This window comes from Carya illinoinensis, chromosome 7 (genome assembly GCF_018687715.1).
Source record: "Carya illinoinensis cultivar Pawnee chromosome 7, C.illinoinensisPawnee_v1, whole genome shotgun sequence".
Lineage (NCBI taxonomy): Eukaryota > Viridiplantae > Streptophyta > Magnoliopsida > Fagales > Juglandaceae > Carya > Carya illinoinensis.
Genome location: NC_056758.1, coordinates 31,493,187 through 31,555,729, shown reverse-complemented (window position 1 = coordinate 31,555,729; position 62,543 = coordinate 31,493,187). Strand labels below are relative to the sequence as shown.

Sequence of the window (62,543 nt, the reverse complement as noted above, 5' to 3'; positions counted from 1 at the left end):
ATTTGTAAATAGAAACAAAAAATAATTTAACTTTTTCAAATCTCAGAATAAAAAATAATATTATAATAATATTTTAATTTTATAATATTTTTATTTAAAATGTTCTATCTCATTTTTTAGAATCTAATAAATACTTAATTCAAATTATCTTATTATTATTAACAAAATTATCATCTCATCTCATCTTATTTTCCAATCATCCTTTTGGTGATGTTTGTATAGTGAGATGAGATGTGATTATTTTAAATGAAAGTTGAATAAAATATTGTTAGATTATTATTTTTTAATATTATTATTGTTTTAAAATTTGAAAAAATTGAATTATTTATTGTATTTTATGTGAGAATTTGAGAAAGTTATGATTATGAGATGAAAGTAGTTGAGACGAGTTAAAACTATTTTTGTATCCAAACTTTTTATGAGGTCCAAATGGTAGAAATAAAGTTAAAATATTATTAGAATATAATTTTTAAATATAATAGTTATTTTAGGATTTAAAAATTTGAATTATTTTTTATGTTTAGTTTGTAAGTTTAAGAAAATTATAATAATTAAATAATAATTAGATAAAAAATTAAAGATTAAAAATATTTATATTTATAATATTTAAATATTAAAATAAAATAAGATTAAATAAATTAAAATCATTTTACGATTTTCCCATCCAAACCAATCGAGTGCCCAGTGGGTATTTAGAATCGTCTCAATCAGACGATATACGGCAATTACGCCATCTGCCATATCATCCGAAAGTTTCACCTACAATGGTTTTTATTTTTATTTTTCATTTGCTTAACAATTAGTAATTTTTATTTTATTTTAAACAAAGAGTAAAACGATATTTTTTATTTTAAATTTTTATCTTTAGTTATGTTAGTCCATACCAAGTATTTTAAATAATTTTTTATTTTAATAATTAATATAAGAGTTATTTTATTATTAAGTTAGCGTGTGGATATATTATTCATATTATTTAAACAATAAAATTTAATTTATCATATTTATCTTTTAAACCAAATGATATCATATAAATATTTTATTAAAATAATAAGTTAGTTAAATTGCTTTACATCAATCAAAATTAAGAGAGAGATCAAATCTAAAGATGGAGACTGGTGTTATTACAAAAAAAGACTTTAAAATCTTGACAAAATATCAAAATACGACCAACATAATAAGATCATGGAAACTGGAAAGGGCCAATCAAGCAGAAGGCAATGCCCATAATTGGGAAAATGAGAGTGCGACATGCGTCATACACAAAGTAATGCCATGGTGGAAAGAAGGATGACACTCAGATATCAGTCAACAATTTTAAAAGAAAAATAATAATAACAGTAATAATTATATAATTACTATATAATTATTTTAAAAAAATATATGATATTCAAGTACTGCACAGTATTTACGTATTTCATGATTATATATAATATTACTCATTTTAAAATATGTACAAAGACGCCGATAGTGTCCAAGAGTCACTAACAAATTTAAAATATAAAATTTGATAAAATGTTAAAAGATATTATTATTTAATATTTATTGCTCTACTAATTATTTTTTTAATATTTTACTAAATTTAAGTGATTAAAAAAATATTTATTATTCATTAATCATTAGTGCCTGTAATAAATTATGAAAGTTACTGAATTTTATCATTAAAATCACAGATTTTATTGATGCATGCAATTTAAAAATGTAAACATAATTGTCTTAGGACAAGTTTGGGGGCTTCAGATGAGACAATTTAGTTTGTTTTTAGATATAAAATAATAAGAGTTGAGATAAAAGTTGAAAGTTGAATAAAATATTATTAAAATATATTTTTTAATATTATTTTTATTTTGAGATTTGAAAAAATTGAATTGTTTATTTTATTTTATATAAAAATTTAAAAAAATTGTAATAATTAGAAAATATGAGATGAAAATTTTTGTGAGAATGAACAAGGTTTGATCTCATTTCATCTCATTCTATTTTATTCCTTAACATAATTAAAATACAAAATTTTCAAATTAATTATTATCATTTTTTCAAATTTTTAAATAAAAAATAAATAAAAATTTCAACTTTTTTAAAATTTAAAATTTAAAATAATATTATAAAACTATATTTTTATAATATTTTAATTTTATAATATTTTTTTCAATTTTTCTCTCTCATTTCTCAAAACTTAAAAAATACTCAATTCAAATTTTCTTATTATTATTTATAAAATTCTCATATCATCTTATTCTCCAAACCTACTGTTATATTATTCATTTTATCTTAATTATAGAGTACTTTTAGATTTATAAAAAATCATATTTAAAATAAAATAACATCAATATAAAAAATATAAATACCTAAATTTTAAATTTCTTTTATCTTTTTATATAATTTTTTACTAAATCACAAAAGTCCCAAAAAAAAAAAGAAAAAAAAAAAAGGTTCCCGCTAAAAAGCCCCAAATACATGATTTCACCTCCCATTTCCCGAAGCCTTACAGTCTCTAACAGTCTCTCTCTCACCCTTGACCGAAAAAGGCATCTTCTGACTTCTGTTCGTTCTCTCTCAATCCTCACCATACAGGGACACGGCACAACAAAATGGGGTGCTTCGAAAGCAGCTGCGAGTCCGAGTCGAACCATCTCTTCAGCTTGGGTACCGAGGTCGAAGTAAGCAGCGACGAACCGGGGTTCAAGGGCTCGTGTTATCTGGCCACTATAATCGAGCTCCCCACACCCAAGAAGCTCAAGAAGGCAAGGGTCGAATACCGGACCTTGCTCACTGATGATGGGTCCGAGCAGCTCAAGGAGTACGTAGATCAGGCCTGTATAAGGCCTTTGCCTCCTCAAGAGGTCGCGGCCCAGGATTTGGAGCACGGGGAGGTTGTTGGTGCGTATTGTAGGGATGGGTGGTGGACTGGCGTGGTCGTCAAAGTTCTGGGAAATTCGAAGTACAGGGTTTTCTTCGAGAATCCACCCGACGTGATTGAGTTTGACCGAAAAGATTTGAGGGTGCACCTAGAGTGGGTCAAGGGGAAGTGGGTTCGGCCTGAAAAGCGGGTATGTCGTGCAGGTTTACCTGGATTTTAGGTTTAATTCGAAGATTTATTATTCTGATTCTGGTGCAAAATTTCGACTTATTGTTAATGGGTGCTATTTTGGATTTATTAATTGCTGGTCTAAGAGTAAGGTGGTTTTAATGCTCCGAGGATTATTTATTGGTATGATTGACGTAAGGTGTTCTTCTTTTGATTTCATCTGCTAAAGTTTGATGGGGTTCAATATTGTTAGTTTGTGAATTTCGTGAACTGTATAGGTTACATTTCAAATCATGAGAAGTGACGGTTAAAATAATGTGTTATCTTTCTATGCCTAATATAATCCTTATTTGCCGATGAAAAAAATAGTGTTATCTTTCCTAATGGGTTGTAGTGATTTATAAACTGGAGTTGGGCGTTGAATAACGTGCTGGGTATGGTATCGTCTAAATACTTTTTCTGATTCTAACTTTACCTATTTGGGTTGTTTTAGCAAGTTCTGTCATTAAAAGTCTCATTCGTTGTTGGAGAAGTATGTAATGTGAGTAAATGGGGATGTTCAGATGTTCTCTAGAGTTCAAGGTTTCTTTTCAGTTCACATGAAACTTATTCCATATGTTGCAGCTGATTGTTCAAGATCTCTAATGCACAAATGTAGATATTCACTAATGTACATAAGTAACTCCATATTTTTGCAATGTACTGGATATACTAATTTTAGCCTGTTGCTCAACTTTTGCGGCTTTGCAAATTTTTTCGGGCGAATATTTTTATTTGTATGTTATAAAGCCTCAGGGACTCCTATTCTTTGCTCACTATTCGTTTGATATAGCTGAAGATATTTGATTAAATTTACTACCATATGCCTGATTGGATAATTTGATTTCTAAAGCAAGAGACAGGTTCAATTTTTAGCTCAGGAATGGATGTAGAAGTGAATGTCAAAAAAGAAAATTTATGTGATGCTTGGTTCCCTGCAATTCTCATTAAAGATAACAGGGATGACACATTTTTGGTGAAGTATGGGAGCTCAAGAAATGGTGTTGAGGCTGATTTTGGTAGCATTACTGTAGATTTTCTCCATATTCGGCTTTCTCCTCCACCTCCTCACGCAGACAAAAAATATGATGTTTTGGAAAAAGTGGATGCATTTTGTGACTTTGCTTGGCGAGCTGGTGTGATTGCCAGACGTATTACTGATACAAGGTATCTTGTCTATTTCAAGCATGCGAATGAGGATAGGATAATCAATCAATCAGAAATAAGGCCTCGTGTGGTGTGGAAAGATGGGAAATGGGTTAGTAGATATCAGGTAATGTCTCATCTCTCTCTCTCTCTCTCTCTCTCTCTCTCTCTCTCTCTCTCTCACTGTCTCACACACACGCATGCGTGTGCGCGTGCACATACACACATGGAGTTTGACTTTTTTTGGGGGGGGGGGGGGGGGTGGCAGTGAGGGCAAGCCCTCTCTCTGTAACAAAATGAAAAGAAGAAAACTTTGCTACACAGGTGAAGCTAGCCACACTAGTAGTGAACATACATATTTAGCTTGTTTCAAATGAAAGCTTGACTGATAGGAGTGCTACTTATAGTGGTTGGGGTTTTTATTTTTTTTTAAAAGCTTTACTCTCTTTTCATTTCTTCTTCCCAAATACGTGTTCTATGATGTAAATTCTACGCTTCCTTCCCTATTAAATTGAGCTTAATGTTCTTTCCATAGTCTGCGGGGATAAACTATTTCCAATGAAGCGGTGCAGAAAAGTTCTGTCCTTCTATAGAATGCAATGCATCCAGTCAACTTGAGGATATCTTTGGAGGGTGAACATAATTGATTGGTTCAACCCTCATCAGCTGTGCTGTTTTTGACACTATCTAGTCAGTCAAATGTAGTTTTGCTTAATTCCTCAATTACTTATTATACATCTTTATTTGAATGGAATCATTTGACTAATGCTAATAAGTTTTCCGAGAATCATTTTTTTTTATAGGTAATCAAGAAATTTTATTTATAGAAGTAGGCAAAGCCCAAGTACATAGGGAGTATGCATGAGAATAACCTAATTAGAGTTTACAATTGACAAAAGAAGATCATGGACATTTAGTCCATTACAAACAATGACCCCTGCCCATAAGAACAAAGTTTTAAAAAACAAAGCTTTGAGCTCATTCATTGTTCTCTCACGATCTTCGAAGCTTCTATTATTTCTCTCTCGCCAAATGTACCAACACATGCATATATGAACCATTTTCAAGATCGTTGCCACTTTTGAGTTGCCTTGGAGGCCTCTCCAACTTGCAAGGAAATCCACCAGTCTAAGAGACATGACCCATAACTACTAGTTCTCGTGAAAAAATCATCCCACATGGTCTGGGCCACCTTGCAATGTAAAAACAAGTGATCTACTAATTCACCATGCTTCTTACACATACAACACTAGTCCAACACCATTACCCAACGTTTCCTTAAGTTATCTATGGTGAGGATCTTGTCTAGAGATGCTGTCCAAACGAAAAAAGTTGCTTTTGAATGAACTTTCGTTTGCCATATGTTCTTCCATGGGAACATAGTCCTTCCAAGGCTCGTTAGAACTTGGTAAAATGATCTGACCGTGAATTTACCTTTCTTAGAAGGGATCCAGCTCATCTTATTTGTGGTATCCTTTGTAATACTTACAGAACACAATACCTTATAGAACTCTGTGATAGTCTCCATCTCCTAGTCATTGGCAGCCCTATTGAATTCTGCATTCCATTGAGAGGAGCCACTAGAAAAGACCAAGAGATCAGCTATCGCGACATCTTTTTCTCGTGCAATCTCAAAAATAGCAGGGAAGGTGTATTGTAGGCTACGTTCACTCCACCATTTGTCATACCAAAATCTAATACGAGAGTCATTACCCACCACAATATGTATATGTCTTCGGAAGATCTCCCAATGTATCTTAATGTATTTCCATAAACCCAATCTGTATGTTCCACGTACCTCATTTGAGCATGCAACACCTTCTCGTAGGTCAGGAATATTACGAACATTCATAACATAATGCCTAGTAAAGAGATTCGAAGTCATGAAAATACCTCATTTATTGAATTATCCAACTAGCCTAACATAATGGTCTTTGATGAAATAAAGCTGAAACATAATGAAAAGGCATAAACTAGTTCTGTGTGGTGATCACTTAATCAAATATTATAATCATAAACTAAATCCTTGTGGAAATAACACTTATTTCAATCTAAGTCTTTGAACTAATCTACTCTTGGCTTTCCAGCTCTGCGTCTTTGCAATCAACATCTGAGACATTAAAAACATGAAGACAGAAAACAAATGATTCGAAGACTCAGTAATAGCACATCATAATGTAAATTTAACTTAGCTTAACGTTAGGCTTGGTTTATAAAATTTCAATGTATCATAACATATGCAGAATTAACAAGATCGTGGAATTTCATATAACATGATGCATGAGTGACTGACTCCATACATTTTCTAACAATCATACATGACTTATTCATATTATCTTTCACGTATTAGTGGCCCTCATTACATGTGTGAATCAGTCCAATTGTCGTTGACGGCATATACTTATCGTGACATGAGGTGAACTACGCTTGGGTCCATGACACCATGTAATGTATCATATCATGTAGAGATACATGCTTGGTTTCGTGTTATCACTTAACATATGGTGAACCACGCTTGAATCTGTGGCAATGTCTAAAGTATCATAACACGTAGTGAAACACGTTTGGGTCTGTGTTATCACATAGCAGAGGGTAAACCACGCTTGAGTCCATGGCACTGCATATCATAACCTGTGGTGAATACGCTTGGGTCCACGTCACCTTAAAACCTCATATCTTTCATGTGTTTTCTTACTAACTTTCATAATGCATGAGAACATGTTTGACTTCTTGAATTTACCTGGCATGGCATACTCTTGTGTATGGCATAGCATTATACATGGCATATTAATGAGTCTTACATTGCATAGCATAACATAGGCATGGCATAACATGATCTAAATATTACATGAACATTACATGGCATACATGATCACATATTACATGAACATTACATGGCATAGACGTGATTTTCCTCACATCTCATCCATACCAGCATAGCATCACCAACATATCATTGTAATTCATCAAGATTCGTGAAAAGGGGTCTAACCTTGACTTAGCTCGTAGCGTAGTGTATGTAAACATCACATTTTTCATGAACAATCAGAATAATTACAGCACACATTATTATGATCATGCTACTTACCTCTTAGCGCTGCTTCTTGGTTCTTGCTTTGTAGCTCGTTATTGAGCGGAGATTGTGGGTGGCTGTGGATTTGGGAGCTGGTCACGACAGTGACTGGAGGATCCCTCTAAATATGGTGGTGCGACACAGAGAGAGAGAGAGGGTTTAGAGAGAGAAACTGTCAAGCCAAGAAACGACAAGGCAAAGGGAGGAATTCCGACGTGGGCTTATTGGGAAGGTGTGAGTTCGGCGGGTTTTGGGCAACCTGGGTGGTGCTCCGACGTCCTTCGAGGTGGCCGGCGGTGGCAGAAAAATATACCCAATGTTATTTAATTATAGACGCAGAGGAAGAGGAAAAAGTGATGGAGGGGGGATGAGGACTTCCCGACGGTGTCCTTTGAGTGATTCCGGCAATGAGAGAGTCTTGGTTTTTTGTGGGGAGGGTTACAATGGTGCTGTGGAAAAAAAAAAGAAGTTTTGATTTTTCTGAGAAAGGATCCTGGCCATTGCTATCATTTGGTGTGAGGGAGGACATAATGTGAATAAAAGAGAAGATTTAGGCTAGGTTTTGAAGTTTGAATTTGGCTACAAATTAGGAAGTTACTTCCACTAGGAAATAAACACTGAGAGGCTTATGGCGTAAAGAGTGGAAGAATCCCACTAAAAAACAATCACATATCTGAATAATAATAATAATAATAATAATAATAATAATAATCCAAATTTTAAATCCTAATCCTCTATGTTACAGAGCACCATTCTCACCAAGCCTCCCCAAACTGTGAATCTATAACGAACTTCCATAGGGCCCCCCTTTCGTTTTGGTACCTCCACAACCATTTACCCAATAAGACTTGGTTGAATTTTGTCAAGTTGCGAATTCCCAAGCCACCCCCAGAAATTGGGGTACATGCAAGTGACCAATTAACCAAATGAAATTTGAACTCTTCTCCCAATCCACTCCTCAAGAAGTTCCGTTTTAGCTTCTCTATATGCTTAGCCACCTTTATAGGGAGCGGGAGCAAGGACAAAAATTAGGTGGGTAAATTAGAAAGAGTGCTTTTAATCAAAGTAAGTCTACCACCTTTAGACAAATAAAGCTTCTTCCAAGAAGCCAATCTACGTTCCACCTCTTCAACCACGCCATTCCAAAACCTCTCTGATGAGCACCCAATGGTAGGCCAAGATTTTTCAAGGTTAAAGATGAGACCTGACATCCCAAGATAGAGGCTAAAGCCTCCGCGTCGGGAACATCCCCCACCGGCACCAATACAGACTTTGATAGATTAATTCTCAAGCCCGAGACAGCTTCAAAGCTAAGAAATAATGTTGGACAAAATCAAACCCCTTAATGCATGCAAATCCAACATCTTTTGTTTTTATATATTCATCATGATTTATTGGGTTTATGTATAAGTTATTTGTAACCTATAAAAAATTGTATAAGTTATTTGTATCTGTAAAGCATTAAGGGGTTTGATCCATCAGTTTGTTTAAATTTTCGTGTATAGACAGTACAATATATGCCTTGGTATTATCATGTTGGGCTCCCTCAATGTTCTAATGTGTGCCAAAGTCACTGTGTGCTAAAGAGTGGTTGCCCACCCTTTGTTGGGAAAAATTGGAAGATTGGTCGGATACATAAGCTGCATTCATTGAGGGAATTCGTATTTGGTGGTCTGTTTCTTGTTCAAACCATGTTCGTTTCTAAGAAGTATATTTCCTTATAGGTTATACTCTTTCTAGTTCTTAAATAGGTGTATGCACATGTATACTTCCAGTGTACCTGGGCTATGCCCCCATCTTTGTATCAATAAAATAACTTATTACTTATAAAAAAAAAATATTTCCTTATAGGTTATAGTAAGCATGTAATCATGGTTTCTTTGTTGTTAATAATTTTTTTTTCCCAAAAAGTTACATACTATTCTGTTCTGAGAATGGTACAAATATGGGCATGAATTGCTGAGAGATGTATGCAACGACCATGGGTATGGGGCGATGAATTATAGCATCACTTGGGCAATCTTGGTGTTTAGATAACAGCGATATATTAGAAATTTTTGTGGAATGAATGATAGCTTAATCAATGGTAGCTTAAATGACGGAATTTTGTTTCAGGAAGTATTGCTTGCTCCAGATATTCAAGAACATTTGAGGCATGCTAAGACTACAAGTAACCCTGAGGGAACCGTTCAAGTTGAAAGTTCGGGTGGCACAAAAGATGATATGGGCAACGAAACACCTCTTTCTGCAAATTCTATAAAGAATTTGATAGAACTCTCAAGTCCTGGTGATGAAAAAGAAGCACAGTATACCTTGACACAAAGCACGAAGAAAATGAAACTACCCACCACCCCCCAGGGCAATTCAACAGACTCACACCCTTCAAAAAAGTTGATAACAAGGAAAACCGCTGGGGAAATGTTATTCGCTGCAGAATGTAAGTTAAGGAAGCAGCGAAAGAAAATATCAACTGAAGCAGTTTCTAGATTGGATACCGCAAACAGTGGAGGTAAAAAAACAAGACACTCTGAGGTCGACGGCAATAAACCTTCTGCTGTGGATGCAACGGAAGTTGTGAGTGAATCCTTTCTTGTTGTCCTTAGCTTACTTGTTCAAGTACTGCATGCCTTTTTTTTATCTTCTTTTTTCTTTTCATAAGCAATAAGTATTTCAACAAAGAGTTCAAATGGCACAATCCAGGTACACAATGATAAAGGGAAGCATGAATATGTTGATATAAGAACTTTTGGGAAGGAAACTCATGAGTTGAATTTCTGCTATTAGTCCTTCAGTTATCTGTATATCCTATATGTGGATTTTGATCAAGACAAACATGAACATATTCTTTTTTATCGGTAGTTTTTTTTTTATCTATCATGAGAATAGGCAAGAGCGCAAGTATATGGGAAGACAAACATGAACATATGAAATAGGGGATCAATTCATAATCCACCTTGACACGATTTACCATTCCTGACTAGGTCACATTTTGAAATTTCACCACTTGGCTGTTTTTTCTATCCAGAACAACTTCTTTCTCTTATTTCTGTTACAAATCAAGAGTTCAAGTCAAAGGCAAGGAAGTTGAAAAAGTATGCAAAATACACTTTTGAAGAACTTAACAAAAAATGCACTCTTGGAGATTTGGAAAGCCAACACAGGGTTCTGTAATAGATCTGAAATATTATAATACATTTTGTAGGGTTAATGTATTTACTTGTGCAGTGGCCCAAGCAACAGAAGCATAGTCAATTAGACAGTGAAAAAACAACTCCTGGTAAAAGGAAGAGGAGACTATCGATGAAATTAAAAGTAAAAAGCCCATCGTCTTCAGCATCAGGTAAACATGGTCATGGATATATATATATATAATATATTTCATTGATTGGATTTTCTATAGCAAAGAATCTTTATGTCGTATCACATGCAGGTGGTGGCACTGCAAAAGAAATTGTTTGCAAGGGTGCAAGTAAAGACACTGGAATGCCTATCATCATAGGTTTAGAAGCTAAGGGGACGGGGGTTTCAGACTCTGGAAATTGTGGTCAGCTTTTAGATCAGAAGAAGAATACAAATTCTCCTACAGAAGATAGGCCAATGGTAAGTTTTGTACTGAGATCTCTCTCTCTCTCTCTCTCTCTCTCTCTCTCTCTCTCGTTTGATAAGGTTGTACTGAGATTCATCTTATGTATGCCAGGACTCAGCAGTATATGATCAAATATTTGTATGATCAAGTTTATTGTGCCACCTAGGCAAAATTGTGTTGTTGTCAGGGAAAAAGAAGGGAAAAGAAAAAAGAAATCTGTTCAAAGAGTACCCACTATGCCGCTCTTTCTTGGTGGCAAAGTAGATAGCCATTTTAGTGCGGTGCACACGCAGCATGTAAATGTATGTGGGGGGTCCCTCAAACCAAGTTGATTTGATGAAATTAATTACGTGTAACCAAAAGAAACTTCTGAATGGACAAATGAAGATTTCTATGGTGTTATCAAATTGTTAAGTTAGAGCCTACTATGTGAATGTAGAAAGTGGATGAACAGAAAATATTTTAGGATTCCAGCTTTGGACAATGATTTCAATTGACATTATCTAAATTAGCTATTAATACTCAGGTCATGTCATCTCAACTTGCTAGTGATTCAAGTTTGGCATATCTTCTACATAGCTTGGGTCTGTGTGACATGGTATGATGGTAATACGTTTAGTGGAAGGTCCACCATAATGATTTGTCATTTTTCTATTTATGTTTTTGACTTAGCCCAGTGTTATTGGTTAGGATGTTTGTTCTTATTGTGCAGGAGATAGATCAGCAGAAATCTGGTGGAAACAGCATCAAAAGAAAGAGAGGAAGACCCCGTAAAGTAGTGGTCACAGACTCAAAAGCTTCAGAGGAAGGTATATGATAACTTCAAGCTATAAATGCTGGGTGTTTCTCTTTTTTACTAAAACCACTGTGCTTCATGATTTGTAGGAAAGGAACAGAATGGAGCTGGAGGTGCTGCTGATGGAACTGTTAAAGAAGATTGTCCAACCCAAGGAGTTGCTTTAGATGTGCTTATTGGGGAAAAATCTGCAGGTATGAGGAGTGTTTAATCTTATTTTTTTGCGGCCCCTAGTAAGGAGTCTCTGAAGCTTATCAGATGCTAGAAGCTTATGAAGGGTCTACAAGATAGTGATCGAGTGATAATATTAGACTAGCCCCTAAATATTAAAACAAATGACAGGTTTTTGCAAACATCAAGGAAGAAACCCAAAATGTATTTGTCAAAGGAGAACAAAATAAAGAAATCCCTTAAAACAATAAGCTCAGTTTAATTAGTACAAGGGCCTAGTTGTGCAGGGGCTTTCATTTTTTTCCTGTGGATATGAGTATGTTTCCTTTATCGTTCATTTTATAGCTGATGAGCCCTAGGAGAGTGAAATGAGTCTCAGAATTTTGTAACAGCCACTCCAAGGCTCTTATTCCATGATTCCTCAACAGTTTAATAGAGCATTAGATTCCTTTGTTTGTGTGAGATATTTTTCTAGGAGAGGTTGCTAAACTTAAATATGTACTGTACAACATCATTGTCTTGCATTATACTTTTCCATATTCACATCTGTAAAAAGGACCTTTACTCCAACATATCTGTGAGATTCATGTATGAAGAAAAAGGATGAACCAACTGGGAATAATTGCTGGAAAGACATGGCAGATTGATAACTCAACTTTCCGCCTCCATACTGTAAAACAACATCATAAGGACCAACTTAGGTGAAAAAATAGCTTTCATCTTATACTGCTGACATCTGGAACTGAACCCATAGCTTGAATTTTGTAGACCCTCATGATGTCTCAACAACGAATGATGTTGGCAGTACAAGTGTTGCAACATCCGGCAATATGGATGATGATGATCAGCCTCTGTCAAAATGGTTCGTTGGAATGCTGCATTGTCCAACGAGTATCAAAGAATCAAGTAAGCTAGTTTGACATACTAATTCATACCTGTTATGATAGTAGGTGCTGATTATATTTATCTTCTGCACAGAACTATCACCTGGAAGGACTATTGATGAATGCGAGGAAGCAAGAGAACAAGTTGATATTGTGCAGCAAGTTCCTGCAGCTGATGCCACAGCCTGTATGTTGGACGAGAATAGAAGGTTGCCTTTTGTGAAGAGTTCACCAGTCTGGAAGGCAATTGAATCGATGGAAATATTCAGAATAATGCCACAAAATCCACATTTTCTTCCTTTGGATAAATGTAAAGAGGAGTATCGTGAGGGATTGGCTATTGGTAATATGGTAACTTTTGCAAGTTTGGTTGAGAAAATATCCAAGTTGCGACTAGATGACCCTAGAAGTACTTTTGATGGCTATTTGGAGAGTCTTCTTGACTTGGAAAAACATGGATTTGATCTTACAGTTGTACGAGGACGAATAAATGAATTGCTTTCAATTAAAGATGGGCAAGGGCGGATTCTGAGTGAATCAAAAGATGTGGAGTGTAAGATACTGCATTGTAATCGTGAGAAAACTGAAATGGCTGAAGAGATGGCCAATATTACCGAGCAGATGGCCGAGCTACAGAAGAAACAAGCATTGATCAAGTCAGAATTGAGAAATAAAAAACAGGAAATTTCCCGGTTGCAGATACGTGTGGATGCAATCAATCGAGACATTCAGAGTGGTCGCCTTGATTTTGAGAAGGTAGCTGCCGCCCCTTGGAAATTGGGATGATATCCTCTCCACAACCCTTATTGTCTTCCTTATCTTCTGCTCCAGCCCCCCCTCTGTTGTTTAATTGTCCTGGAGGCACTGCACAACTGACTATGGAAGTTGTTAACATAGCACGTTAGAGTGGTGTTGAAAGAAGTAGGTTTGTATTTGACCTTGTACATGGATTCTGTACGACTCCCCTTTCTTTTCTTTCTCATCTTAACACGCCACTCTCTGTGTTTGATGGCATTTTGCCTCTCGACTTTTGAACGTTTTATTTTGTGATTAGCGATTGATGCTATGTTGGTCTTTGCTGCCAGTCTTTTGAAAACTAGAGATACAAAACCTGTGTACTCATTTAAGACATGATTTCCCATTGACAGATGCATGTGATCGTGTATTACATTTGTCTTGCCTTGTCGAGAATATTTATTCTAGAACTTCTATTCACAAGCTATACACGCTATATAATTTAATTTATAATATTTGAATTATATCACGTGGATGATGTGTAATGTAGAGATTTTAGAAAAGAATTTTTCTTATTTAATAGTCTTGACAAATATCAGTAGTAATCATGTGTTACATATATATATATATAGGTGTTAGAAAACACTTTCCAAATTGAATATAATTGGAGTTATGTTATATATAATTATTTTTATATATTTTTTATACATTTTATTGATGTGATTGGTTAAAATAATTATTTTATATAAAAAAATAACGCATCTAATCACATTAATGAAATGTTCAATGAGTATATAAAATTAAATGTATATAAAATTTTTGATATAATTGAATTACTTTTTTCGTTGTGAAGATTTAACAATGTTAAAATAAAATATAAATAATTAAATTTATATCTTTTCATCAATTTAAATAATAAAAAATTTTAAAATTATTTATATATATCTTATCTAACAAACTACTTTTGACCCGTGCTTCAAAGTTCAAATATTTGGAGTGCATATAATAAGGCCCAATCTAAGGCCTTACAACCTTTTATTTAATTATATTTTAAATTAAAAATATTTTTTATAAAAATAACATTATTTTGTACAAATATTTTTATTTTAAAATTTAAAAAATTATACTTTTATCCTTACTGGAGGGAGGCATCATTGAGAAAATCTTAATAGCAGCTACTGTTTAAGAGCAGCCACTGCACACATTACGTGTAGACCGGATTCATTAACAAGGGAACCGGTTTTGCCTAACTCACCCCATCCCTTCGAAACCCATAAGTCCCGCAACCTTTCTGCAGCTCCCCCTCTTCACAGTCTTTTTGCATTCTTCCCATCTTACTCTCATATATCTGTAGAATTTCAATTGACTTATGTTCTGTCATGCTCACCAGATTCATAAGTTTCGTGACAAATGGTATCACGTTTCTTTTCCAAAATCGTTCAACCAAATGAAATAGGATGTGTAAAAATTTAGAAAAAATAATACGATGTGAAATCTCAACGTGAATCCTCTAGAAAAACCCAGAAATCTGATATAAACCTAGAAAAACGCAGATTGAACATTGCATGTGAAATTTGATATAAAAACCCAGAAAAATAAAAAATGGTTGATCCAAAAACAACTCAAACTCTTGTCTTTCAGATTCTCTGCTCTTGACCCACCAAGAAAATAAAGAGGAGAAGAAGTAATTATTTTTATTTTTGAAAAGAAAAAAAGTTCATACGGACATAAAGAAAAAGAAAAACGCTGGCAATCCATAGCATCAACATAATCCCCTTTGGAAAAAATCGTGAGAATGAATTTGGGAGAAACGTGTAAAACATGAAATCTACAGAGTTTGTTTTTGATGGTGGAGAAATGCTTTTCGGAGGTATTTCGTCGGTTGCACTTGCTTTGGCGGGTTAGTTTTACGTCTGGTCTACTTTTTCTTTTCCTTTTGTCTGGTCTGCTTCCATAAGTTGGCCTTCTCAACCTTCTTTAGCCTGTATTTGGGTGTCGAAGTATGTTGAACATTTCTTATTATTATTTATTATTTTATTATTATTTATTATTTATTTTTATTATTATTTATTATTTTTTACTTATTATTTATTATCTATTTTTTATTATTATTCATAATTCTCCTCAATACTTCTCGTATCCAAACCACCATAAACTTAATTTACTTATATTAAAAAAAAAAAATAACAAAAAAACAGCAGAAGCAGTCACGATTACGTGCAATGTGTGCACCGCGGCAGCATTACATCACATGGATGCAGTATCCATGACAGGCTTTAAATGAATGGAAAGAGTTCCATAGCTGGACACAGTTCATTCGCAATAGACATCTGCACAGTAGAGGAGGGACAGAGCATGTAATAAGTAGGGTTCTGCATTTTCTGCGACATGGACAGAGACGTGATGGCTTTTTGTACAGTAAGGGCATTCGCATCCGGTATTCTAAAAGGGTAATTATAGAATTTTTGGTAATTTGACATTTATTATAGAATTTTAATCCAAATATTTCTCGTATCTAGATTTTTATTTAAAAAAAAATATTAAAAAAATTTATTAATATTTTATTTTAATATATAAAATAAATATTTTTCTAATCATTTATACTTTCCCTCGTAATCATATTTTATAGTTTTAAATAATAATTTTAAAAATAATTTAATTAATTACGAAAATATAAAAAAATTAATTTTAAAAATATTATCATACCCACAAAAAATTATTTTAAATTTTTATTTAAAATATTCATTAAAGTAATAGTTCAAAATATAAAAAAAATATTAAATAATTAAGTTTATAAATAAAAGTGAGAGAAAAAAGTAATAAAAATATATAAAAATATTATTTTAATAGAATAAAAAAAGATAAGAAATGAAATGCATAAGATTTTTGAAATATGAGTAAAATTTATAATTTTTTTTAAAAATATAATTTTTTAACTAAATTATAAATTTTTTTATAAAGAATGAGACGTGAATGCTCTAATAGGGTTAACACTTGAGATTGAATCCAAGTCAAATTACTTGAAATTGAACTGAAAATTCCAACTGTTATTAAAACGGAATAAAAAATAAAAATGAAAAATAAAAGTAAATGTTTGCATATTAGCCATAAAAATTTAATGAATAATAGTAAAATAATTTAAAAATAATAATGAGATAGTTTAAGTTAAGTATATTTTAAGTTTAAAAAAATGAGAGAGAAAAAATTGAATAAAAAATATTATAAATTTAAAATATTATTTATAATATTATTTTTGTTTAAGATTTAAAAAAATTAAATTCTTTTTTATTTTTATTTAAAAATTAAAAAAATGTAATAATTAGTTTAAAAATTTTATACTTAAATTATATTTTAATAAAATAAAATAAAATAAAATGAGATAGGTGTATTTTCAAACAAGAGAGCATTCACATTAGTCTATGTATATACATATGTAAAGTTATTTTTGCATAATACGAGCATAAATTCAGTTGCAGGAATTATCGATCTTCAAATATTTAGCTAGCTATAAATAATGATTTTACACTTTTATATATTTATTTTTTACTCTCTAAAATATATTTTACTTATTCTTTCTCCCGATCTTCTCCCACACTCTCTCACATACTCTCTATTATTTCTCTCTCCTCTAAAATAATAAAATATAATATTTTTTTATTATTTTATCTCAAATATGTATAAGTTAATGTAAAAATTTTATTTAAATGACAAAGTACATATGTAAAAAAAAAAAATTTTACATATACATATGTATAAACTAATATAATGCTATTAATCAGTAGACCGGTACACAATCTATTCGATAAAAGTCCACAACAAAATAAATGCCCTAAATACGATAGGAACAATCCTTTTTGGACAATTATAGTACTTTCAGTGGTGGCCGCCTCAAAATGCAAAGCATCATCTGTGGACGGATAGGATTTAGCCAGACTTTAAGCAGGAAGGATCGCGATAGGTCAATAATAAATACATCCTTGTCAACACCGCTGCCACTCTCTTGTATACAATAATTGCTACGAAGCATTTTGGGCAGGACAATCCGATACATGGAGTTTAAAGGACCCCAATGGAAAAATGCAACATCAGCCTCTCATACAAGTGAAGTCTACACCTGCACACACAATAACATGCGATATCCTTGGGCCCTCTGTCTCTCTCTCCTCACGAACCCTAGCCAGCTTCTCTACCCCCTCTCTATCTCTCACGATGCGGAAACTTTCCAGTTAATTTCATCATCTTCAGATCAAACTTTGTCAAGGGACAACCAGAGGCCCATTAATTTTCCAATTTGAGAAAAGTCGTTCTAGAGCCAGGACAACTCAAATCCAGACCAGTTCAAAAGACTGACCGGAGAGAGACAGAGCAAGATACAAAGAACAGCGTAGTCCCTTTTTTTTTTTTTTTTAAAAGATAAAATTTACTGGGAGTTCAAGCAACCAAATAGCTATGAAATATGACGGCACCGACTACTAACTGCAACAACAGTCAAGGGTAAAGCCCAGAATAAATGCAGGCCATGTAATCAAGATAAACTCAGGCAAAATATTGTTTAGAACATTCTTTTCTTTGATTTGATTTTTTTACTTAATGGTTAAGTAAATATTTTTTAATAATATTATATATTTTTTAAAATATTTAAATATATTAAAAAATATATTAAAAAAATATAAAAAAATTTAAAAAATATAATTACAAGTACAATTATGCACTAATATGTATACTAATGTGATGTGATTAGTTAAAAAGTAGATTTTATTGAAAATATTATTAATTTAAATTTTAAGTATAAATAAATTAATATTAATATATAGATTAATTCACGACTATATTTATATATAATAAAATTCAAAAAATTTTATAAAGCACTAGCAGGAGCCCAAGCTCCTAGCGGTGGGAGTAGCACTGCTCGTAACATTAAATACTTTCAAATCTTATCACGTAAGATACTCTATAAAAAAAAAAAAGTATTTATAATAGATTCGTTACGATGAAAAGGATTATTTATAAATAAAACAGACTTATTTTAACTGATAAGAAATAAACCGTTTTCATCTCACAAAACCTCTTCTGTATTTTCCCCTCTACGTAAACTAATATACCAAATCACCCCTACATGTCCATAAAGGCTCATCAATGATCTGTAGACAAATAATTTTTTCCACTTGGAAGTATTTTTTCAATAATTACACATGGTTTTAATCTTTAGTGGGCGAACAAAATTAATTAAAAGGAAGTATCATCCAATCATTGTCAACATTAAAGTTAATGTTTTGGGGGGGGGGGGGGGGGACAGCCTCCAAAATTAAAAAGAACTTCCTTAAAAAAATCGAATATTTACAACGTATTATTTAACAAAGCAGGCTCTAGATGTCCTGGTTTCGCCCCTGATCATTTTACCAAGAATATAGCATGGTCATGTGTGCAGAACTGACAAGATCGATCTTAGTATGTGTGTGTCTGTGTGTATAAAGTGCAAACAAGGTAATGATCACTTGCTTCCATCAAATTCTTGTTCATGATGCGCTTGATCATGATCTGTTTATTTGGTACGTTCTCCAATTGAAAGAAGTACGTATATACTGTTCTGTTTGGAAATGAAAAACACAGCATGAAGCATTGAAGCCAAAGCCACCTGCCTCACCTAACTCATTAACGAGCTTGGCAGTCCTCTTTTATTTCTTTAAGCTCCTGCTCCGCATTTATTCAGTCTCGTTTCTTAAGTTTCCTTATAAGGTTCCACCACCAATTCTCCAATGCTTAGACGTTCTTGTTTCCACGTTCTCACTGTAAGCTCCGGTAAGCGTTCTCTCTCTCTCTCTCTCTCTCTCTCTCTCTCTCTCTCTCTCTCTCTCTCTCTCTCAGTATGTGAGCACGGCAAACATATGCTTTCAAGTACGCATGCAAACAAGCTGGTTGATTTAAGGTCGCCCATTTGTCGGTGCGTTAATGGGTTGCAGCGGTTTTCTATAGTATAAGAGTTTCATGTTGGCAAATGGGTTTCAACTTTCTTGTATTAATTCCTGAGGATTAATATATATATTTCAGGGGGTAGTACTAGTTAATCCAAGGACCAAGGTTTAGTTCGAGTCAAACCCTTTAATTCTAGTGTAATGGCCGTGACATCACGTGTTGTCTTTAAGTTGGGCATGCACGAGTTGTTAGTATTCTTTTTTGTTTACTTTCTCAATTTTCCTTTTCCTTTTCGTTTGCTTGTTTGTTATACCGTGGGCTTTTGTATTTAGTTTTGATTCGGCCTTCGTAAGTTTTCAAGTATATCTTTATAGCTCATATTTCATCTTTATAACTTGGGTTTGTGATTTCGCTTACAGTCAGGTGATAATGCTCAGCAACCTTCTTTTATTTTTATTTTCTTCCTAATTTATTTGTGCTAGCTTGCTCGGCAATTCTATCAACTTTGTAGTTCATGTTGGTTTTTCCCCCTCAAGCTTATTTATGGTGCGTAATAATTTTACTTTTTCTCCGTTTAGGTCAACTTTGGACATTAATTTTGCTATAATTTAATGTCTATAAATTTTCTACTTCTTAAACGGCATTCTTGATGTACTTCCTTATGGCCATATTTGTCTTCCGCTTGTTTTTTTTTTTTAAACCGTCTCCTTGTCAGATTAGACATTGACTATTTAAGTATTTTCCTATTGTTTTTCTTTAATATCAAGTGGGTTTGGGACTCAGAAGAACATCTCAATTTCCTTAATTCCATCGGGCTGTAGGGAGCTTGTACTAGTTCAATTTAATTTGAAGTTAAGTTTAACATCTAAATACTTAACTCTTAAATCACTAAATTCATTCAAACTCAAAACCTCTTTATATATAGGACCCACGACCTTTTTCAACTTTCCATAAATATACCTAAACTTATTTTAACATTCAAATATATTTAAACTTATCTTAGATGGACTCCCAAAACTTATTTTATCATTTTAATTCATTACTATTTATAAAGAACATAACTTATTTCAACCTAACTCAGCATCCAAAGTGGGCATAGAAACAAAATTCTGAAGTCTATTTATGTAACGTCCTGGATTGGTCAAATCCTAGTGGGCGAATCTGATTATTTGTTAGGTGAAACTAGACTTTATTGTAGTTTGAGAGGCGCTAATAATATCCTGACTAGATTTTGAAGTATAAATACAAGGCTTTTCTTGTATCTCTGTTTATCCTAGATAAACTATTTTTTGGATAATTATTTATATATATATATATATTTATATATTATGTTTTTGGCTTTTGATTGACAGTTAAACTTCACTTGGATGACCTAGAGTTGTTGTGTCATGAATTTTACCCGGGCTTTTGCACCTACTTTGTTTTTTGCCAACATACGGATTGTCCTGTTTCCCAGGTTTCAAAATTGAGAAGAATGAAGATATTTTCAGCTCAGATTGAGGAGGGAAGGGAAGGCCAAGATGGGAAGCCATCAGTTGGTCCAGCCTATCGTAATTTACTCTCCAGGAACAATTTTCCTTCGCTTGATCCCAATATAAGTACAGCTTGGGACGTTTTCAGGTAATTCAGTTCGCATATGGTTTGTTTTCAAATCAAAATAGAAGGGAACGGTAAGGTCATATATATTATATCTTTGACAATTGGTGCATGCCAATGCTTAGCAACATTGACTTTATATTATATTACATCAAAATATCAGCATTGTTCCTTCGGTTTGGAATATTTCCAATACAAGCAGTTTTTCTATAGCTCATTGCTTTGACAATGGAAGTGTTTTGACATACAGGACGTCTGTAGAAAAGTATCCTGGAAATAGGATGCTTGGATGGCGCAAGTTTGTTGATGGGAAGGTAAGCATCATTTAGGAAGTAGTGTTTGCATAGGTTAAGGTAATTGGTTAATGACTTGTTTTGGTGTTTAGCTGGGGCCTTACGTCTGGAAAACGTACAAGGAAGTTTATGATGAAGTTCGGGATATTGGTTCAGCATTACGAGCATCCGGTGCTGAACCTGTAAGTCCACGTTTTAACTTTCTATGGGCTATGATCTGAACACTTGCTATTCTCTTTCAGTGGAGTCATTTCTTTGTGGCTTTATTTACGTTCCTTTGATAGGGCTCCAGGGTCGGGATTTATGGATCAAACTGCCCTCAGTGGGTTACTGCTATGGAGGTGATCTGTTTTGACTTTGTCTCCAGTCTTGTTTTGCTCTTCAATGTCTAAACGATTTTGTGTTTATTGTTTGCTATTCCGTTTTTATATTTTTCAAAGAAAAAATCGTTCAAATTTTTTGTAGGCTTGCAATGCCCACAGTTTGGTTTGTGTGCCTCTCTACGATACCCTTGGTAAGAAACCTTCTTCTTGACAAGTTTTCTAGTTTCTGTCTTAAATTTTAGGTGCTTCGTCTTTCTTTCTCAAAAAGACACCAGAATTGAGTCTTTTACCTTACAGCTTGCAAACTAATTCTCTCTCTCTTTTTTTTTTTTTACCTCGTAAGAGATGGATCCACTCTTCACCATGCTTAGTGCCATACGTTGTTTTGGTTGAAGTAGGAGTTTTGCCAGGGAATAACCCTCTGATTAATTTGGCATTTATTTCTCTACCTTTGATAGCCAGGTTTAATATTGAATTCTGTATCATTTTCCTTTTTGTTTCTCTTTCTGATCCAAATAACAGCACTGTATTACATTACTACCCAAACCATTCTCCTTTTTGGTTGAACTCTACTAGCTTGACTCTTTTAGATCATTTGCTCCCGTGCTTGATTGTACATTGCTTGCTAATACACTGGTCTGGGATTTTCTAAAGGCATTGTGCTTTTTGGCACTTATTTTTCTGCTTCCTGATTCATTTGTGTGTTCATCTGCAGCTATTTGACATTCCATTTCTGAAGTGTTTTATTTTTTTAAGGCTTTTTTTATTTTTTGTGGATAAGTGATCTCAGAAAACTTAATCAAGTCCTTAAGGTTGTGCTGGATGCAGGGCCAGGGGCTGTCAATTTTATCTTAGATCATGCGGAGGTTGATTTCGTTTTTGTCCAGGATAAGAAAGTGAAAGAAGTGAGAACTCAAAAACACTTGACCCGCTGTGATATATATGTAACTGCATTATCTCAAGCTTTAAAAGCAATTGATAGTTCTGATCGGACAAATGTACTTGCATTTGCAGCTACTAAATCCTGATTGTAGATCTGCACAACGACTGAAAAGTAAGAATGATTGAATAGATTGCATTCTGCTGCTCTGAAGACATTTTATCGAGTTTGGTTTTTGTTGCAGTCATGGTGTGCTTCACTTCCTTAGCAGTGGAGGAGAAGAATAAAGCAGCTGGCATTGGGACAAAACCATTCTCATGGGATGAGTTCCTCCATATGGTCAGTTTCTGAATGTCTTGTTTGAATGTATTTTTCAATTAAAGAATCTGCATATGATGTAAATAAACATAAAGTGTATGGTTTTCTATAGTGGTAAATTATTTAGAAACAAATACTAGTACTGTAGTACACGTAAATATATGCATATGGATCTCTCTCTCTGTGTGGAGGCATTGTGTGAAGAAAAATTTTATACAAATTTAGTGGAATTCATGCTATCTGTTTTTTATTTCTCATATACCTATTTTCCACGGGAATTGCATTCATTTTTTCCCTCTAAAAGCTGTAAGATTTGGTATTAAACCACCAAATCTTGGGTTAACTTACTCAAAATGTTTCATCCCCACTCACTAGCATAACACTTCAATACTTGACATGCTTTATTCTGTTGTGGTTGATCTTAAGAATTTGTTGTTCATAGGGGAAAGAAAACCCCTCGGAGTTTATTCCACCCCAGGCTTCCCACGTCAGCACAATAATGTACACAAGTGGCACAAGCGGAGATCCTAAAGGTGTTGTGCTAACTCATGAAAACATTGCAGCTTTTATTAGAGGGGCTGACCTGTTTTTGGAGCAACTTGAAGACAAGGTAAATAATGGTTCTTAAACTTCTGATAGGATATTTTTACGCAGTATGTCTCTTCTCGACGTTCAAGTAATATCCATGACATCTTGTTAAGCTCTTTTTTTTTTTTCGTTAAATTTTCTGATCAAGCTATACAAAATAATAATGAACAAGTCCTGATCCTTAGCATGAGCCCCAAATACCCCCCCAATAATTTTATGTGCACAATCTGTGTATCAGTTTGCATTTTTCTCCCAGCTGTCAACCAAAAAACATGTGATATGCTGTGTAGTCATCATTAATTTTCATATGTTAATTTCTTGGATATTCTTTTATGTGATTTATAATTTTTACCCCCTTCTCTGTTGTTTTCCTAACACATGCAATTTTGAATCTCTATAGATGACTGAAGATGATGTGTATCTCTCTTTCCTGCCCCTGGCTCATATCCTTGACCGTGTGATTGAAGAGTATTTTTTTCACAAGGGTGCTTCTGTTGGCTATTATCATGGGGTATGCTGCTGAAACTATTTCTTGTCTTTGAAGTACAGGCCTCCTTTCTTCTTTAATCCGAATTGCATACATGAGCAGGAAACAAAATGTGAATGGGATGAGATAAAAAAAAATATATATATATATAAAGGAAAATAAAATTAATTGTTCTAATATAGTTTATGTGCCAAGGAATAAAAATATGGAAATCAATGATGGTCGTGGGGACAGGATACTGTGAACATGCTGGGGTTTGCAGTGCTGTGCTGATGATGGTCGTATAGATATTTGGTACGTAGTGCTAGTGTACCAGATTTGGAGGGGGAGGAGGGTAGGGCAGCGGAGGTAGAGGACAGTTCCTTCTGTTATATCTATTGAGGCAATAATGCTGTTTATAATTTCTCATTGCTTTAGAGATATCCAAATGTTGGCACCCAGATCAACTCTCTATTTCAGTCCTAAATGGTCCATTATTTTTCATGACTGTTTGGCTTGTCCAATGGGTATGTATAAAATTATGTTTCCTTATTTGAAGGATCTTAAAGCATTGAGAGATGATTTGATGGAGCTGAAGCCAACGGTTTTTGCCGGGGTACCTCGAGTTTTTGAAAGAGTGCATGAAGGCATGGAATCTAGTCATCTTTCAGCAAAAACCTAGTAAATTCATTTATTTTGGTTAAACAAAATATTCTCTCATGCTCATCCGCATTTCAGGTATTCTACAGGCATTAGAGGAACTCAATCCAGTAAGGAGAAATATTTTTGACATGCTCTACAGATAGTAAGTTGGTCTTCTATCTATACATGTTCACTTCATAGTGATGGAAAAGCATATTTGTTTTGTAATAAGTTTTGGACACTTTTATGATATTAATGAGCCATTCTTATGATACAGCAAACGTTTTTGGATGACGAGAGGGTTTAAACAGAAAAATGCTGCGCCATTAGCAGATCTATTGGCATTCAGGAAGGTTATATCTTTTCTCCTCAAAAACTTCTGTTTTAAAACTCATTATCTAGCCCCGGATGGATGCTCATAAGCTGTTGTACCATGTGACATCTCAATGTATGCCATTAGATCATCTTTGACAACCATTCAATTTTGTTTGAATCCATGTGAAACAATCCTAGGATTCATTACAAAAATCAAGTGTTACGTTTCCTTTTTATCCTAATAATGCTACATCTTTATAATAGCATAGGAAAAGCTTCCATCAACTTCCTATTGTCCTTCATTTATTTCAATTTTGTTTAGGTCAAAGCCAAGTTAGGTGGTCGGGTTCGACTGATAATCTCTGGAGGTGCACCCTTGAGCTCTGAGGTGGAAGAATTCTTACGGGTTACTTGCTGTGCTTTTCTAATCACGGGCTATGGTAAAGACTTCTTTCTGCCATCATTAGTTTCTAGCACACGAATTATACACATTGAACCAGTTGAAGCATTGTGGTTCAGGGTTGACAGAAACTTGTGGACCGACTACTTTTTGCTTTCCCGACGAGATGTGCATGGTCGGTACTGCTGGTGCGGTTTCTGTGTACAATGAGCTTCGGCTGGAAGAGGTACCAGAGATGGGCTACAATCCACTTGGGGAGCGACCATGTGGTGAGATATGTGTGAGAGGGAAGACTGTTTTTTCTGGATACCACAAAAACCCTGAATTAACAACAGAATCCATTAAAGATGGCTGGTTTCATACAGGTTGGGGCAGATTCCTTTCTTGTCTTTAAGTTAGTTTTACTTTAAGAATATTGTATCTTGATATTGTCATTCTTTGGCATTCTCAGGGGACATAGGGGAACTACTTCCAAATGGAGTTGTTAAGATTATTGATCGAAAAAAGAACCTTATAAAACTTTCTCATGGAGAGTATATTGCTCTAGAGTATTTGGAAAATGTTTATGGTATCACTCCAATTATTGAAGATGTGAGCTAATTTTCCAGTTCTTGGTCGATTTCATTACAAATTTATTTTTAATTATTAGATTTTTTATGGGTAACAAGCCATTTATTCGATAATATTCCCCTTGCTTTGAAGATCTGGGTCTACGGGAACAGCTTTAAGTCAATGTTGGTTGCAGTAGTTGTACCACATGAAGAAAACACCAAAAAGTGGGCATATTCAAATGGTCACATGAGTTCATTCACTGAACTGTGTTCCCTTGATCAGTTCAAGAATTATGTGCTATCTGAACTGAAGTCTACTGCCGATAGAAACAAGGTAATATCTGCTTCAAATTTAAATAATACATGGATAGCAATCTCTATGTATTCTCTCATCAGAGCTGAGAGATCTCAATGTCTGCATAACTTGGTAATATTTGGAGAGAGTCTTGAAACAGGACGGGTGTAAAATTAAGATTTACACCCTCCAATCAGAGAGAGACACGTCAGTAATCTCAAGAGCTATACGGTAGACCCAATAACACCAACTTGTTCCCCCTTGTCGTCTCTCTTCTCACGCTCAGCAAACTCTTCATCTGCAAAAGCTCTCTCTCTCCTAAACCCAACTCTATGATAGCCTCTCTCTCCTCAACATATGAATAATAGATGAATGTTAATGTAAAAGGAAAGAAATATAAGATTTTTGACTTTTCAATTAAACAATCTGGGTTTTATTGCTGAAGCTTTTTCTTCAGTAGTGTTTTTCTAAAAAAAAATAGAGCTTTTTCTTCCACCTTCATAGCTTCAAGATTGGGTTTGAGATTGTCACCAGTGGCAACTCATGGCTGTTTCTGGGTAATATTTACTCATTATCACAGGCTTCTGGGCAACTAATGGCAGGTAGAAAGGAGAGTGAGAGAAACTGAACAGGGTGGTCTTTTGAGAGAGAGAGAGAGAGAGAGAGAGCTCTTGAGAGCAATGGAGGAAAGAGATTGGGAGGGAGACGACAAGGGGGGCGAGATGGGATTTTTGTGGTGGAGACAGATTGACTGCATACAGCTCTTTTTTTATTTTGATAGAATTCTGAGGTGTTTTATTATTATTAGTGGGTGTAAAATGAAGTTGCACATCCATCCAGCTGCTAGCCACTCTCTAATATTTGATCGTTTTCTCCGCACTCTCTTTTACTAGCCTTTTTCTCTCTTTGGTGTTTAAACATGGGGTTGTTCTAATCTTTCTTGTTTCATCAATTATCTCCCTTGTATTGAACCAGCTGAGAGTTTTTGAAAATATCAAAGGAGTCATTCTAGAACCCCACCCCTTTGATATTGATAAAGATTTGTTAACCGCAACATTGAAGAAGAAACGAAACAAGCTTCTTGAGTTTTATAAGGTATATTGAAGTTCTCTCTTTTCCTTCTTGAGCTTCTATATATTAAACAATCAATCATAAGGAGAGTGCTGGAAAGTAATTACATGTTTGTGCAGGTGCAAATTGATGAACTCTACTGGAATTTGACCAGAGAAAAATCACGAAGGTTTCAAGCAAGTTGATATGGGAATTGAGTGGAGCATGCAATGTATTACTTATCACTCCCTAAATTACCTGCAGAATAGCTGTCCTACTTGTAATTTCCATGGAGAAGAATATGAAACTATGTTATCTTTGAACTGTTAATCTGTTGGATTTTGTTTATAAGAACAAGTCATTTCCAACATGGCAATATCTATTCTTCACTCTTGTTTCAGGAAACGAGTTGTCAACACTGTCCATCTGGCGCTCTCTCTCTCTCTCAGAGACAAAGAAGTTAGATTTAAACAAGTTTCCATTTTTAACCCTCTATTTAGCACCAACTTCTTGAAAATTAAAGTTCCATATATTTCCACCTCAATATTATTCATACTTATATCTTCATATGAACACAAAGGAAAATATTTGTGGGTTTATTAATAGGGTTCAATTCAAAATTGGTCTATAGTTTGCGTCAAGAGTCAAATTAATTGAACTTGTTATTCCCTGTAATTTAAAAAAAATAAATAAAATTAATCATTCGGTCAAATCAGCTAAACCAGGCATCTTTACTGGCAATGTTGCGCAGCAAGACGATGAGTACCATGTAGGCTCAGCTCTGTCAGGTGAACTCCAGCTTCACAGTTCGACCATAATGTAGCCTTTTTAGATGGAAAATGTTTACACAACATATTTCACACGGATGTGTTAAATGAGGGGAAATTTTGTAAAATACCTTATAAAAGTAACATTATTTTACAATCATCTTATAACATTGTTGTGAAATATATTGTGAAAATGTGTTGTGTGTGTATCATTACTCTTTTTAGATTTTCCTTACAGCTTCAACCCTGCGATCATTAGCAGATAACTCCAGTTTCAGTTGTTGGGGGACCTCTGCTTATTTCGCTTTTTCAATCCTGAAGTCGATTAAGTAATAGGCAATAGGGGTACAGCCTACATCAGTATTATAGAAATGACTTTCCTCAGAGCACCTTGCCTCTTACTTTTGATGATTCATTCTTATTTTGTTCCATCGCGGAAACCAATGAATTTATAATTTCCCCATCTAAACAACGAGAATAACTATACACCTAGCATCCCCCTCCATATGCCTTTAACTCCGGACTTTGAGCTGCCTGTTTCGACTGTCAAACACTAAAATATGTTGGAAGCTCCACACATTGCCTGAGCCTGATACACACGATCTTCTAACGAACTTCACAGGCCAGTAATCAGCGTTTAGAAGGAATAAAATATGAGTTTAACTTCAAACAAGATGCGGTGACCATAGGAGATTTACACCCTCCAATAATATGTTGACACATCTGCATTCTAAGAGGAGAAAAATAGAACAACCCTTACCTAAGTATCGCCCAAACAATCTCCCACCCCCATCATTCTCTCTCTTTGTCCCCTCTCGCCAACGCCAAATGTCTACTCTCTCTCTCTCTCTCTCTCAAGCAGTCGACTGAAGTTCACTTTCTCTCGCCCCTTAATCACTCTCTTTGTTATTGAAGCATTATTCCTCTCCCCTGCAGTCACACTCTCTCTCTTTCTCCTTAAGCCTCTCTCTCTCCTTAAGTATGAAGCTTAGATTTTCTCCCCTACCTCAGATTTTTGCAACAGGCTTGAGGGGAAAGAAGTTCCTTTTGCTTGCCAACGAGATGGAGGAAATGGAAAGTAAAATTTTAAATCTCACTACTAACATTTTAGCTGTGACTCACAAAACAAAAACCTATCTTAGGTTTGAGGCTATCATCTATAAGAGAAAAACAGAGAAAATTCTCTTTTTCTTTAACAATATATTCTGAAGCCCTTCCACTTAACTATAAAACAGCAGTAATGTCCCCTTCCACTTTTCTCAAACTAATCGTTTCTTGATTTGGATATGGTAAATTAGAAAAGATTCATTTATTTTTTTATACCTTTTCAATTCTATGTGCTCAGATGAGAATTTCAATACTTGATTTTGAAAACCAAGCAAAAATGTTAGAGCTTGTACCTTCTAGACTACGTGGGCATATAGGTTTCTTTCCCTATCTGGTTATTCTTTTGGGTGTCGAGTTGGATCTTAGTAACTTGGATAGTCGTTAGGTATCAAATGCTCTATTAGGTAGGGCACTTAAGCAACTTATTAAGGTCAGGATACCACTAAATTAAGGGCTGAGAGAAAATGATGGGCGATGGCTTGCAGGGAGAGATATTGAGTGGTGCGAGAAAGTGGGCTTCGGTAGGCTTAAGGAGGGAGAGAGAGGATGATAAGGGTGGGAGATTGTATGAGCTCTATTTACATGTAGACAGTTTTATTTTTCTTTCTCTTGAAATGCCAACGTGTCAACATATTATTAGAGGGTGTAAATTGCTTTTATTCACACATCCGGCCCCTAGCCTCCCCCATAAAATATCTGGTTAGCAGGTCACAGTTCAAGTAAGGGGCAGAGAAACTTGAGTACTTGTCCCAATAGACCCCGGAAATCTTGGTTGTGACAAAATTTTTTTTTGATAAGTAATAGAAAATTATAAGAAAATATTTGGTTGTGACAAAATAAAAGAGTATCTGAGGTTTTTCCTTAATCCACAAAAAAATTGATATAGATTCACAACACAAAATTATAGCCCCTAGAACTAACACTATGGTAATGCATTTATACAGGAACTTTGCCAAGTATCTACTGCTTTCACTGACAAACTGGCTCTGGTGAGAGTAAACCAAAGATCAACATAATGGAAGAATCAATACCTCTCAAGATATGGCCTCTCCATGTCTCTGCAGAAGAGACGTAAGGAGTCAAAATATATGGATGGTGATTACTTCATCTTCTGTTCTTACTCCCCTCCTTGTCCTTCTCCCGCTTATTGTAAAGCCTTTCAAGAACACGTTTGGCCTCACACTGAGGGAAGTTCGTCAGATCAAAATAGTGTGGTGCTATATCAATTAGCCTGTACCCCAACCAATTGTTGATTAGTGTGGATAATTTATCTTACAAAATTTTTCATGCCAATGAGGATATTAATTAAATAAAGACTATTTGCTACTACAACATAATTACAATACACAGATAAATTACCCAGTATCTAATCCTCCAAAAAGTTGGACTTAAGGGTGTTCAGCATTGCTTGGGTGAACAACCAGTTAAACAGGGGGGCATGGTTTCCCAGTTGAGCCTATTCAAGCTGCTCTTCATGCTCAAGCTAAGCTAAATTAATATAAAGGCAACCAATATTAGACAGTTTAAGCTAAGGGGCATGGTTCCCTAGATGAGCATATTCAACCTACTCTTGATCATGCTCAAACGAAGCTAGTTTAACAAACAAGCCTAAAATGAAGGGTTAGGACTGATTCATTAACAGCACTAACTAAAAAAGACCAATACCGGAGTTCACTCATAATGAGGAATATGGCTAACTATGAATCCTGCTGATTGAGCCGGCAACAGTAACAGACCCCCCCCCCCCCCCAAAAAAAAAAAAGAAAAAAAAAAAAAACTCAGCACCAATCCTCTTAGACTCATTTGGATGTTGGGATGGTTTCAACCCATCCCATCTCATCTCATCTCAACATCCAACACCACTCAAACACACACTTTTCAATTTAAAATTTTCAACTTTTTCATCTAATCATATTACCTAATCATTACAACTTTTCCAAACGTCCAAACAAAATACAAAAAAAATTCAATTTTTTCCAATCCCAAAACAAAAATAATATTAACAAATTACATCCTAACAATATTTTTATTTTATAACTTTTTTATTCAACTTTTTCTCACTCATTTCCAAAATCCCATAAAACATCTTAACTCAAATTATTTCACTACTATTAACAAACTTTTTCACTATTATTCACAGATTTCTCATCTTATCTCAACATCCAAGAAAGCTTAGTGGAGGTTTGGATAGTGAGTTGAGATGAGATAAAGTTGAATAAAATATTGTTAGAATGCTATTTTTTAATATTATTTTTATTTTGAGATTTGAAAAAGTTGAATTGTTTATTATATTTTGTTTGGAAATTTGAGAAAGTTGTAATGATTAAATGAGATGAGTTGGGATGATTTTGGCATCCAAACCTCCTTTTGCCATAATAGGATTTAAGAATCATAACTGCAAAGAAAAACAAAGGAACAAAAAGCTTGGAACTAACCATTCACCGCAAATGTCTGTCACCGTGCGGATAAAGTTCCTGCTGGTAAGGACATATTCATTGTAAATTACCCATTCTGGCTTGTGATCCAAGCAATTTGATGGATGCAAGTGCACCATCTGCAAGACAGATTATGCAGGCATCTCAAATCTCATTCTCATTTACAAGAACAATGAACACAAACCTAGATACAGCATATTTTAGACTCAATAAAGATCGCCCAGCAAAAAAATATCAAAGAAGTCATTTTACATACTTGGTTGTCTTTCACTGTCAAGTAGTGCCCAGTACGTTCCAGGTGAGCTACCTGCATAAAGTATCCTGCTAGCATAGCCTTCCTTATGTTGATGTAATAGTCACGGCTGTTGAAATCAGTGCTGCACAATTTGAGGTTAAACCTGGCCATGATACGCACTAGCTGTTGTCTAACATTATCAGCAGCCTTCAACGCCCTATGATTGACAAAGTTCTCATAACACCAAGAAGGATCCTCATCTAATACCCATAAACAAACAAAGAATAATATTAAATCAAATTGCATTAAAAATAAGTTACATTCCTTGAGGAGATATTAAAGTATTTATAGTAGATTCTTTTTTATGAGTTATTCTACACATACAACTCATTTTACAACTCTGTTTTAAATACAGGATATTTATGTAAAATTTAAAATCCAATAAAAAAATCTCGATTTTTCTTTTTTAATGTTGGAGAACCTCTCCAAGGTAAGGCCCTTCGGACCCTCCATTGCAGAGAAAACCCTGGTCCCGTGCACCACAAGCTTGGAAGTTTCCCTACATGGAACTAGTTAAATTGTTGGCTTTTCACTAGGGGGTGTGAGTCGTGTGACCCCAAAGAATTGTTAGAAAAAAATCTTGATTTTCTTATGAGTAATGATACATATCGAACCCATTTCACAACTCCATTTTAAATAGAGGATTTTTATGTAAAATTTGAAATCCAAAAAAAATTGAGATTTTTTATAAAGTGGTATTATCCCATTAGTTACTTGTAAAATAGTTGTATGAATATGATTTTTTTTATTCGAAAATAAAATTTTATTGACCATAAAAGTAAGCAAAAGCCCAGGTATACAGGGCATATACAAGGACATCACCTGAGCATGCTAGTTCAATTGTTATACAAAAGCCAAGGTATATAGGTAGTAAAATAGCAATAATAAGCAAATTAAAATGAACGGTTAAAATAGACTACTTACTGTTTTGCCTGTAGGCATGGTATACATTCAAGAGAGTAAGGTGATCTCCATCGATGTGCCCAAACCTAGCTTTTGCTTCATCAGCAGCTTTTTGAGCCTCCCTAGGCCGGACAAAGCAATTGGGTACTAAAGAAAGAAATTGGTTATCACAGAGGAGGCCCACGGAGGTCAGCAGATGCATAGAGGCCCGATACCATTTTCTTCATGAGAGAATACTGAGAAACTGCAACTATCTGCATCAGCACTTGCTTAGAAATCCTATGGTGCATGCCAACCGGGGGCATGGAACCTAAAGAATACAGTTGCTGATGACAACCTAATTTGACACAGTATGCTAACCCCAGGCACATGTAGTTGCATGTGACAGCAGTTAGAAGACATCATACGCACAGAAATATGACAGTGCACAAGCCAGACCAATGGCAGTGCATCCAACAATCTTTTTCTGATCAGTAAAGGGATGCAGCCTAACACAATTGTTCTATATTGGTGAGATAAGACTCAATGTGGACCAAAGAAGAAAGCGAGATACAAAACAGTACCTGAAAGCATGGCAGAAATCGACAGAATTTCATTTGAACAATTGAATTCAGGGCTAACAACGAGCATCTTTGACATCTGAGGATCTAGTGGAAATTCACTCATGATTTCCCCCAGCTTTGTTAAATTCCCATCATCATCTAATGCACCCAAGTAATTCAGAACCTCTAGTGCCCGCATCAATGTCTCCGGAGCAGGGGGATCCATAAAATCAAAATGCACAAGATCATCTATCCCCAGTTTTTTCAAGGTAAGAACCGTATTTGCTAGATTTGATCTTAATATTTCTGGATAGGTCTGTGGCTGAAGATCATTATTGAAACTTTTCTCAGTATAGAGTCTAAAGCATTTCCCAGGCTGTGTTCTTCCAGCACGCCCCGATCTCTGGTGCGCACTAGCCTTAGATATTGGAGATACCAACAAGGACTCAACACGCACTCGTGGGTTATAAACTTTTTGTTTTGCAAATCCAGGATCAATAACATATATGATACCATCAATGGTTAAAGAAGTTTCTGCGATGTTCGTGGAAACCACAATCTTCCTTCCAGGAGGACCACCCTCCTTCACTGGAGGTGGAGCTGGTTCAAATATCTTCTGCTGCATAGCTGGGGGAAGAGTGGAATATAAAGGCACTGCTTTCACAGGTCCCACCTGGTCACCCAGATTTGCAATCTCTTTCAATATTTTTCGGCATGCATCTTCTATCTCCTCCTCACCAGTGAGGAACACAAGTATATCTCCGGGAGGTTCACACATGTGAATTTGCACAACTGTCCGAATTGCCGCCTCCAGGTAGTCCCTTTCTGGTTCCTGGGTGTAGAATATCTCTACTGGATGAAGCCTTCCAGGAACTTTCATAAGTGGTGCACCAAAGAAATAACCCTGAAATTTTTCAGCCTCAAGAGTTGCACTCATCACAACTAGCTTCAAGTCAGGTCTATTTTTTAGAACTTCTTTCAAAAGCCCAAATAGAACATCAGTTGCCAATGTCCTTTCATGAGCCTCATCAAGGATTATGACCTTGTAGCGTTCCAAAAGTGGATCTGTCATTGCTTCTCTTAAAAGCATACCATCTGTCAGATACCTAGCACATACCACAAAAATAGAAGCTATGAGCCTATGAGTAAACTTTGCAATTTAGGCCCAAGCAGCCCCTAAACACCCACAACCGCACCCCAGCCCCCGGCCCCTGGCCCCAGAGACACAGAGAGAGAGAGAGAGAGAGAGAGAGAGAGAGAGAGAGACAGAAGCAGAGAGGTATCAAAACCGAAGAATAAGCTTACTTCAAAACTGTTCTAGCACTACTGCAGTCCTCAAATCGGATACTGTAACCAACCTCTTCTCCAATAGTTACATCCATCTCTTCAGCAACACGTCGAGAAACTGACATTGCAGCCACCCTACGAGGTTGGGTGCATCCAATCATCATTTTCCTACGTTTATCTGGAGTTTCAATGTCAACGGCTTCCAAAACGAATTGGGGAATCTGCAGAACAGGGAGATATCACTTCTTAATTCTGCACCTCAAATGCGAAATAAAATCCAGTCCAGGCTCCAGATCCATCTATTTCAACAGGAACATATGTACTACAAGCTTTAGCACAAAATCAAATTCTCTCTCACAGCATGAAATGCACAATGTAATACCATCACGTGGAAAACAATACGAGACCACATCCACCAGGCTGCCCAAATCACCACTCCAAACGATTCATAGCCAAACGCGAAAGCCAAAGGAGCGATAACAGACAATGGCATCAATAACAATGAAAAAACAAAACAACGGATAGTGTACGCTCATAGAAAGCTAGGCTTGGCCGCAAAAGAAAATAACTGAAATTTAAAACACTTGTATTTCAGTATCCGATACAGGACGCGCCCTCAATCTCACTTTTAGTTGCCTACAAAATGTACGGAAAGAAAAACTGCCAAAAGATATTGCCTGTTTGATTCCAGAATCTCATTTGGGACATATCAATTGAATTATACTCGCAATAATCAGAAGTTATCAAAGTCACTAGTTTTAGTCAATTCTCAGCAACCACGTAACCTAAATTTCGTTTTTCATCCAAGCAGCTCTTTTCATATTCCCAGACTAACCTGAGTGGTTTTGCCACTACCAGTCTCACCGACGAGGATCAGAGTCTGGTTGGCCTTGAGAACCTGCAAGAACTCCTCCTTCTGGTGCCAAACGGGCAAGCTTGTCCTCTTCTCCAATATCTCTTGATACTTCGGCGAGTACGGCCTCCCCGTCCACCTATTGATCCCACCATTATTGCTGCTGATGTTCATCACCGCCGCAGCCGCAGCTCCTCCGCCATTCGATTTTGAGATCTTCGCCGGCACCACAGTCTCGTCCACCACGTCGAATAAGCTCACCTTCCTCTTCCTCTCCGTACCCATCAGAAACCCTAACACCAATCCTAACCACACGAATCCCACAGAAACCCAAACTAGTTGGGACTCCGAATTCTAGTCTAAAAATCAGAAAGGATCCGATTCCAAATCGAAAGGTATATAAAAAAAAAAAAAAAAGCTAGGATGATGGACGAGGATTGAGGATTGAATAAAGATTGCGAACGAAAGCAGGACAATTTTCGGAATGCTATTAATAGGAAACGAAGGGGGAACTTTCCAGAATTGCAGTGGAGTTCTTGTTACTTTGTTTTCATTGATTAAAAAAAAAAAAAAAAAGCCCAGCCAGAATCATAAATTCATAATGTAACTTTCCAATGTTACGAGGGGTTGCACGTGTACCGATTCATACATTGATATTCTTTTTTATTTAAAAAAATATAAAAAAAATTTGAGAAAAAAAAAATTCTTATTTTATGAAAATTACTTTTATCTTTAATTTAAGTATACTTTACATATCAATATCGGTACGTAAATTGATATATTAACTCTACTTGCAATAAGAATTTTCTGACCTAATATACCGAACACATTTATTGTGAAACAAGTTATTTTCTTCCAAAATAGTAGAAATCATTATCTATATTATATTATAAGATTTGATTTATAAACTTTAGATTTTAAATTTTTTTATTCAAATTAAACAATAATATATAAGTATTTTATTAAGTGTGTTATTTACATTGACTTAAAATCCAACCCATTCTACTTTTAGATTTTTTTTAAAATACATTCTACTTATAAATTGATGTGCACCATGCATAATTTTAAATCAGTTACTTAAGTAACTGATGTAGATTTAGTTATGTAAATTACTCTGATAACTTAAATGAAATGATATCATCTTATATTACGAAATTAAATATTCAAATTGGACTAGAGGCAAAATTAACTATTCTTTAAATATAAATATTATAACCATAAAAAAATTATATAAAAGTAAACCTATTAACTAATTTTTTTAATACAATACGTCAGATATAAAATTATTTTTATTATAAAATAAATTTAACAAATCACATTAAATCACATCAGTTTGTGAGTTTATTTTTATATATTCTTTTTATGTATGTTGTACTTCTCTTCTTTAAACTAAGCTAGCCAACACACCAATATCCAATCTAAAGAATTCAATTATACAAATTTAAAAAATCAGATTTTTTTTTTTAAAAAAAATTATAGTTATTTAAGAGTAATGCCAGTACAAACCCCAAATAGACAAACTGCATATAAGTTCTTTGTAAAAATGTGAATTCTACTAATAAAGAATAGTTTTTTTTACACATTTTTAAAATGTGATCCATTTTTTCACAAGGGTTTGCATGGAATTTGTCTATTTAGGACTTGTATAAATCATTTCCCGAGTATGTATATATATCTACTAGGACAGAATCAATATGTAAAACACGTTTGCCTAATTTGGTGAATTATTTAAAAATATATATATATATATATATTTCTTAAAAAAAGTTAATTTTAATTAATAATTAATGAGATAGGGAAAAAATGTGAATTCTAACAAATATTTGTGCATAATGATAGTTAAGTAGAGTATAATAATTACATACTTGCATAGATTAGAAGATAAAAATATTAGTTCAAAATATATCATAGTCCAATATATATTTATAACATCGATAGTTTTAACAAAGTTGCCAACGATAAGTTTAATACAGGTCCAACAAAAACATTAGTTCAAAATATGAGTTCTTTGATGTTTCTACTATGATCTATCATTTCGTGTAATAATTCGACATATAACAGTTTTCTTTTTTCAGGTAGTCCACTTTTTGTATTTATGGCTCCAAATATAGAAATTTGAAAATTCTTTATACAACAATGTCTTGGAGTTTTCATTGACTCGATTTAATGTAAATAATTATATTAACATCAATTTTGCATACCGATCAAAGTTGAGAACATTGATTAAGTCTTCATTTGCTCGAAAAGTCACTTGGTATTGATCATCAAGATGTAAATGTAAGCTATACACTACTGGGTACATTTCATTAACAATGAAGCCATATATTCTCCATATAACTTCAGGTAAAGTAATCAATCGGACCGATTGGAATTGTTAGATTTCATTAATTTGTTATTTGTTTTGTTCAGAAACCAAATTGAAAGCAATTTGATCACGTTCTTTGTAAATGTACTTATAAAAATATATTTAACTGCTTTTATTGTAGAACAAGTCTCAACATTAATGTAGCAGTCAAATGTTACAAGTAAATAAGGATTATATGGAACGACTGAACGGTTATCCAAATTATGGCATCTCACTTTGACAATTTTTGACAATTATTCCATTATTAAAACGTCTATATATTAGAAAGCAGTCATATCTAACAGTTGTACCTGATGTAAAATTTTTTGGATAATGGCTTTTGCAACAATTTTTTTTTTTCATGCAAACATTTATTAGATTTAACACTACACACTGTACATGCATTATATGCTTGACAACAGAATTATGTAAGTGCAAATTCATATTTTTTTCAGGTATTTCTGTTGATATAATCTCATCAAAAGATTTAGGTATTTAGAGTTTACAATTCCTTTATAATATAATTAAAAAATGCGTATGTGGAAGCCCTCTTTTTTGGTCCTTAATAACATAGACATATGCTAAGATTTTTTCAAATAAGTAGTTCTATATACAGTCCTCTTAAGAGGATTGTATTGCAATTCTAGCACATGAAATGACCAAATCATCCCCATTTTAAAGCGTGAATTGACTACATTACCCTTCTTTCTATACAACCTAAATCTGGAGCAAATCGCACCTAGATTTAAATCACACCCAATTTTTCTCTCTCTGTGTTTTTCACTCTGTCGTGCCGTGCGTGCCCCTCGACTTGAACGACCCTCTCCTCCACCATTGACGACCACCCTCAACCCACCATCGACGGAACAACTTTCTCCACCATCGACTGCCGACGACCTCCTCAGTAATATTTCTTGCTGAAGACGATTCTCATTCTTTCTTTCGGTCTATTTTCCTTGTTTGTAGTTGCCACTGATTTCTCTACTTGCAATAGATTTTCTGGCTCTATTAATATTTGTAGTTGCACACTAATTTTTCTGCTTGCAATGGATTTTTTGACTCTATTTGCACATTGATTTCTCTGCTTGCAATCGATTTTATGGCTCTATTTGCACACTGATTTCTCTGCTTGCAATTGATTTTTTGGCTCTATTAATATTTGTAGTTAACGTGGCTTTGGATATTAAAATATAAGACATAGAATAATATTACTCTGGTAAATATGTAGAGAGGTGAACTAGTTTGCGGTTTTGGGTCAATTAATTGTGTTTGTAGAGAGGCCTCAGGCCAATTCAAACATTTTTAGTTCTAGTGTTTTACTACATCGGGTTCAAACCTTGAGAACCTTCTCGGTCTCTTTATTTTTGCAAATAAAGTAATTTTTGCAAAATTTTGACAGGTTTTCCCTCACTTTCATGGCCATTGATTTCTTACTTGCAAAAACTAGAAAGAGCAATTAGGGGCCCCCGAGCCATGCAATATTTGAATTGTATTTTTGTAGTTGGTTGTGTTTCCTATATACAATTTATCAAGCATTGAATGGTTGGATTATGGACACTACTATTGGACCATGATGGCTCATGTTGCTCTTACTTGTTAGTTGTTTTTGGGGCCTAGGGGTGTTTGCTTGGGCTCTGTCTAAACGGTTGATCAATCATTTTATTGTTTTTAGTTAATTTGAAAGTTTGACTCTAATACGAAGTAATATAATTTTATGAGTAATAGTACATCAAGAATACCCTAAAGGACCTCCAGTATATTTTAAATTTATTTAAGTCTATATTTTTTATTTTTCAGGTTTGCATAGCATATAAAGTATTTTTAGTATGCCCTTACTTCCATGAAAGTGCTAGCTACACAACAGGATAACATATGCCTCAAAATGTTTATCATATTGCAAATAAACTATAAGCAGCTAAGAGATAATGAACTATATTATCCAGAAATCATGGTAGAAGCTGTTAAGAATGGTCGATTGGATTGAATTGAACTTCAGCCTGCTTTTGATCTCTTATGTGGGTATAACAACTGATGATGTGAGTATTAGGGGTGTTCAAAATTCTGAAACTTCCGATTTCGGCCGATTTTCGCTCCGATTCCGACTTCAGCAGAGTCGGAAGTTTCAGAAATCAGAATCAGAATCGGAGTAGTTCCGATTCTGAGTCGGAAGTCGGAATCAGAATTGGTACCCCCATTGGTTCCGACTTCCGACTTTTAAAAAAAAAAAATAATCCAGTTGCAAAACACCGTCGTTTTGCAGCTGGATTATTTTTTCTTATTGATTGGAACGGCGTCTTCCATTTAAATGGGAACAACGCCGTTTTGAATCACGGCTAACTTGCATTCGACTGCAAAGTGCAAACCGCGAGCCGCGAGGGACCCCGTCCATCACAGTATCACCGATTGGGATTTCACAGAATCACAATACTCAATAGCCTCTCACGGTCTCACCTCCACAGACCTCTCACGCTGCACGCCGCACGAAGCCACAGCCCCCCACCGACCTACGTCCGCCATAGACTACCAGAGGTAGCCGTCGCCGCACTGCCGTAGTGCCAAATCCGACCAATTTTTTCCAAAAGGTAAATATAGGTGACTCCGATTGTGTATATGGGATTCCGAATTTTATTTAAACGGATTATTTGATAATTAGAATTTTTCTGTGAATTGTGAACGACGTTGTGAAATGATTATGTATTGAGGAACCGTTTTTCATTTTCAGCACTTTATTTGTTTGTGATTTTAGACATTGAAGGCAACCTGTTTGTGGAAATGTCACAAAGAAAATGTAGATAAAAGCTTCCTTGGCAATGGGCTATTTTCAGCCGTGGTTTGGTGGATGTTGGGGTCTACTTTATATATATACATTATAATATATATATATATCCTAAGATTAGACTTGTTTGAATTTTATGCAACTAACTCAATGGCCCAAATAAGTTGTAATGAGAATCAAATGTATCACGTGAGCAAATGCTCCCCATTAATGATTTTCCTCCTACTCTTCAAATGGCATCTTCTTCCCCATTAAGAATATAATGGCAAAAGAAAGAAAGAAACTACCTTATGAGTCCATGACTCGGCAAGGTGCAGCTTAGTGATCAAAGAATGGGCTTGGGATGAGCCATAAAATCAATAAACCTTGGTTCGATTTTGTACTAGGAGTTCCCTTGATTATCCTTGACACAGTCCTGGCCAGTAGGGTCATGTTCGTGTTTTACTCCCCAGTGGTGGGTCCAAATGGCCCTTACCTTGGTATGGTTCCATGCCATTGAAAACAAAACAGAAACTTTCTTATGAATCAAGGAATCTTAGTTATAATATAAAGTTTGAGGTAATGTACATAACTAGTAGAACATAATTTGATAAGATAAATATGCCCAGCCAACACATTGAACAAGTTAGTGTTGATTGCCTCACTTCATACATGCTATCAGTGGGTAGGAAAACATTGGGATGATTCATAACCTTCCTCAGGGTGTAAAAAAATATGCCTTCATGTTGAACTCAAGGTTTCAAGTTTCATGTGATTATAAATCTACACATGGATTTTGATGATAACAAATGAATTCAAAGAATAAAGGAGTTTCAAACTCAAGTTGTTCGCACAATGGAATCAATCACATCAAAGAACCAAGCATGAGCAAGAAGGAAACAAGTTCACATTAAAGTCATAGAGTAATGTTGTAAATCTCTTAAAATTCGAAATTAGGATTAATGCTCAAAATTAATATTTTATCATAAAGCATTAAAATACATTTTCTACATGTGCATAAATATTTTTGAAAATTAAATTTGAAAATTTTGAAAGATGATTGATTGTCATCTTTTGCATATGCATGCCTTGATTAAAGGGTTGAACTTTGAAAATATTAAAGATGATTGATTATCATATTTCACATGTGCATGTTTTATTTGAATATTTTCAAAAGTGATTGATGCTTTTTTAGACTTATACAAAAGGTAGATGATTTTGTTTGAAATATTTAAAAAGTAAAGTGTGCTCATTTTGTCATATACAAAAAGTAAAAGATTAGGTTTGAATTTTTTGAAAAAGAAAGTGTGCTCATTTTGTCATATGCCAAAAGTAAAAGATTAGGTTTGATTTTTTTGAAAAAGTGAATGATGTTGTCTTTGACAATTGAAAAAGAAGAACCTTTTATTTGAATTTTTTGATAAAGTGAATGATGTTGTCTTTGACATGTGAATCTTTTTAAATTTGAATATGAAGTCTCATATGCCTATAAATAGATCATTTGAGAGTTTCACATTCACAACACCAAGAGCATACAACATTCATTCAAAGCTTTCATTCTCTCTTCTCTAAGCATTGAGCCTTAATCCTTATTCATTTTGAGAGATATAGTTTGCGCTGTATTGTTCTTATTTCACTCATTGAGGAGTGTTTTCTGATAACTTACCCACTATCAGCTTTTGTATCAGAAAAAGATTGTGTATAACCCTTGTGCGTGTAGAAAGTATTCTACACGGGGAATAGTTGAATCACCACGTGTAAGGTGATTGTAAGTGTAGAGGATATTCCACACGGATCCTTTGTAGCGGTGTTGTTCAAAGGTGTAATAGGTTTCTATCTCCACCTGAAGGAGGTTGAATAGTGAATTTGGGAATCCTCAAGGGGTAGCTTGAGGCGAGGACGTAGGCAGTGGGGCCGAACCTCGTTAACATACTGAGTTTGCTTCTCTCTTACCCTTACTCTTTATATTTATTGTTATTTCATATTTTGTTTATATTTTATATTATATATTTGATTTTTAATTATTATTTTTTTTAATACAACTCAATTCACCCCCCTCTTGTATTAGTCATCTGGGCAACACTTCATTTCTCTGCACATGTAATTTTATTTTTTATTTTAATTTGATTTTTTGTGAGAGCAGAGGGAGGCAACATAGTGGTGAACCATTTTCTAATAGTTCCTGTTGTGATCAGAGGAGTCTTTGGAGTGTTGCATGCCTTTTTTTTTATAAGTAAAAATAAAGTTTTATTAAATCAAGAACTGGGCATAGCCCAAGTACATACAATTGAGAACACTTGAACTGTTGCATTTTTCTTTTTCCTTTTTTAACTAAGAAGTATATACAAGAAGTATACAAAAGAACACCTAAATACATTCTATATTAAGGAAAGAAAGTCCTGAACATTGTTTCCATCAAGTACAATAGCTGAAAACCAAAGCATCAAGGTGTGCATAAAAAAAAATCTGAAGCTCCGCCATAGTAGCTTGAAAGATTGACCTCCTTTGGCATTGTTTATGCATTGATAGTTTTACAGTCTAATGCTTACTAAAAAAAAAAAATCATTCATTACAAGATACACGTACACCAATCAATGCATTTTGTCTCAGTGGAAACAACCATATAACATCACGAAGGAGCAATATCAGCTCCTGGGAATCTAATAACAATGCGCATTAGATTAGATTATAACCATGATTGCAAAATTAGGAGTTATAACTATGCATTGGGATAGATGTAAATGAATTGTAACAGCTCCCCCCCCCCCCCCCCCCCAAAAAAAAAAGCACAACAAAACCCAAAAATTAGCTATGATCTTTACGGATTAAGTACTACTCATGAGCCACTTTTTCAGGGTTTTTTCTTTCACTATAAATTAATATCTCTAGTATATATATATACTACATGATGATGTTATTTATGATGATGTAATTTATAGAGATGTGTATATTTTGTCTTTTAGAGACTTGACTCTTAATGCCATCTTTATTTTAGATGTTGATCCATTTACTCCCATGATCTTATAAGAACTCCATATTTAACCATTTACTCTTTCAAAGATGTAGTCTTGCATGATTGCATCACCTATTATATGTGTCAGATTTTTTTATTTTTTATTTAATAAATTTCTTAATTTGGTCTTTTATATGTGTCAGATTTTAAGCTATGGAGGAAGAACCATATGGGACCCCATAACAGGATCAAGATGTCACAATGTCGTCCCCAGCACCAAGATCGAGACTCACTTCCAGAACACAAACTTCATGTGCAAGTAGTTGATTCCCACTCCCGGTAAATATAAAAGATGAGTATACATTTAATGAGAAGGATGATATGGGTATTGGGGATGAGCCGGATGTACCACCTCCATCCGCGAGGGCCAAGCTACCACGTCCACAATCAAATAAAAAAAGATCGTGGACGTGAGAACATTTTACCAAGGTTGACGGTGATCCCTCGGAACCGCACGCGGCTTGCAACCATTGTGGCCAAGAAGTTGCATGTCATTCAAAGAAACAAGACACTACTTGTTTGATAGCACATCTAAATAGTTGCCAGAGTTATAAGATAGCGAAGGAATTGGCGGCCAAAGATCAGACAATGCTGAGTTATGAAACTTCTACTGCGATTGATGGTACGCAAGTTAAGAAAATGGTTATCTCTCAAACAGTGAGAAGATGTTGAGAGATGCGCTTACCGAGATGATCATTGAAGATGAGATGCCTTTTACTACAGTTGAGAAAAGAGGGTTCCGAAAGTTTGTCAAGATCATTGAGCCACGATTCCCATTGCCGTCACGGTATACAGTGATGCGAGATTGTATGAAAAGACATTTAAAAGAGAAGGCTGAGATGAGACAAATATTTGTGAGGACTGGCCAGAGAGTCTCATTTACAACTGACGCATGGACGTCTATACAGAATGTTTCCTACATGTGTATTACAATACACTATATTGACAGTTCATGGATTTTAAAAAAAATGAATTATTGGATTCAAAGAAATCAGTGATCATAAGGGTGCATCAATTGGGGCGGCGATGGATGATTGCTTGAAAGATTGGGGAATTTAGAAAGTTTTATGCATTATAGTTGACAATGCCAGTGCCAATGATACTGCAATTGAATGGTTCAAGCGGAATACGAGAGTGAGAGATGATGTCATCCGGGACCATGAGTTTATCCATATTCATTATTGTGCTCACATAATCAACCTGATTGTGATTGAGGGGTTAAAAGAGGTTGACGATTCCATTACAAAAGTTCGTAATATTGTGCGATATGTGAGGGCTTGCCCCCAAAGGCTGAAAAAATTCAGGACAATAGAAGAACAACTTGGGATAAAACATTCACGGACGTTGTGCTTAGATGTTCCCATTCGATAGAACTCTACATATATGATGTTCGATGTGGCACAGAGGTACCAAAAAGTGTTTGAGCGGATGGAGGTGGAAGATGGGAGCCTTAAGTATGCTTTGTTGGAGCCTGCCGGAAAGGGGTTAGGTCCGCCAGACACACATGATTAGACGAGTGTAGGATTTTTTATCACATTTTTATAGATTTTTTATGATATTACAATGAAAATATCTGAATCCGCATATACGACTGCAAACTTGTGGTTCAGTCAGATCTCGACACTACACCACCACTTGGAAGATGGTTGTGATGACCCTAGCGGACTTCTATCTGGTATGGCTTAAAGGATGTTGTCCAAATATAATAAATATTGGGGGCAAGTTGAGAAGATAAATAGATTACTCTTTGTGGCTGTGATCCTTGACCCCCGAATCAAGTTGGCCGTGATAGAATATTGGGCAAATTCCGTCCTTGGGGCAATAAAGGCTGCATCGTTTATTACAGCGCTTAAAACTGATATTGATGACTTGTACAACCACTACAAAAATAGTGGATATCCTTCATCTTCAGCGGGTACCTCACGCGTGACTCCGACACCTCCCTCTGATGACTTTAGCCCAGTAGGCGCATTGCCTCGACACCGTAGGAATTACGACATCATGAATGAGTATCATCAGCTCGTTGCATCGAAGAATATTATGGGGTGTACTTCAGAGGTTGAACGGTATTTTATGGAAGAGGTCAAGGCACCTAGTCCTGCATTTGAGATATGCATTTGGTGGAAGGCTAATTTCATCAAGTATCCAATCCTTTCCCATATTGTCCGAGATGTGCTAGCCATTCCTATTACGACAGTTGCATCTGAGTCGGCGTTTAGTATTGGAGGTCGAGTATTGGATGCTTTCTGGAGTTCTTTATCACCGTCAACCTTGAAGGCCCTCGTTTGCACACAGAACTGGATCAGTGATACACCCCTTGGACTAGATAGCATTGGCATTGATGATGAGAGCTATAGGCTTGAATATGGTAACCTTATTTTACTTGTTTTTTTATTATTGATTATTTTAATTGTTGTTATGATTTCATAAATTTATTTAATTTATATTTTTTTTATCATTTCACAGATGTAATTGTTAACCTTAGTATAGTTGCCGATGACTGATAGAGTATGGATAAAAATAAGTTGATATCAGAATTAACTTAATCTTTATTGGTATTAATGGTAATTAAATTTTACTTTTAGTCTTTTACTGTGTTCAATTTTCTGGATCTATATTTGGTTACATTTATTGATTGAATATTTTTTTTATCCTAATTTCAGGTACTTCAAATGACTAACTACGATGCTGCAAATGATTTTTTTTTTTTTTGTTGTTGAATCAAACTGTTTATTCTTATGGACTGTTTAATCAAACTTTGAAATAGGCTGTTATTTCTATTATTCATTGTTTATGATCTTCTGAATTATGTATAATAATTAATTATGCAGTCTAACGTATTCAACAAGAGATTTGACATTTTGGGATGAAAATATTGTACAAATACTCGTTGTACCAGGAAAATTAATTAATGATACAATTTAACGTGTTCAAGTTTTTATATATTTCAATTAGATTGAAAATAAGAATGAAATCTATACAAAAATACATCAAATTAATAAAAACTAAAGTTTCACCTTTCAAGTACCAAGCTAGCATCACTGTCACTGTGTCACATACAAAAACAAAAAAGAGAAATATTAATAGAGTAGAAAATATTTAATACATATTCAAACTCCATTCAATAAAATAATTCCTATTTGTTTAATTGAGAAATACTAAACAAGAATAATTTATATATAAAGTGAGAGTTTTTATTAAACAAGGATAAAATAAATTTAAAAGAAGATAAAACCTATCAAAATAAAAAAGTCGGAATTACAGTTGGAATTCAGATTTCCGATCGAAAGTTGGAATTCCGTCCGGAAGTCAGAATTTGGAATTCTGTCCAGAAGTCAGAATTCGGAATTCCGTTCGGAAGTCAGAAGTCTGACTTCCATTCGGACATTGGAAGTCGGAATTTCGATCGAAATTCAGAATTCTGAATTCCAAACGGAATCGGAATCCGATTCCTTTCGGAATCGAAATCGGAGCTCGATTTCGACTCTGACAAAAGTTGGAATCGGAAGTCGGAATTTCGATTCGCACAGCCCTAGTGGGTATGATGTTTGGTGCTTGTTCTTTTCAATTTTACTGCAAGTTTTTTCACCAAGAGAATGAAAATAAGTATATATTGCCTATGTTAGAAACATCATGTTCAGATTGCCTTCATTTATTTATTTATTTATTTACTTTCATGTTATGCTTTAAATATATCAAGATTGTCCAGGCCTCACTTGATTTGAGAGAGAGAAAGTAGAGAAGAAAGTGAAAGAAAGAGAAATAATTTTCTAAACACAGTTGAATGCCCATTTGGTTTCTTTTCAGTTGCCTCTTCGTGTTTGAACTTTAAAGTTCACTATTGCACCGCTTGACCATTCAGTTGCTTCTTCGTATGCTTATTTCATAATTTTTTTTTATGAGATGTACCATTAATTACACCGATTTGTATGCTTATTACATAGTTTTTCGTTTTAGTTGCACCATCTTTTGTTTTAGATACACCATTAATTAATTGCATTCACTGCTTTGTAACAAGGCTTTTATATAATTAAATAGATTTCTTTTAATTTATTTCTAATTTTTTTAATTATTTTTTTCCTTTCATAATGAGTAATAAAAATTTAGGAAAAAATTCTACTTTTCTAAAAAAAAAAAAGTAATGAGTAATTATTTAGAAATAAATTACAATCTTGTATAAGATACACTTTTCTAATCTTGTATATTATATAACTTTTAATATACTTTATCTTTCTTTTTGCAGCTTCATATGCATGGCCAACAATATTTAGATATTCTATTACTGACACACGGATAGAAGGAAAGAAATGCCAGCATATGGCACTGTGTTTTTTTACAAATTATAACTTATTATAATATTTTTTCTATAATAATGTATAGAAAAAGATAATTATATCTCTAGACTGCACGGATTTACATGCATTCAGATATTCTATTGCTGACACATGGACAGAAGAAAAAAAAGGCCAGCATATGGCACTGCATTTTTTACAAATTGTAACTTATTATAATGTTTTTCTATTATAATGTATAAAAAATGACAATTGTATTCCTAGACTACACAAATTTACATGCACTAACTTCAATACAATACAAAATAGATTTAATGAGAAAACAAGAAAAATTAACTAGAAAACAAGAAAAGTTACTGTTCATTAATGTAGCAATTAAATAGCCACTTATTAAATATAATAGATATCTTCTTATATATAAAAGTGGCAATGTGAAAAGACATAATGTTTTTTCATCCGACTTTGCTTAACAATTTTAACTCCTTTTTTAATCAGTAAGTTCCATTTTTTTTTGTTCCATTACTTTCTATATTTCTCAATTGGTTTTGTCCCATCCAAGAACCAACGCCCTCCATCGTGTACTTATGTAGCACCTTCATAGGAAGCCCCACATTAAACCAAATCCTCCAAGCACGGCCAACAAAGCACCCTATGTTCCTCACAACAAAGAAATTCAAAAGCCTAGCCACATGCCACTTTAATCTATACCGTAGCACAACTATGACATGGCAAACACCCTATTTTTCAATCAAAAGACATATCAAAGACCATAGAAAAATCACCATGAACCAGCCCACTTCAACCACCAAACACCAAGAGCCACCTCCATCGGACAGCACCTCTCGAAGGGAAACTCAATCTTATTTATTCCCATCATGCCCTTAACCACCCACGTGAGCCACCATTGCCACCCACGTGAACCACCGTAGCGTTCACAAGCCCTTGTTCAGCCAATTTATAAACAAAACACATCCTTCTCAATTGTGAAAACACCACCGTGAGCTTCACTTGATCTTTCTTCTGTCCGTTTAGACACCGTTGGATGTGCAAGGAAAACTAAAAGAGTATGACTTAGGTGATTAAAAAAAAAAAAAAAAAGACCAAAAGAATATGACTTTCTAGAATTAAAGAAAAAGTATTTGATGATAGATTGGATATTAAGTCTATTATGCATGAGAAGAACCATAAAAAGACAACATCTTGCTAAACTTTCTCCCAAACATATTTTCGATTGGCCATCACTTTCACACAATCAAATCTATTTAAAAAAATGAAAATTTTCCAACCAACATCCTCAACTGTTTGTATGATTTTGGAATACTGGTTTCATTTGGTAAGAGAAATAATCATAGTTGAACACTTGCAAATATCTATTTTCATAAATGATTGATTTGATAATTTTTTTATTTTTTATTTTGTAACTATGTTGAGAAGGATGGTAAGAATGGTAAGAATGATGATTTTATATGTTGGCCCATTTATATAACAGAAATGATTTATGCAGTCGGGAAATGCAGTCGGCGTGCAGTCGGCTGTAAAAAAAAAATTAATACAGGACCTACATGAAAAAAAAAAATTATTTTTATAGCTTTTTATAATTCATGCAGGTACCCCTGAATATAAAATAATTTTTTTTTATTCATTCCGTACAGCCGACTGCACGCCGACTGCGTTTCCCGACTGCGTGTAGCAAAGCCCTTTATATAAAGAATGTTGTTTTAAATGAGGTATTGTTTAAAATTTGTGTTTAAACAGTTTTTATTTAATAAATGATTATTAGGATAATTTTATATATAATTATGAAGTGTATAAATATTGAGTAATTATTTTAAAAAAGAATAAAGTCTATTATTTAAAAATTAATTTTTTTTATAAATCTCATATTTTATTTATTTTTTTAAAGCTATTATATGATAGTTATATAATTTACTATTATAAATATCTTTTATTATTATTATTATTATTATTATTATTATTATTATCTATTTTTATGAAAATATTTTATTTTTTCTTAAAGACTTTTTTTCTCCTCCAATGGGCGCTACGTACCCGGGCTATACGCCGGCCTTTCTAGAGAAAACAAAAGTAGTAAGGATAAATCATGAGTTCACATTGATCTGATTTTTATCATGCTTCGTACTCAGCATTAAGGGCAGTGACAGGGATATTATTCTATTACTAATTATTTATTAAAATATTTTATTTTTTAAATTATTTTTAATTAATAAAAAATAAAAAATATATAATTTTATTAATAATAAATTCTTTAATTATTAAATAAAACAAAAATAAAAATAAATAAATAAATAATAGATGAATAACGCTATCATTTTTCCCAGCATTAATGCAGGAAAGTCAAACAGCTCAAACGTCTACTCCTTCAGAAATCTGTTTTCCACCATATTAAAATACAGTCGCCAGATGCAGTCGGCGTGCAGTCAGCTGTATGGAATAAATAAAAAAAAATTATAAAAATTTTTTTTTATATTCAGGGGGACCTACATGAATTATAAAAAGTTATAAAAATAATTTTTTTTCATATAGATCTCGTATTAATTTTTTTTTGGCAGCCGACTGCACGCCGACTGCATCTGCCGACTGCAAAAAGTATTTCTCTTCTCGTAATTAGTCTACCAAAATAATTATAAGAACAGATACTTTTTGCCGTCTGAAATATACTGTGTTTACTGTTCATCATTTTAGTTTTTATTATTATTATTATTATTATTTTTTTTATTTTAAAATTTTTTATTTAATAATTAAGAAAATAATTTTAATTGTATTTATATATATTTTTATTTTTTTTAAAATTTAAATATATTAAAAAATTAAAAAATAATAATAAAAAAAATTAAAATAAAATAAAAGAATCATATTCAAGCAACAGAGTAGCACCACTCTTATAAAAATATAAAATAGTTATAAGATTATTCTTCCTAGCTAGCTACATGATAACATATCAGAATGAAATTAAATTATATCCACAAATCACATTTACCACTTCATGAAACAAATTATATTTTTCCTGAATAATCATAATGTATTGTTTTTCATGCCAAAAAATCGTATTATGTTATTATTATTCAACAAAAAAAATGAAAAAAAAAATACAAAGATCAACACTTGCAGTACTTGAACTGCATGCATGTTCATCCCGACATTTATATTGTTATGCCGATAATAATATATGTTTTTTTTGGCGTTTAAACAAACGCCAATAATTCATTGATTATATGCCGTTATATTAACCATGTTTGTCGGCATTTATAATATACCGCCGATAATAATATATAGCATCAGCGACGTTTCACAAAACGCTGATAATTGATAGAGTTTACGCTGGTAAAGTGTTAAATTTTTTAGTGTTTATATCGTTTGAAAAATGTCGACCATTGATTAATTTTATGCTGGTATATAAGTACTTTTTCGGCGTTTATAGTGTTATGCCGGTAATAATTATATAGCATTTGCGGCATTTACAAAATGCCAAAAATTGATCAATGAAATACCGGTAATTGATAAATGTACCGGTGTATATATTGTTACACTGATAATAATATATAACGTCAGTAGTGAAAGTTATTATAAATTTATTGGTAGTAAAATAAATAATAATAAAAACTTATTTAAATAATACAAAAATATCCACAAAATCTTAATTAGTTGAATTTCTGAGATACCCTACCGGTAAATGTCATATATCAGATTCCAATTCTAGAGGGAGGGAGGGAGGGAGGTTCAATAGAATTATAGAAGAGTATGATTGTTAATTTGAATTCTGGACCGGGTACCCGGGTATGACCAACTTGAAAACCGGATTTCAAACTTGGACCAGGTTTGGCCCAGATTAGCTGGGTTATAACCCGGGTTATAACCCGGGTTAGAACCTGGATGAATCCGGATTCTTTAAAACCTAGAATCTGGGTTCCGCACTGAACCCAGGTTTTCTCTTTTTTTTTTTTTTTAATAAATAGAAAAGCCTATATATTATTAAATTTTTGCAAAAAAATAAAAATTAATCTTGAAAAGCTTAATTTAAAAAAAAAATTGCAAGCATATATATTCAAAAAATCATATTAAAAAACATAATGCATTGAACATGGTCCACAATAATAAAAATATATGAAAATAGAAAACTTTATGTAAAAAATAACTAAAGTTAGCAACTAATTACCATTTTAACTAAATGCATGCAAAAGAAAATATATACAATATTCATCATGTAAAAATGCATGCAACACACAATATAATTCACTACATTATTTTGTATTTATACATTGCATTATAAAATAAAATATTACAATATATGAATCATTTTGATTTTGGAGACATTATTTTGGTCATGGTCCTCTCGGGGCAGTAGACTTTGGTTTCATCATGTGTGTGACACCCCCAAATCCCACGTACAGACACGTGGAAATCGAGACGTCGGAATGATGACAACACGGGTCACCACCCTATCAACAAGTGCTAAGTGTGTGCATATGCAACAAGTGTGCAAATAAAAACACGCAGCGGATAACAAAAGTCTCATAACTAAGTACCAGAATTTTTTCTATATTTAATACAAACCTATTCAAAACATACATAATAAAATATTACAAGTCACAAATATTGTTTCAACACTAAACTACAAGGCATGACACTCCAAATCAATACTCCAGCAGAGCCGCCTCCTCGGGCTTAGCCGCCTCCTCCTCCTCGACCTCTGCATCAAAATCTACGGTATCAAAATGGTGCCGCAGGTAAGTAAAGATCCAAACGCCATAAAATAAAAACATATTAAACTCAAACAATATGCATGAAAGAATGCCAATTGCACATAGTTTATAAAACCACATTTTTCTATGCATGTCAAAAAAATCAATTTTGACCCAAAACATATCCTTTGAAACCAGTCATTGCCATCATCCCAGATAATAGATCACAAAACCTCAAACATAACCTCGCCATTTTTTCCCAGAAATTGGCCCGCATCCAATATCCAAAAACCCAATCCAATTATTGTATGCATCATGATCTCCCCTAGGGATTATCCGCACACTCTGGCTCTTGTGCCACACCGCGAGTAACGACTACGTGTGTGACACCTAAATGAGCGATACCCAGTTCTCGCGCCCAGCGCGTACCTGGACCAGTCCATCCTCTAGTCCCCGCCAACCTAGGAACCACTGAGTCGACACGACAGAGTTACCGTATCGTGCGATCCGATCGTCGCCCAGTGACAACCTAGTGAAAATACACGTAAAAACGGGATATCACATCCTCCCCCCTTAAAATAAATTTCGTCCTTGAAATTTGCAAGATCAAACACTAACTTGAAGCAAGCCACGTGATTCTACTGAGACCAAGTTTAAGAAACGTACCGTCATTTACTCAAACAAAAAGGGGTATTGCTCTCTCATGTCTGCTACTCTCTCCCAAGAGAAATCTTGAGCTAACGGATCTCCTCATGCCACCTTTACCAGATGTATCGTCTTGGATCTCAATTGTTGCTCTTTCCAATCTATAATCTGTGAAGGAACAATATCATAAGTAAGGTCCGGTTGCAACTGAATACGCTCTGAGTCGACAAAGCGCGGCTCTTATTGTCCAAAACTCTTCTTCAAGGATGATACATGGAAGACATTGTGAACTTCTCCAAAATATTCTGACAATACAACTCTATAAGCGACGGACCCTACCTTCTCCAAAATCTGAAAAGGGCCAACATATCTCGGATCCAGCTTCCTACTTTTACCAAAATGCCTAACTCCTTTCATGGGAGATACTTTGAGATAAACCCAATCACTTTCTTCAAAAGATAATTCTCTCCTCCTTGTATCTGCGTAGCTTTTCTGACGACTCTGAGCTGCCGCCATTTTATCCCTTATGATCCGAACTTGACTTTGCATCTCTTGAATTATTTCGGGCCAAACTATTTTATTCTCCCCGACTTCATCCCAGCACAATGGCAATCTGCACTTCCTCCCATAAAGAGCTTCATAAGGAGCCATCTGGATGGACGCATGGAAGCTATTATTATAAGCAAATTCTATGAGTGGCAAATGATTTTCCCAACTCCCTTGAAATTTCATAACACAGGCTCGCAACATATCTTCAAGGGTCTGAATAGTGCGCTCTGATTGGCCATCCGTCTGAAAGTGATATGCAGTACTAAACTTCAACTTAGTACCCAATGCTGCATGCAAACTTTTCCAAAACTGAGATGTGAACCCTGGGTCCCGATCTGATACAATACTCTTCGGTATGCCGTGCAACTGCACTATCTCTTTCACGTACAAGCGAGTCAACTTACCCAAGAAATCAGTGTTATTAACAGGCAAGAAATGAGAACTCTTAGTTAACCGGTCAACAATCACCCAAACTATCCAAAATCTGAAAAGGGCCAACATATTTCGGATCCAGCTTCCCACTTTTACCAAAACGCCTAACTCCTTTCATGGGAGAGACTTTGAGATAAACCCAATCACCTTCTTCAAAAGATAATTCTCTCCTCCTTGCATCTGCGTAGCTTTTCTGACGACTCTGAGCTGCCGCCATTTTATCCCTTATGATCTGGACTTGACTTTGCATCTCTTGAATTATTTCAGGCCCAACTATTTTATTCTCCCCGACTTCATCCGAGCACAATGGCAATCTACACTTCCTCCCATAAAGAGCTTCATAAGGAGCCATCTGGATGAAAGCATGGAAGCTATTATTATAAGCAAATTCTATGAGCGGCAAGTGATTTTCCCAACTCCCTTGAAATTCCATAACACGGGCTCGCAACATATCTTCAAGGGTCTGAATAGTGCGCTCTGATTGACCATCCGTCTGAAGGTAATATGCAGTACTAAACTTCAACTTAGTACCCAATACTGCCTGCAAACTTTTCCAAAACTGAGATGTGAACCCTGGGTCCCAATCTGATACAATACTCTTCGGTATGCCGTGCAACCGTACTATTTCTTTCACGTACAAGCGAGTCAACTTACTCAAGAAATCAGTGTTATTAGCATGCAAGAAATGAGAACTCTTAGTTAACCGGTCAACAATCACCCAAACTGAGTTCTTCCCACTAGGAGTCCTCGGTAAGCCCACTACAAAATTCATCGTGATGTAGTCCCACTTCCACTCAGGAATAGGGAGGGGTTGGAGCATACCAGCGAGTCTTTGATGTTCGGCCTTGACTTGACGGCATGTGTGGCATCTCTCGATATACAAGGCAATATCCTTCTTCATCCCTTCACACAAATAATTTTTCTTCAAGTCTCGATACATCTTCGTGCTACCAAGATGAACTGAATAAGGGGCCGCATGAACTTCTGCCATAATTCGCTCCTTGAATTCTGAATCTTTGGGGACCACTCTATAATCTCGGAACCGAAGAATTCCATCTTTATCCATACTATAATGCAACGACCCTCTAGATTTTCTGACTCTTTTTTTGATATCCAACAGCTTCGGGTCCTTCATTTGAAGAGTCTTCAATTCTTCAAAATCAGCTACTCGAATATCAAGAGTTGAAAATAATATTTCCTTTTGCTGTGAACTTTCAATAAGAAGTCTTCTCATCCAGCAAAGTAAAGAATCCAATCCTGACGATTTGACTTCATCTTCCAAGTGCAACTTTCGACTCAAAACATTAGCAACTATATTTGCCTTCCCCGGATGATACTTGATCTCGCACTGGTAATCACTGATTAACTCTAGCCATCGCCTCTGCCTCATGTTCAGATTCTTCTGAGAGAACAAGTGCTTCAAACTCTTATTATCGGTGTATACTTCGCAAACTTGCCTACACAGATAGTGCCGCCAGATCTTAAGAGCAAACACAATCGCAACCAATTTTAAATCATACGTTGGATAATTCTTCTCATAATCCTTTAGCTGACGAGATGCATACGCAACGACCCGTCCCTTCTACATAAGGACACATCCTAATCCAAATTAAGACGCATCGCTAAAAACTACAAATGGCTTATGCAGTTCTGGAAGTGCCAACACTGGTGCAGTTGTCAATCTGTTCTTCAATTCTTGGAAACTTTTCTCACACTTGTCTGACCAAATAAATTCTGCATTCTTTCTAGTCAAAGCAGTGAGAGGGCTGGATAAGTGAGAAAATCCCTCCACAAATCTTCGATAATATCCGGCAAGTCCCAAGAAACTCCGAATCTCACGCACGGTTGTCGGACACTGCCATGACAAAATAGCTTCCACCTTGCTAGGATCAACAGCCACCCAGTCTCGGGAAATCACATGCCCAAGAAATCTGATTCCCTCCAACCAAAATTCACATTTGCTGAGCTTGGCATACAACTGGTGTTCTCTTAATTTTCCAAGAACTAGACGAAGATGATAAACATGCTCTTCAAAATCTCGGGAATAAATTAAAATATCATCAATGAAAACTACCACAAAGGAGTCCAAATAAGGTTGAAATACCCGATTCATTAAATCCATAAAAGCGACAGGGGCATTGGCTAACTCAAAAGGCATCACCTTAAATTCATAATGCCCATATCTCGATCTGAAAGCAGTTTTAGGTACATCCTTGTCTCTTATCCTCAACTGGTAGTATCCTGATCTAAAATCAATTTTCGAGAACACAGCTGCTCTGAAGCTAATCAAACAAATCGTCGATCCGTGGAAGAGGATATTTATTCTTGATGGCCACCTTATTTAGTTCCTGATAATCAATGCACATTCTGAGGGTACCATCTTTCTTTTTAACAAACAGCACTGGCGCACCCCATGGCGAAGTACTTGGCTGAATAAACCTCTTATCTACCAACTCTTGCAACTGAACCTTCAACTCTTTTAATTCAGTCGGTGCTATACAGTAGGAGCTTTATGCACAGGAGCCGCTCCAGGTTCCAAGTCAATAACAAACTCCAATTCACGAACAGGGGGTAGCCCAGGCAAGTCATCCACAAACACGTCAGGAAATTCTTCCACAACTGGGATATCTACCAATGACTTCTTCTCAGATGGCGTAGACACCATTTGGACTAAAAAGGCATCCGCTCCACAAGCAATCTCTCTTTTCACTTGAATTGCCGATATAACTACCGGCTTTTCTTTTAGCTTACTCCTCACAAATTCCAAATAATCACCATCTGGGAGCTGAAAGCTAATTACTCGACCTCTACAATTAATACTCGCAGAATATCGATATAGCCAATCCATCCCAAGGATAATGTCAAATCCCAGCAGCTTAAATACAACCAAATCTGCATCCAGAAACCTTCCACCAAAATTCAAAGGACAACCCAAAGCAACTTTGGAACACCACACCACTTTAACATTTGGTAGAGCCACTACCAATGACTTTGGCAAAGGTCCTGTAACCAGATTACATATCCGAGCGAAAGTGGAAGATACAAATGACTGAGATGCACCCGAATCAAACAAAGTGCAAGCATAAAATTCATATAAACGGACTCTCCCTGAACCAATCACATTAACCAATGAAATCCAAATACAAAGAAGAAACCAAAACACACCAAAAATCAAATTCAAAATTAAATTAGATCCATACCTGTAATCACTCCAGTATCATGGGTCGCTGGTGCCTCATCATCAACATCTTCGGGTGTAACAGCATAAACCCGAGCTTGCACTGTTTATCTCTGATTTGTTCTTCCACCACGTCTACCTCCACGGCTTCCTTGAACTGGCCTAGGACACCCACGAGCAAAGTGTCCCTGCTGGCCACAATTATAGCATCGAGCCCCACCCGAAGGGCACTCACCCACATGGGTTCTATTACAACTTCTGCAAATTGGCACCCGTCCTCCCATACGTACACCTGAGGCCGCTTGTGGTCGAGTTCTGGTCTGCTGAACAAATTTCTGAGGAGAACTAGAGCTACTTCCTTCGCCAGTAAAACTCTGCCTCTTTTGTTCTGGAAGGGAGCCCATACTCAAATTAATTTCTCGCTCTGCAAGAGTGGCCAAGTCTACTAAATCCTGAAAAGTGGAAATCCGGTGGCAAACTACCATTCTGTGTATATCAGGACGCAGACCCTCCTGGAAACGCTCAGCCTGCATCTCCTCCATGGCGATGAGGTGGGGAGCAAATTGCCCAAGCTCTATAAATCTTCAGGCGTACTGTTCCACGGTCATACTCCCTTAGACCAAACTTGTGAACTCTCTTGCTTTTTGCCGCCTCACAGAAGAGGGAAATAATCGGTCATTAAATTCTTTCTTAAAGCGCTGCCAGGATACAGCGACAAAAGACCTCAATTCTGACTCCAGCATTACTCTTTTTGTATCCCACCATTCAGAAGCAGTGCCTTGCAACAGATAACTGGCATAAAGTACTTGTTGCACCTTCGTGCAACCACATACTTCAAACGTTCTTTCTAAATCTCTGACCCACTTTCCACCCGAAGTGGATCCTCTTCTCCCGTGAAGGGTGGATTTCTATGTGCTAGAAAGCGCTCATAGGTGCATCCAGCTTGCACCACTCCACTAGGCCATCCTTGTTGTGGCCAATGCCCTCCTTGTTGTGGCCTAAAATTTTACAGCATGAACTCAGTCATTTGCCTTAGCGCTTGAGCTATGGCATCATCTCTCGGCGTATCCTCCCGAGGCTCTTGAGTAGACTTTCTTGGCCTTACCATTTTCTTGCCACAACACAACCTTTGACCCCCTTTAAGAAACGAATAAAACCAACAACATAAAACTAAAGCCAAAACTGAAACCACATAATAAGAAAATAAAATATACTAGCATGGAATAACATAACTAAATAAATAAATACAAATAAGTTACTCAAATAAATTCAAATCAAATAAAACAAATCAAATAGAAAACTTTAATTAAAATAAATTTCAAATCACAACTTTAAAAACTTTCTGGTACTACACCTACAGGACATGTGGTTTTACCCAGAGCCAAACCGCTCTGATACCACCTGTCACGCCTCCAAATTTCACATACGGACACGTGAAAATCGAGACATCGGAATGATGACAACACGAGTCACCACCCTATCGCCAAGTGCCAAGTGTGTGTACATGCAACAAGTGTGCAAATAAAAACACGCAGCGGATAACAAAAGTCTCATAACTAAATACCAGAATTTTTTCTATGTTTAATACAAACCCGTTCAAAACATACATAATAAAATATTACAAGACACAAATATTGTTTCAACACCAAACTACAAGGCATGACACTCCAAATCAATACTCCGGCGGAGCCGCCTCCTCGGGCTCAGCCTCCTCCTCCTTCTCAACCTCTGCATCAAAATCTACGGTGCCAAAATAGTGTCGCAGGTAAGTAAAGATCCAAACGTCACAAGATAAAAATATATTAAACTCAAACAATATGCATGAAAGAATGCCAAATGTACATAATTTATAAAACTACATTTTTCCACACATGTCAAAGAAACCCATTTTGGCCCAAAACATATCCTTTGAAACCAGTCCTTGCCATTATCCCAGATAATAGTCCAAAATCAAGAAAACCACAATTTTCCTAGAAAATGGATCACAAAGCTTCAAATATAACCTCGCCATTTTTTCCCAGAAATTGACCCGCATCCAATATCCAAAAACCTATCCAATTATTGCATGCACCATGATCTCCACTAGGGATCATCCGCACACTCTGGCTCCTGTGTCACACCGCAGGTAACGACTACACGTGTGACACCTAAATGAGCGATGCCCAGTTCTGGCGCCCAGTGCGTACCTGGATCAGGCCATCCTCTAGTCCCCGCTAGCCTAGGAACCACAGAGTCGACACGACAACGTTACCGTATCGTGCGATCCGGTCATCGCCCAGTGAGAACCCAGGGATGTCACTCAGTATTATCCACTCCCGAGTGATCAGAGGAGTTCCAGCAAGATAATACCCCATCCCGGCTTGGGGTTGTGATACACACGCACCCGAAAATCCATTTACACAAATAACACCGATTTTTCTCAATTAAATAAATGCACATGAATGCATCATGCAATGCACACCTCGATACAAATCATCCAACCAAATCACAAAATCAACAAAACCAAGCAACTTCGTCCTCAATCCATCCGACCCCCGACTCTTCGGATTTAGCCCGGAATTAACCAACCAGTCAATAAATAATTGTAAGAGTAATAATATATTTAAATTTAAAATAGAGTTTGGAAAATACTTACAATGCTATAAGATATTTTTCGAAGGATCAAGACGTTGCAAACGGCGGAGAAAAAGCAACGTAACAATGTATTTTACATTGTAGCCGTGGGTTGTAAAATACCCACTTTCGAACGGGAACAAACCAAGACTTGGAATTGATAAGGAATGGCCTAGATATGTTTATGAAGCTAATGGAAGTGAGTTTTGGCCGTGGGTGGCGGTGGAAATGGCTATGGAAGCGGAAAAATGGCAAATCGGAGTTGAGCTCGTGGGAGCTGCTCCGGCAACGGATCGGAGCTGGAAATGGGTGGGTTAGGACGGCAAGAGGTAGGTGATGAAGTGGTGAAAAGATGGTGGTCGGAGGTGGAGCGACGATGGCGGAAATGGCCAAAAACCGTACGGCTTAGATGGGCTCTCGGCAGCAAACGGTAGCTCGGATGGAGGTGAGATTTGGTAGGGAGGTGCACTGGCCGAAGGGGGAAATTTCTGGGTGGGTGGTGTCGGCCACGTCGCTGGCGAGCGACGGTGCTGGGCGGCACAAGCAACCGATGACAGTGAGGAGAGAGAGAGAGAGTGTGCTGCGTGCAGGAGGAAAAGGAAAAAGAAGAAGAAGAAAAGAAAGAAAGAAGAAAAGAAGGAAAAGAGAAAGAAAAAAAAAAGAAAAAGGGAAGAAGAAAAAGAGAAAAGAAAAGATGGAGAAAGGAAATGAGGTCCAGTTCTCACATTCGGAGTCCAAAAACTGATCCGACGAAAACCAATATAAAAACTATAAAACGACTAAAATAAATTAAACACCATATCAAACTAAAATAAAACTAATTAAAATACAATAAATTAAAATAAAATTACCAATATATTAATTAAATTAAAATACTCATTCAGTGAAAATACACGTAAAACAGGGTATCACAATGTGGAGAGTTGGAATCTTCAAGTTTTGGGCCCTCTTCATTTGGATTTGTTGCACCCATGGAATTCTCAAATCTCCAATCTACCAAAAATTCAAAATATCTCTGCTAAAAATATATATACATGTACATAATTGATAAAGTGACCAATAAGCAAACTGCAGTGCAGAAATTGACCTTAAATGAGATGGGAAGATGCAATCGGTTCACCTAACAACCAAACTTTGTATCATCTGTGGACTGCAAAAAATACCTTGTTCTTTTTGTTACTCACACCTGTTGGATGATTCAAAAAATACCTCGGGCTCTTGACTTGTGGAAAGCAAGTTTCATTCCATAAGCTTCCATTAAAATCATAATCTACAGGGCTTTTTGATTGCCTAGGATCAAGAAGCATCTTTTGTTTTTTGTTTTTTTCCCTTTCTCTGATTTCTTAACAATAATTAAGAAAATTTTTAGGTAGAAGATAAATATACTTCTCTTAGCAGATATGAGTTCAAAGACGAACTGAACATTGCCTTAGTTCTTGGAGGACAGCTGTTGCTTGGGAAGCAATTTGTTGAGAATTCAAAAAAGTTGCAGGTATTCCGAACTTGAGGTTCAGGGTGATAATTTGATCCTGGATGAGGGAAAGTAGGGGAGATACAACTACCGTAACACCTGATTGCAGAGTTGCTGGAAGCTGTACAAAACATGGAGTCATACAATGTAAAGAGTAAGTCAACAGCATCTCACATTTAACTACTCAAATAATGGTCAGGCATTCATATTGCTTGATGTCTAAAGGTGATAGCCATGTGATAATATGTTAAATTGAGTAGTAGCAAGGTTTATTTGGCCAATGTAACTCTAAATAAAAAAACAACTCAACTTGGAAAAATAAATTTAGTAAATTATATTGCAACGACAATGGCTCCCGGTTTTCTGTAATGCTATCCTCTCCATGGTATATCATGGACCATCAGTTATTAAAAAATATAAAGGGAACATTCAACGAAAAATCGACAACATACATTGTGACACAAATTATAGAGACAAGTTTCAAGTTTCTTGCACCAATACTACCGACATAAGATAATCTATAAAAATAAGGAAGAGAACATGACCTGGTAACATAGACTTTTACCACCTCCAGTAGGCATAAGAATAAAGCAGTTTTGCTTTGCTACAGCTGCTTTACAAGCCTGATGCTGCAATGGTCGGAATGCCCTGTTGCCAAATATCACAACATTTGCCAATTCAAAATCATCCAGAGACTGTAATTCTTCATAACTCAGAGTCTCATGTTCCTCTTTCAATGTTTGGGAGCACCGTCTTTTATAGGAAATTGATGTAATTGGACTTTGAATGATGTTGCTCCTACAATCCTTCAACAAAGACTGACTACTTCAGTGTTTGAAAGTCTGAAACTATTTTGCTTACAATCAACCGGGGGGGGGGGGGGGTTGGGGGATTTTTGTCTTGTCTGTATTCATTTTAACTGAGAATATAAACGTTGTAACAAGTTAACTACAACATGAAATCATTTACAATCACACATATGGATAAGTTTAAATAGCCATGCTTTTAACACTTTCCCTTGACTACTTAGCAGCAATAGATGGTAGCCAAAAATATTGCTATTAACAATAATTACCAAAACAGTTGTGATGCAACTGTACCAGTTGCACAAAAATTGAGCCCCTCGCTGTGTAGTAAACAGAAGATGAGAAAAACTTGTTCTTCGGAGTAAACAGATGCTAGCAGCACCAACACCATCACACATGCACACTCCATAAATAACAAAAGAATTACTGGCTCAATTGAATTATTTTCTTAAATAAAACAAAAGAAAATGA

At 35.2% G+C, this 62,543-nt stretch overlaps 3 protein-coding genes across 12 annotated transcripts; 2 read left to right on the top strand and 1 right to left on the bottom strand.

The window, feature by feature from the left end:
* Positions 1–2,466: 2,466 nt before the first annotated feature.
* Positions 2,467–13,888, top strand: LOC122315237 (DUF724 domain-containing protein 2-like). Of its 3 annotated transcripts, none has more exons than XM_043131051.1 (10): positions 2,467–3,047; positions 4,251–4,337; positions 9,399–9,857; positions 10,509–10,623; positions 10,714–10,883; positions 11,396–11,467; positions 11,582–11,678; positions 11,755–11,859; positions 12,605–12,742; positions 12,815–13,888. In XM_043131051.1, exons 1-10 carry the CDS (start codon positions 2,589–2,591, stop codon positions 13,504–13,506), a joined length of 2,394 nt encoding a protein of 797 aa, XP_042986985.1. In that variant the 5' UTR covers positions 2,467–2,588; the 3' UTR covers positions 13,507–13,888. The 3 variants fall into 3 exon arrangements, with proteins under 3 accessions (XP_042986985.1, XP_042986983.1, XP_042986984.1); XM_043131049.1 differs by having other exon boundaries at positions 3,918–4,337; XM_043131050.1 differs by lacking the exon at positions 11,396–11,467 and having other exon boundaries at positions 3,918–4,337.
* A 5,181-nt stretch (positions 13,889–19,069) lies between these two features.
* LOC122315264 (long chain acyl-CoA synthetase 1-like) lies at positions 19,070–27,490 on the top strand. 4 transcript variants are annotated; one of them, XM_043131083.1, is made up of 20 exons: positions 19,070–19,254; positions 20,825–20,988; positions 21,215–21,278; positions 21,350–21,439; positions 21,542–21,598; positions 21,723–21,771; positions 22,409–22,485; positions 22,595–22,634; positions 22,705–22,799; positions 23,221–23,388; positions 23,767–23,877; positions 24,392–24,479; positions 24,571–24,637; positions 24,752–24,827; positions 25,112–25,229; positions 25,309–25,554; positions 25,641–25,780; positions 25,892–26,074; positions 27,011–27,130; positions 27,226–27,490. In XM_043131083.1, exons 2-20 carry the CDS (start codon positions 20,843–20,845, stop codon positions 27,289–27,291), a joined length of 2,001 nt encoding a protein of 666 aa, XP_042987017.1. In that variant the 5' UTR covers positions 19,070–19,254; positions 20,825–20,842; the 3' UTR covers positions 27,292–27,490. The 4 variants fall into 4 exon arrangements, with proteins under 4 accessions (XP_042987017.1, XP_042987018.1, XP_042987016.1 ...); XM_043131084.1 differs by lacking the exon at positions 19,070–19,254 and adding an exon at positions 19,660–19,791; XM_043131082.1 differs by lacking the exon at positions 19,070–19,254 and adding an exon at positions 19,779–19,914.
* Positions 27,491–29,780: 2,290 nt separating this feature from the next.
* LOC122315263 (probable pre-mRNA-splicing factor ATP-dependent RNA helicase DEAH2) lies at positions 29,781–35,838 on the bottom strand. Of its 5 annotated transcripts, XM_043131079.1 has the most exons (7): positions 35,257–35,836; positions 34,440–34,642; positions 33,156–34,240; positions 32,614–32,739; positions 31,651–31,889; positions 31,395–31,513; positions 29,781–30,190 (listed from the first exon to the last, which is right to left on the bottom strand). In XM_043131079.1, the coding sequence occupies exons 1-7, from the start codon at positions 35,557–35,559 to the stop codon at positions 30,064–30,066; spliced, it is 2,202 nt and encodes a 733-aa protein (XP_042987013.1). In that variant the 5' UTR covers positions 35,560–35,836; the 3' UTR covers positions 29,781–30,063. The 5 variants fall into 5 exon arrangements, 2 of the variants coding, with proteins under 2 accessions (XP_042987013.1, XP_042987014.1); XM_043131080.1 differs by lacking the exons at positions 29,781–30,190; positions 31,395–31,513 and having other exon boundaries at positions 31,706–31,846; positions 35,257–35,838; XR_006243983.1 differs by lacking the exons at positions 29,781–30,190; positions 31,395–31,513 and having other exon boundaries at positions 31,822–31,846; positions 32,614–32,836; positions 35,257–35,838.
* Positions 35,839–62,543: the final 26,705 nt, after the last annotated feature.

What these genes read in the sequence shown, in the direction of transcription:
- LOC122315264 (XM_043131082.1), top strand. An exon ending in GCAAGTTTGTTGATGGGAAG is followed by an intron (nt 21,279 to 21,349) that starts GTAAGCATCATT and finishes TTTGGTGTTTAG; the next exon opens with CTGGGGCCTTACGTCTGGAA. An exon ending in AGATGGCTGGTTTCATACAG is followed by an intron (nt 25,555 to 25,640) that starts GTTGGGGCAGAT and finishes TGGCATTCTCAG; the next exon opens with GGGACATAGGGGAACTACTT.
- LOC122315263 (XM_043131079.1), bottom strand. Translation starts at nt 35,559, where the DNA reads ATGGGTACGGAGAGGAAGAGGAAGGTGAGCTTATTCGACGTGGTGGAC. An exon ending in TGACAGTGAAAGACAACCAA is followed by an intron (nt 31,514 to 31,650) that starts GTATGTAAAATG and finishes TCTGTCTTGCAG; the next exon opens with ATGGTGCACTTGCATCCATC. An exon ending in ACAGACATTTGCGGTGAATG is followed by an intron (nt 30,191 to 31,394) that starts GTTAGTTCCAAG and finishes GTTGGGGTACAG; the next exon opens with GCTAATTGATATAGCACCAC.
- LOC122315237 (XM_043131049.1), top strand. Translation starts at nt 2,589, where the DNA reads ATGGGGTGCTTCGAAAGCAGCTGCGAGTCCGAGTCGAACCATCTCTTC. An exon ending in CTACAGAAGATAGGCCAATG is followed by an intron (nt 10,884 to 11,395) that starts GTAAGTTTTGTA and finishes ATTAATACTCAG; the next exon opens with GTCATGTCATCTCAACTTGC. An exon ending in CTCAAAAGCTTCAGAGGAAG is followed by an intron (nt 11,679 to 11,754) that starts GTATATGATAAC and finishes CATGATTTGTAG; the next exon opens with GAAAGGAACAGAATGGAGCT.